This window comes from Macaca mulatta, chromosome 7 (assembly GCF_049350105.2).
Source record: "Macaca mulatta isolate MMU2019108-1 chromosome 7, T2T-MMU8v2.0, whole genome shotgun sequence".
NCBI classification, from domain to species: domain Eukaryota; kingdom Metazoa; phylum Chordata; class Mammalia; order Primates; family Cercopithecidae; genus Macaca; species Macaca mulatta.
Genome location: NC_133412.1, coordinates 158,225,291 through 158,297,379, shown reverse-complemented (window position 1 = coordinate 158,297,379; position 72,089 = coordinate 158,225,291).

Sequence of the window (72,089 nt, the reverse complement as noted above, 5' to 3'; positions counted from 1 at the left end):
GTATATGACCTTGTAGGAGCATTTGACTGGTAAAGGAAGAACGCCTTCAGTGAGCATGAGCACAACTCCAGTAAACAGACTGTGCATGCTCCCCTCCCAAGTGCTAGCAGGCCACTGCACATACAGACAACTCACCCCAAGGGAAGAATCAAGGGAGAAAAGATACAAGACCCCAGAGTATGCCAACTGCAATTAGTCCATTCTTATGCTGCAATTAGTCCATTCTCATGCTGCAGATAAATTTATAAAGATAAAGAGGTTTAATAAACTCACAGTTCCACCTGGCTAAGGAGGTCTCACAATCATGGTGGAAGGCAAAAGGCACGTCTTACATGGTGGCAGACAAGAGAGAATGAGAGCCAAGTGAAAGGATAAGCCCCTTATAAAACCATCAGCTCTTGTGAGACTTACTTGCTACCACCAGAACAGTATGGGGGAACTGCCTTCATGATTCAATCATCTCCCATCGGGTTCCTTCCACAACCCATGGGAATTATGGGAGCTACAATTCAAGATGAGATTTTGGGGGGGACACAGCCAAGCCATATCATCAACATATAAAACCATAAATCAATGGGTAAGCCAGGCACTTCATCTCTCAGGTCACCAGCTTGTCCGTCTCCCAAATGTACTATGCTTCTTTTCATTCCTGTTCTAAAACTTTTTAATAAACTTTTGCTCTTGCTGTAAAACTTGCCTCAGTCTCTCAATCTACCTTATGCCCCTCAGTGAAATTCTTTCTTCTGAGAAGGCAATAATTAGGTTGCTGTAGACCTATACAGATTTACTGCTGGTAATACAGACAGTGAGAAAATACATTTTTAATATTTATAAATTATCTTGTCTCAAATATTCTGTTATAGCAGCACAAATAGTTAAGACAATGTGTTATGGGCTGAATTGTATCTCCCCAGTGTTTACATGTTGAAGTACGAGCCCCTAATACCTCAGAAGGTGGCTATATTCAGGGATACCGTGTTTGAAGAGATAGTTAAGGTAAAATGATTTACTATGAGTGGGCACTAATTCAATATGACTGGTGACCTTATAAGAGGAGATTAGGACACAGGCACACAGAGAAGAAAGACCATGTAAAGACACAGGGAGAAGACAGCCATCTACAAGACAAGAAGAGAGGATTCATGATAAATCAACCCTGCAAGCACCTTATTCATGGACATCTAGCCTCCAGAACTGTGAGAAAATAAATTTCTGTTGTGTAAGCCAGCCAGTCTGTGGGACTTTGTTCTAGAAACCCTAGCAAATTAATACAATGAGATTCATGCATAATTTTCTTCAGTATTTTTGCATTCTACAAAATATGTTTTCTCTCAAATTCAGTTTTGTATAGGGAATTCTACAAAGGTGAATTTGTAGAAAGGTGATTTTTTATTGATTATCACAGTGACTAAGATTATCTCTCTCTTTTGACCAGATCAGCACTGTTCTTATAGTTTTGACAAAAGAAGATAGCTTAGAGCAGTCTGAGATATGTGAGGTACACAGGTCCAGAGACATATGAGTATGGGCCTTGTCATGTACTTCCCCATCCACACTTGAGGCAATTGTTTAAGGTCAGTTTCCTCCCGACTTGCTGCCTCACCCATTATGTTCATGTTCCTGGAATTTGTGATACAAAAAGCAATATATAATCAATAGCTTATGTTATTTTAATGTAATTGTTGGTAAGCAAAACAGAAACTGTCTCTCCTTTGCCTTTAAAAATCCACCTGGAACTGCCTCTAATGGAAACATATATTCAGGGCAACTTGAATCTATGCACCTGGGTTGCAATCCTCAATATTGGACCCAGTAAACTCCTGACTTACATTAATTTTACCCAGGCTTTTTCCTTTCAGGTCAAGATATCTTATTATTTGCTTCTTATGACAACTTTGTAATTCATGTATTATTAATTCATGAATTTATGATGAAAAGAGGCAAAGACAGCTTAAGCAATTTGCCATGTTCACACAGCTTATAAATCACTGAGCCAAAGATCAAAACTAGATATTTCTTACTCTCAAACATTTTTTTAATCACTATGCAATCTTTACTTGTGCCTATCTTTTACAAAAAGACTGGCAATGAGCAGTTCAAATGACAGACTCTCAAAGGCTCTACTAGAAATAACATTATTTCAGTTAATTGAAGTTGTTAGGGCTCAGGCAATGATACCCCAAAGTACAGCATTTCAACTTGCTGAGTACTTGAATTCAAGGAAATTAAGAGGCCTTAGAAATAAAACTCCAAACCAATGTCTCTCTCTGACTTTTCCCAGCCTCTCTGTCTCTCTGATCCTCTTTTTTCTTTTTTTCCTAAAGCACTAGAAGGGACTACCTCTGAAAGTTCCTTATCTGACTGAGAACACTTGTTTCCAAAAGAAATGTGATTGTCTTAAAACCCTGTCCCTAGTAATCTCATCAGATACCCAGGAAAGATCAACAACCTGAGAAGAGAAGAGATTGTGATTCAAGATAACACCCAGAAAGATTTTTCAACTATTCTTCTAAAGGTAGCTCTGAACACTTACCTGGGAAACTTTATCTGCATAATTAAACAACCTTTGTTCATAATGAGGTTCTGCCCCTCATCTTTCTGCCATCTACCCCAGAGCTCAAAGGAAATTTGTTCCAGGCCATTGTCCTATATGCTCATTTATTTCCTCTGAACATTATTTACTCCTTTTTTTTTTTTTTTTTTGAGATGGAGTCTCGCTCTGTCGCCCAGGCTGGAGTGCAGTGGTGCAATCTCAGCTCACTGAACGCTCTGCATCCTGGGTTCATGCCATTCTTCTGTCTCAGCCTCCCAAGTAGCTGGGACTACAGGTGCCTGCCACCATGCCCAGCTAATTTTATTTTTTTGTATTTTTAGTAAAGACAGGGTTTCACATGTTAGCCAGGATGGTCTTGATCTCCTGACTATGTGATCCACCTGCCTCAGCCTCCCAAAGTTCTGGGATTACACAGGCCTGAGCCACCGCACCTAGCCCATTATTTACTCTTAAACCCTCCTTTCCCCTACCCTGTGATAAAGAGCACATAGGCATCTGGACCTTGTTACATTAATGTGTAATCACTCTGCTGGAAATCCCTCAATTTATTTAACTTGTGTAGGTTAAAAATATTTGTGCCTTTTTTCTCCTATTAGTCTGTCTGCTGTCACTTATTTCATCAAAGCTTCAGAGAAGTCAGAAGAGAAGTTTGATTTCCATCCCTAAAAAATATTCAAGATTTTCTCCTGTCATATTTATAATCTAATAGATTGGCAGTAAAAGAGGAAAGAATAATTCAAGTACAGAACTAGAGGGTTCTAAAGGAAAATTGTTCTGGGTACTAATAAAAAACATAATTCACTCAATAAATCTTTATTGAGCACTTCTTCCAGTCACCATTCAAACATGTGAGAAAGTTTGAAGTGTTGCCCTAAGAGTTGAACATAGGCATAGTCCTGAATTCACAGAGTTTAGAGCATGATGGGAGAAAATAGACAAATTAAAGTATCAATTAAAAATTTTTTAATGCTACAAGTGCATAAATGACTTGGGGATTTAAACATAGCTTATGGCTCAGACTTTGAGGTAAGATTTGTAAGCAAAAGGAGAGAATCTCAATAAAATAGAATCAAGGTAAAAGGATTTGGGGATATTAAAAATAAGGGAAAATATGAGTAGAAATTTCTGGTTATATCTCATTTCTTAGCATAATTTGAATTTTCAAAGAAGAAATGATACATATATATTCTTAGCTTAGAGATTAGAGTCCTTCCTGATAATGTCAAGTATAATATATATATCTTTTTTTTTCTTTAGGAAATGTATAAGAATTCCTAGGCTTCAACCAAATATTGTGCCTATATTTGAGAATTGTCTTAGAAAGCCTTGGTTTTTCTGAAGCTGTTGATCATTGAACATGTGTTATATTAGTTTCCTAGGGCTGTCATAACACATGAACACAAACTGTGTGAAGATCACAAAAATTTGTTCTGTTACGGTTCCAGAGGCTCGAAGTCTGGACTAAGAGTTGGTAGGGTTGGTTCCCATTGGAGTCTGAGGGAGAATCTGTCCAATGCTTCTCTCCTAGCTACTGGTGGTTGTGGGTAGTTCTTGCCAATCCTTGGTTTGTAGATGCATCATGACATTCTTTGCCTTAATCTTCACAAGATGTTCTTTCCTGAGTCTCCTCTCCTCTTCCTATCAGGACACCAATCATATTGGATCAAGGCCCACTCTAATGGCTTCATGTTAACTTGATTACATCTACAAAGGTCCTATTTTTAAGTAAGGCCACATTCCAGGTACTGGTATTAGAACTTCAACATATTTTTGGGGGTACACAATTCAACCCATAGTATATACCTCTATAGAAATATCTTCTTCGGCATCCATGATGCTTATATCAGTCATTTATAGCGAGAATAATGCTGTGTAGCAAATAGTCACAACACCTCATAACATGCAATCATAAATTTGGATGTTGGTTCACAGATCTGAAGATTGGCCATTTCTGCTGACCTGAGCTGGGCTCTGTGTTCTCACTCTCACTTAGACTCCTGAAGTCAGCTGCAGGTGAACTAGTTTTCTTTGCTGACTCTGGCTGGACTCTCTCACATGTTTGAATAGTGACTGGAACATCTGAGCTGCTTGTTTCTGCTCCACTTATCTCATCTTTGAGCATGCTAGGCTGAGGAGCAAGAAGGAAGGTGCTAACACAGTGCTTGTTCAAGCTTCTGTTGTATGAAATTTGTTGTTATCCCATTGGCCAGAGCAAGTCATATGGCTAAACTCAGAGTCAGAGTAAAGGACACCACCAAAAACATAGAAAGATTTGTAGAGACCAGGAAACATTGGGACCGTTAGTTCAACTAATTTATAATGTGCTAAACTTATTTTTCTCTCATCTACTCTGCTTCTCATTTTTAAAGTTCATCTTTACTTTTTTTCTTACATATAAGCTCCCCCAGCCCCTTAAGACAACTTTTGAATTATTCTCTACTCTTCTCTCTATACCCACTCAGACATTTAACTTAAATTTTCTTCTTTTCAGAAATATTTAATTTTGTTTGTTTGTACACACCAAATACCTTGGATGTCCTAAAATGAAATTATGCCTCCTCTGCTCTTCTTCTGTCAATAACCGCCCTTTCACTGCCCGTGAGATTACAATTACTTATCCAGAACAAAATTTTTAAAGTTGTTTCTCTTTCGGCATTTCCTTTAAATGTTCTTCCTGTAAAATATGTTTTAGATTTATCTCTTTTCTTCTGTTCTTAACACATCAAATAAGCTCATACTTTAACACTTGAATTATTTGTTTTTCATAATCTATTACATATGCTTTCATTAGAATTACCTTAGCTCAAATATTATTTTCACTTTGGCACATGCTTTCCACAGTTACAACAACAAAATGAATTTCAGTTTTTCATTTTACTGCTTAACCCTTCTGGCTCTTTGCCAGCTTGTTCCCATCCTGCCTTTTCAGCTTTATTTATTAGTGTTTCCTTGTAAGAGTTACAGCTTCCTAAGGGCAAGACTTTGACTCTGTTATTGTTAGTAAGCAGCACAGTATCTTGCCAAGCAAGATATAGGGTACAATATATATTTTGAACAGACTTAGAGTCACATATTCCCACTTTCTAATCAAAATGCTATCTTCCCCTTTACTTCTGTCTTTGACTTTTGCCAATACCAGCCTAGAATGCCACCTCCTCACAACTGTAAAATACCCCTCAAAAGGATACAGAGCAGAAAGGAATGCCTCTTTTCTCAGCATGCTCATAATTTGTGGGGAGGAAGCCAAATAAACAAGTGACTATAATAAATTGTAGTAATTGCCAGGACAGAAATATTCATTAAAAGGTATGGAAATGTAGAAAAGGATACATAATCCAGCATCGATGGGACAAGCAAGTCTTCCCGAAAAGCGAAAGAGAGTAGAATTATTCAGTCAGAGAAGACAGAGAGCAGAGCGGGAGGCATGGATCGAGCTGGCTATGAAGAAAACAACAAACAGTATATTACTAAAAAGCGTTAAGTTGCTGAATGCTGAGATACAAATTGATAGGGAATGCAGTGGGTGTGAACCATATCTTGGAGGGTCTTTATGCCATGTGAAAGAACTTGAACTTAATAAATTTTGGGATGCTTGAAGGCAGTTTTAAGCAGGAGAATAACAGGTACAAGTTCACCATTCCAATCCTGGAACAAAACATTAAGTCCCAGGTCCCAGTATTTACATGGCACTTACAACCTGCAAGCTCTGAGACTCATTCTCTTAATCATTCTTTCAAATGTTGTAAGTAATCTGAGAAATATTTCTCAGTTAATATATTCGTGCCTTAATGGTTGACTTAGTTGACATTGTCTTTTTTCGCCAGTTGTTCTCAAATGATGGTCTTCCACAGACAAACCATTAGTGAAAAGGGGAAACAAAAGTAGGCTTTTCTAGTAATATAGCAAAAATGTGGACGAAATCTTTTTTTGACAAATGCTAATTAGGCAGCCAGGTGAGAGGGGGTCTCTGGCAAAACTTCAACCTGCCTGTGCACTAGCGTGGAGACACAGAAGTCGGGCCGGTTGGCAGCGCAGAGGAGCCTGGCCCCTCCTCTTCCTGTGTCGAACCTGGGATTCAAAGGGCGAGGCAGGAAGCACACTAACCGGAAGTCTGTCTTTGAGGAGAGACCGTGTTCCCACTTTCATTCTTTTCACCCAATAAAACTCAGCTTTACTCATACTTCAAGCCATCAGTGAGTCTCAATTTTTGTGACTATGGGATGGACAAGGACCCTGACTCTAGCTAAACTAAGGAAAAGAACTGCAACACTAACTTTTGATGGAATTCAAATCTATCAAATATGTAATGATGCAGACATTGAAGGCTAAAAGAATAAAAATTGATAAGGTCATTCAGAGTACTTAGAGAATGAAGGTACCGCTTTATAAAATTACATTCAAGACCATTGATTTTTAAAATTAATTGTAAATAAATGAATATGCTTTTGCTTAAGAGTACCCCAATAGATAAAATAAGTTTTTCCACCCTGGGAGAAATATAGTAATTTTTATTTTGATTTGAATCTGTAAAAGTATAGGACAAAAGTTAAAGTCTATATGAAGTGCAGACATGGGAATTAGAAGGTGGAAGAAGAATTTGTAGCACAAGCATAAATTTATTTGAAAGGCTAGATTAATGTTCACATGCTTATGCATGAAATGCTATTGCCTGTCTTAACTATTCCATTATGTGTTAATAATAAAATAACCCATATGTGCAAAATGAATATGTTACACCAAGAGAAAATGTTTAAAATGCCAAGTAAATACCACAACAAATGTATGAAAAATGCTTTACTTATGGTTTCACTTTGTGAATTCTTTTGATTTTTTTTCCCTGTTTTTAGTCTTCTGCAGCACAGAAAGGAAGAGTTCTGTTCTTTATAGAGGAATCTTGTTTTGATACAATTTTACTTTCATTCAGTTTATATTTAACTGGAAATTTAAGACATTGTGCTTTGTAATTTTTAAAAATAAGTATTTAAAATGATGTAGAGCTATGAGGCTGGTTCTCAGAGCAGCAAGGCTTTGAGAAAAGCTTAAGAGTTGGTGCCAAGTCTTCTTTCCTTATTCTACTTTAAACTTTTTCTTGTTTAATTTGCATTGTTCAGGAAAAAAATTTGGAAATTGAATATCAGTTCCCTTCATTGATTTAATGCTTTATTTTTTCACAAATATTCACTTATCAATTTTTCTGTGTGTGTTTGAGAAGGATTTCATTTTTCATGAATTCAATAGTATATCCAATAACAATGCACATTACCTCTGGACCCAATTTTTCAACATAATAATTTTCTTTTGTTTATGTAAAGCCGGCAGGGCATTAGACATGACTCTTGTTGTTGACTGTTCAGTTGATTCACTTACATTATCAACTAGTCTGCTTTTCTTGATATTTTGTTAACTCTTCTCCATATCCATTTCTCCAATGTCTTGAAGATGACAAGGATTTGAGTGTGATTATTATTCATGATGCTTATTATCTTTATACCAGTCTCACTTTTGTCACTGTTGTCCTGAACACCTTTTTAATACTTAACAGAAGGTTGCTGTTTAAGTTGAAATTAAGCCATCTCTGTGGAATTGTTAGCAATAACAGTTTGTTCTCCATCATCCATAGATAAACTACAGATGTAGAATAGTCGCTCTGCAAAGATAATGAATGACATTTTCTCTACTTAAACCATACTGAGGGGTACAGCTTGCTTTTTAGAAAAGTTGTTTTTAATATAGTGCTCTAAGGAAATCTATAGGCCTACAACTTTGTCCGGAGCTCTTGATAATACTTGTACACATTTTTCCAGTGCCTTCACCTTACCCCTTAGGTATTGTAGTGTGATGGTAAAAAACACGGGCTTTGGACTTAGGCAGATCTTAGTTCTAACATTAGTTCTCCCACTTATTAACTGGATGATTAAATTATTTAATTTTTATAAGATAGGGAAATGCTTGCCACCAATAAAGAAAATCAAGGTGGTGGTGACCTTGGAGGCCAAGATTGAAGAGAAGAAGGTTGGACAGTGAGAGGAGAGGAGGATTTGGGGAACTCTTTCTCTGGTGGCATGTGCTTACTCTGGAAAAGTTGCCTTAAAGGTGAAAAAGCTGAGACATTGCATTGGAAGTCTCACAGGGAAAGGTAGGCAAAAGCATTAGTATACAGGGCCCACTAACGGTGGAAGGAACCTGATATATGGCCTCTACTTTGAGCTGAGGCTACATCACAGAAGTAAAGGTAAATGAAAGGAGAGGCAGAACAACATTTGCAAGGACTGAGGCTGACTTAGCCTGCACCCTTGTCAGAATCAAAGTTCAATCATCTTTGAGCTATTATAGCATCCAGAGCCTTGAATTATCTCCATAATTTTTCAGTGTCCAATATTTAATAATAATAATAACAATAATAGTAATTTTCAAAACCCAACAGGGCCAGCCCTTGTGGGGTGAGTGATACTGCTTTTGAGCAGGAAGGTGATGTTCTTATTTAGGACAAAATGAAGACCCCAGAAAGAGAAGGGCAGCTGCTGGATAAGAAGCAGAAGGACAATGAACAGGGGTGTCAGGCTTTGTGAATAACTTGTTTGGAATGGCTTCCATATTTTTGTTGTCTGGATCCAGGCAATTAGATAGTCTCTTAAATAGTCACACAAAATATTGACTGGTTGGTCCCCAGTGCCATACAATCATGTTCAAATGATGACCATAAGCATTACATCTACAAGCCCCCAGCTTTGCACTATCCGACATCATCCTTCTGGTTGAACCAGCTGAAGCTGTTAAGAGTATGGCAGGTATGACCATGCCACCCAAGGAAGAAGGCAAAGGCCTACAAAGACTTTAAAGCTAAACTGAATGCTTCCTTTATAGTTTGTGCAGATCTCCATACATTATCATAAACAAGAGCTCGCTCTAAACCTTGCCACTGGCTGCTCTTTTTACCCTCAGATTTGTCCGCCTTCAGACACAGGAAAAGGCATTTGAATTTACTGAGAATAAGTTGTTTACTTCCTAAGACCATTTCCTTCAGACACAGGAAAAGGCATTTGAATTTACTGAGAATAAGTTGTTTACTTCCTAAGACCATTGGTGGAAGCTTCCAGTAGTGTAGGGTAGTGTAGACCTTCCCAGTTGGGGACACAATGGACATACCTGTATTTGAGGCAGATGACAAGAAGAGTCCAGAGGACATAGAGGTCCATTGAGAAGGTTGTCAAGGTCAGGTAAGCAGCAGGAATCTTTATATGGCTTCTGTTTGTTGCCCCCTCTTCTGGTTACACTGATGGGGAGGAAAATGTACATTCCAACACATGGAAACACATTCTTTCTCTCAGTCACAACATTGCAGTGCTTTGCAAAGGGGCAGCAGCGAGACTGTCATCACAGCAGTCACGGTGGACATGCCAGCGACCAAGTCTACATATTCCAGACAGATAAACCCAGCACTGACAGGAGCAGCCTCCACAGATATAGGAGATAAAGGAACCAGCAGGGAGTGGTGGACACTTTTGCTATGTCCTCAGAAAGTCTTAACATGGCTATAGCGAGTGGAACAAGGCTATCCCTGTCTTCAGAGGGTAGTTCCAGCTTATCAGCAAAAGCTACCAGTCTCTCCCCGGAAGTTAGGATGCATGTGATCATTGCAGGAGCTGAGACTGCCTGCAAGCTTGTTGCAGAAACTGCTAAAGAACCAGTGGTGGGACTCCCTCATATCAATCTTGCAAGGTGAAGGCTATATAAGTGAATGGGATGGAAGCCAGAGAAGAGTCCCTGTATTAGTCTGTTTTCACATTGCTGATAAAGACATACCCAAGACTGGGTAATTTATAAAGAAAAAGAGGTTTAATGGACTCACAGTTCCACGTACCTGGGAAGCCTCACAATCATGGTGGAAGGTGAAAGGGACTTCTTGCATAGTGACGCAAGAGAGTAAGAGAGCCAAGTGAAAGGGGTTTCCCCCTTATAAAACCACCAGATCTTGTGAGACTTATTCACTACCATGAGAACGGGGTAGTGAATAAGTAAGACCCACCCCCGTGATTCAGTTACATCTCACTGAGTCCATTCCACAACAGGTGGGAATTGTGGGAGCTACAATTCAAAATGAGATTTGGGTGGGGACACAGTAAAACCGTATCAGTCCCCCAGTGTAATGCTAAATCACAATGGAAAAGAGCTCCCTCTAAAAGACATTCCCATTATCATGAGATAGGGTGGACAAGTCAACTCTAACAGACTAACTGACATACCTTCTGTTAGTTGGTAGCCCACCATGAAATTACTAACAGTGGAAAAGGGAAGTCCAGAGCAACCTAGTGGGCAGACAACGCAGCTCCTCCCAACAAAAATACCAAGCTCAGTCACTTGCAAAGGAGTCTAGGTTATCTCAAATTTTGGAGAGGAACCAATTATAACTAGCTCAGGGTCTTCAAGTTAAGAACCTGAGCAGAACTAACTCCTTCTATATGAACTTCAATATTCAGTACATAAACATTGGTTTTAAGTTCTGTGATTGTAAGATCTATTAATAGTAGGATTAGCTCATTGTTGAACCCCAAAGCCTGTCCTGTTACAAAAGCAATGGCCCCAGATTCTGAAAATAAGGATTAGACTGAATTGAATCATTGCTAAAAACATCAATGTCTATCCCACTGCATGAAATGTGGCCCCAGCTTTTACAAAGACAAGACCCAGAAGTACCGGATTTTTCTTAATAAGTTGCACAGCCAGATCTACTACACAAACACTAATCCAATGTCCTCCAAGATAGAAATCCAGGAGGATTTGCTCTTTATTAAAGAACCCCAAAGCCCACAGTGCTGTGTGTGGTACAGAAGCGGATATTATGTCTGAGACTGTAGAGGAGAGCAGCATGGAGTCCATTATGCAGCTAACAGAGTATGGAGAATGGCTGGACATTACTGGGGTCGTAATACCTGAGACAGAGGTGATCGCAATCTTTGAAGCCTATCAACAAACAAGGGGCCAGAAGATGAAAGTGAGGCTATTTCTAATTTAGTCCTACTACTTTTAAATAAAACAATCTTCTTTCTGAATTTACATGTTTCACAGGTAGTATAGCCTCCATCATGGTTTCTGTCACATCAACCAGGCTGCAGTTGGAGACTCCAGTACTGAGTCAGCAGAGACCAACCTCACATTCATCTTCAACTGAGCCAGTAGCATTTCCTTAACATGTCAGTCATGGGTTCTGCAAGCTGTGACCAGAAGTCACATTCTGGGTGGGCTGAGAAGCAGTACCATCATCCTTTCTTCTTCTATTTCTTTTTGAAAGAACCCAGACATACACGTGAAGTCTATTCCATAAACAAGCAATAACAGAGCGCATGCTCTCTGAAGATATTCAAGGGAGGGAAGATGGGTAAAGCAGCATTCGTGGGTAATCAGAATAGGAAGAGTTCTCATCTAGACTTAGCAACTCCACTTCTTGGCATATATTCTGGAGAACATGTGTTCTCAGAGGCAATTAAGAGAATATTTGTTTGAAAATAATTTATAAGAATAAAACACTGGAAATAGTCTCAAATGTCCATCAACTTATCAACTGGAGAATTGATAACACATATATACATACATATGTGTGTGTTGTATACACATGTACATATATATGCATGTTGTATACACACACACATATATATACACACATATGTGTATATAATATATTTTAAGTTATCAAAAGCTGCTCTGTTCATGGTTTCAGGCACACACAGCCAACCATGGTTCAAAAGTATTAAATGAATAACTCCGGAAATAAACAACTGATAAGTTTTAAATTGTGCACTTTTCTGAGTAGTGTGATACATGATCATACCATTCTGCTACATACTGGCTAGGAATATGAATCATCTGTTAGTCTAGTGTACCCACACTGTTGACGCTCCCCACTCATTTAAACTTGGTAACCATGTTGGTCATCAGATCAACTGTCATGGTATTGCAACGTTTGTGTTTGAGTAACCCTTATTTTACTTAATAATGGCCTCAAAGTGCAAGAGGAGTGATGCTGGATATTGTTATAATACTATTTTATTATTGGGTATTGCTGTTAATCTCTTACCATGCCTAATTTATAAATTAAATATAATTATAGGCACGTATGTGTGAGAAAAAAAAATCACGTAGTATATATAGGGTTTGGTACTATCTGTGGTTTCATCATTCACTGGAAGGCCTTGGAATGTATCCCCATAGATAAATGAGGACTACAGTATACATCATAAGTTATCATACTTATGGTAGATAGGTAGGAAGGTAGATAGAAAGGTGGATAGACAGATATTATACAACAATGACAGTCATAAACATTGATGTGGAAGAATCTCACGTACAGTTGAGTAAAAATAGTCACAGAAGTTATTCTGTAATTTGATTTATAGAATATTTCAAAAACAAGACAAACAAATTATTTAATGAAAATACTTGGCAAAATTAGAGATAAACAAGGATTTCTATGGTGAAAAAGAGGGTGATATCATCCAGGAAGTAGACACAAGAGCTTCAAAAGTGTTAGGAATTGTTGTGTCTCATAAACATTGTGGTCAATTCATAGGTATTTATTTTTTAATATTTTTCACACATTAACAGTTTTCAAATCAAGACAGTCTGAAGTGATGCAGTTTGCATTGTCATAGAAATATTTATTTCAACCAATTTGTTTTAGTACAATTGTGCTTTTTATGTATTTATGAGAGTGATATGTCAAAAACTAAAGTTGAGAGATCTTTTATTAATAAGAATAAAATAAAATTTTAAAGTTACAAAAAAAATGAATAGGAAGGCATTCAGGCTGGGCATGGTGGCTCACGCCTGTAATCCCAGCACTTTGGGAGGCCGAGGTGGGTGGATCATGAGGTCAAGAGATTGAGACCATCCTGGCCAAAATGGTGAAACTCCGTCTCTACTAAAAATACAAAAATTAGCTGGGCCTGGTGGCACACGTCTGTAGTCCCAGCTACTCGGGAGGCTGAGGCAGGAGAATCGCTTGAAACTGAGAGGCGGAGGTTGCAGTGAACCGAGATTGCGCCACTGCACTCCAGCCTGGCGACAGAGTGAGACTTTGTCTCAAAAATTAAAAAAGAAGGCATTCAAAGAACTGACTTGAGTAAAAACCAAGGGGAAGGACAAACTATGAATAGATATACAGGGAGTCCAAATTAAACAAAAATATGATTAAGGATATAGAAGACAAGCTGAAAATTTTGGCTGAAAGCTAGCAAACATAGAAAAGAAATGAATGTAAATTCTGAAAATTAAAAATAAAATAATAAAAAATTAAGAACAGTTATATGTAGTGTCACTAGACAAAATTTAGAACTCCAAATAAAATCTGATTTTCAGATAAACACCAACTTACTATTTTAGAGTGACCCGTGTATTACTTGGGATATGGTTGAACTAAACAATTTTCTCCATGCAATATTTTGAACATATTTATATCAAAATGTATATATTATTTGAAATTAAAGTTTAATTTGGAATTTTTTACTTTTATCTGCTAACTCTAGGAACCTAAATACAAGATATATTTCAAAGTGGATTTAACATAGATAAAAAGAAAAGAAAATAGATCATAAGAAAAATTTGCAGAATGAAACATGGAGATTTTAAAAAAAGAGAAAGACACGAGAGTGTATAATAAATAGAGGACGTATGAGAAGGCTTGACACGTGTAGCTCATGTTCAGAAATAAAGGGAAGAAAGAAAACAACAACAAAACGTCTGAAATGATGATCACTGGGAACTATGAAACATTCACCTTTAGATACAAGAAGGCCTATGAAACCCAAATGGTATAAATGAAAAGAAAACGACACTTGGCATATCTAGTAAAACTGCTAAAAATAAAAGCCAAAGAGAAAAGTTTTGAAAGCGTTCAGGGAGAAAAATAACATAATGTGTTCAAAGAACAGTTAGACTGTCAACTGATGTCCAGAAAGAATTAGTGCAAACTAGAAAAAATGAGATATCTTGAAAATGATGAAAAGAAGTAACAATGTATTCATCTATACCCAGCATAAATATGAGAATAAAGGTAAAATGGAGATATTTCACACTGTAAAAAACCAGAAGGATTGGAAATCAGCAGATCTGCACTGAAAGAAGTATTAAGGAGGTGCTCTAGGCAGAATGAATATGATCCCAAATAGAAGGTCAGAGATACAGGAGACGATAAACAGCAATAGAAAAAGCTAAACAGGCTTAAAATGTTAAAGAGATATTGCTATATAAGATAATAATATGAAGTTTACAAAATATGAAGTATTAAAATTCAAAGTGAAATAGAACCCAAAGTTATAGGATCTACAAGGCTTTTACTGTTAGGAAAGAAAGTAAAAGGAGCAAGTAGTATTTATTTTTGAGAAGACAAGGATGCACTGTAATCACTAGAGTAACTTTTCAAGTAATGGCACATGGATATGAAACTATCAATTTAATATATGGGAGGAATCAAGTCATCATCATCTTTATCATTATCCATACAATGAATTCTAGAGAAGATAAAAAAGGAAAGAAGCTGGGCGCGGTGGCTCACGCCTGTAATCCCAGCACTTTGGGAGGCTGAGGCAGGCGGATCACAGAGTCAGGAGATCGAGACCATCCTGGCTAACACGGTGAAACCCCGTCCCTACTAAAAACACAAAAGCAAAATTAGCCGAGCGTGGCGGTGGGTGCCTGTAGTCCCAGCTACTTGGGAGGCTGAGGTGGGAGAATGGCATGAACCCGGGAGGTGGAGCTTGCAGTGAACCGAGATCGCGCCACTGTACTCCAGCCTGGGTGAGAGAGGGAGACTCCGTCTCAAAAAAAAAAAAAAAAAAAAAAAGAAAGAAAAAGTAAAAAGAAAAAAGCACACAAAACAGGTAGAAGCAATTGAAAAAAGTATACATATATATATAATTTATACAGACCTGAAAGTATTTCAAAGATTGTCATACATAAAACCAAATTAAGACACAAAAATTTATTAACATATTCTTTAAAAAACATATATTTAAAATATTAATTATAAAACCATTGAGGACAAATAAAAAAATATATACCACGTACACACTAACAAAAAGTGTAGCTATATTAATATTAGTTTATGACATTATTTCTAAAGAAAGCATTATTAGGTTAGTGAATAAAACTTTATGATCATAAAAATTCAATCTACCCAGAACACCTACCAATTTTAAATTTGTATTGTTATAACAACCTCAAAATGGTTAAAGCAAAAATTAACAGATCTAAAATAAATAACGGGATAGAAAACAAATCCACAATCACTGTGGGAGAACTTTCAGTTATTGATAGAATAAGCAAGCAAAAATGATTAAGGATAAAGAAGAGTTCAATGTTATAATTATCTAATTTTACCTGATTGGCATAAATATGTTTGCCATATACAGACCTCAGTGAAAGCAGAATTACATATTCTTTCCAAATACAAATAGAACATTTACAAAATTGACAATATATTTGGACCTGAGCGTGTTGTAATGAATTTCACAGAGTTGAAATTATACAAAGTATGTTCTCTGATCACAGTGTTAAGGTAAAATAAGAAACAGAAAGATGATTGAAAATTTCACGTATGTTTGGAAATTAAGATGTATACTTCTAAATTAGACATAGATCAACAAGAGCTCATAATGGAAATTAGGAAATAGGTAGGGACCAAATGATAATGAGATATGAAATCAAATGAAAGGCAGCCAATGCTATGCTTAGAGATAAATATATAAACTTAATTACATAAAATAGAAAATGAAAGAAAGACTGAAAATCAATGAGCAGATTACCCATCTCAATTCAAGAAGGCACATAAAGAACACCAAATCAAGTCGAGAATGCAGCTACTGCCAGACTACCAGAGTCAATTACTGAATGTGAATATTCAGTTGTGTAGCTTACGCAATATTTTATCAATTGATCTGAAAAACCTGAATCTGGCAAAGCTGTATGGGTACCTGACTGGCAAAATTCTAAAATGACCTCCGACATTCTACCCTTGGTGAATACAGCTTCCAAATGCTAACAGGTCATTAAATGTAGCTTTCTGTCACAAAAAATTATTACCTGCTTCCACTCCACCCTGGGAACAGATGGAAGAAAATTATATACTAACTTCAACACATTCTATTTACGCATTTTCTGAACAATTCAGCAACTCATCCTTTTTTCTTCATCTCTAATTTCTAAATGTTAATAGCTAGTAGAAGATACATTGTAAAAAAATACATAATATATTTTAATATATTTTTAATTTTAATATAATTTAACAAATTTCAAAAGTTAGTGTTTTGTTAAGTTCTGATTGACTTATTTTCTACTCTATCCCAAAGAGAGAGTATTTGGCTCTCTTTTCCACTTGATGAATATAAATATGATTTATTGACACCGACTTTGAAAAAGGCATTGTGACTGGCACCAAGAACGCAGCTGGGCAAAGAGGACCAAAATGCATTTAACCAATGAAGGCCATTTCCTAAAGGACTTTAAAGCATAATGAAATTAGTTATAAATTGATTCCAACAGAATGGAGGAACAACTGTGCTATTAATTGGATCGCAAAGACTCACTTTGGGGTTTGACAGTTATCTTGGCTTGGTTTCCGTCTCCAGCATTGGCATTCCAAACCCTGTGAAATCTTAATAGATGTTCTCAACCCTGGAAAGAAAAGAAAGTAATTGAACAGAATGTAACGGTTTGAAAAAGAATACAAACCCCTTGAGAGATTAGAGGTATTGACTCCAATATTGCATCATTCTGAAAAATTTTTTGCAACTGCTAAACATGAATAGCTAGCTCCTTTATTTCCATATCACGCCGTGGAAAAATTCTCTCTGGGGAAGTGATTCCTTTCTTGCATCCTCATCTATTTGTCTCCCCTTGGGATGCTTGGTCTGTTTTCTTCAGGTTATTCTATAATCCTGGTTAGAAATATTTCTGTTATGGTGATATTCAGTATGTCCCTTGAAAAGGGAGTGAAAGTAATATATCTTGATAGCTAGCTAAGAGCTGGGTATTGCTTTAAACACGTAACTTATATAATAGCTATTATTTTTATTAATACTTTTCTTCTTATTGTCATAGCAAAAAATCATTTGAGCATTTACTATGTGTTGTATGTACATCATCTGAATTCTTACTGGAATCATAAAAGTCAGACAGTTTTTTTTTTTTTAATCACTATAGAGGGAGAGACTGAGACTCAGACAGATTAGGTATCCTGCACAAGGCACACAGTCAATTAGAAGGGTATCTGGGTTCCAGCCAAGTTGGCAACACCAATTTCCAACTTAGCCATTTTATCTCTTATTTTGTGTGTGTGTGTGTGTGTGTGTGTGTGTGTGTGCGTGTGCGTGTGTGTGCACACATGCACCAGAATTTCACGTCCTGAATCCTGGCTTATCAGGATGATCAGCAGTGTGATTTTGGCACATTATGTTAAAATTTCTGATTGACTTTCTTTATCTGTAAAATAGGGATAATTATAACACCTACCTCTTGGAGTTGTAAGATCAATGAATGACAAACACAGAATGGAGTCCGCTATCTGGTAAGTGCCATAAAAGAGTTGCCATCATGATTTTCCAACCGGTCTATCAGAATGGAAGTTCTATCAACCACTCATAGTTTTTCTGTTAGTGTTTTATTGCTTTGCCACTTCCCACCTGTATCCTCTCTACCACCTTGATGAGCATGTAGGTGGAGGCTCATGATCTATACTCCCTGTGCAGAGTGGAAGCCAAGATAGGTGTGAGTATAATCTATGCGATTGTCAGCCCATGAGCTGCAAAGTTATGGACAGGGAAGCCCACCATATCTAGAAACTATCTATGACAACACAGGAGCCTCATTTTTCTTATGTGAGTCATATTAGCATACAGTTAAAATGTAATGTCTTTGGAGAAGCACAGTAGTTTAGGCAGAAGCCATAAACTCAAACACTTGTAGGTACCAAGCATTAGGAAAGTAACTAGAATGAGTCAAGTGAGCTGGTGTTGGAGAACATGTGCGTCCATGCTCCAGGAAAAATTCTGAGAACTTCTGCCAGCTTCAGGAAACATGAGTCTTTCTCCAGAAATTAGTAAAATATAGTTATCCCTCGGTATCCATGGGAGATTGGTTCCAGATCTGCTCATGGTCATAGAAATCCATAGATTCTCAAGTCCCTGATATAAAATGGTATAGCATTTGCATATTACTTATGTACCTCCTCTAGTGCTGTCATTTTTACATTACTTACAGTACCTAATGCAAGGTAAGTGCTATATATAGATTTGTTATGCTGTATCATTTATAAAATAATGATGACAAAATAAGTTTCTAGACATTTGGGCACAACCAAACATTTCTTTTCTCAAATATGTTTGACACATGTTTGGTTGAATTCATGGACATGGAACTATGACTGTACTCATGTTTATTTAAGAAGCAGTTATATGGTTTTTCAGGAACTGTTCTAAGAACTTTGCACATGTTAATTTATTTAATCTTCATAACAATCCTATGTGATAATTACTACCATTGTTTTCATCTTATAGATGAGGAAATAGAGGCACAGGGAGTGCCAGGTATTACTGGGACCCATGTTCGTAGCTATAAGGACTAGAGTAGTCAAGATATGCCTAGTCTCAAGCTGGTCATTTTAAACAAAAAATCATAGCTTGCCTTAGAGAGGACAATTCCTTAAACTCAACACAAGAGAGTGTTTTGTTTTGTTTTGTTTTTTGTTTTTTTCATTTCTAAAGACAGAAAAACTGAGGTTCAAAGAGATTAAGTGTACTGCCCAAAGTCTTAAAACATCTTATATCTAACGGGCCACATCAGCCCTTTTCTAAATTTGAGATCCTCATTGATTCATTAAACCTTATCATGTCTTACTTTAGTATCATAAGAAGATAAAATGAGTGAAGTTGTGGTTAAGTTTCCTATTTTATGTTTAAATAAACAAATGTAATATCAGGACCACTGCCTTTCAATTTCAGTGTGAAATTATTTAATCTTCTTGTTATTCCCTGAAAGAATCAAACGCTATGAATTTCTCCAGATGTTTACTTGGTGGCTGCTTGCTATTAAGAAACTTCTCTGGAGATGATTATATATATATATTTAAATCTATATTCTAGAGAAAAATGTTTTCTGGAGGTCCTTGGGACACCACATGCGCGCGCACACACACACACACACACACACACACACACACCCCCCACAAATAGAAATACAATAAGCATTATAGGTCTTTAAAGAATGTGTCTGCCATATCATATTTATAGGGTGAGGCTGTTGTCTCTTCTTAGGTCTTATATCTTCTGTTTCTGGCAGATGAGGCTGACTCACTGTGACAGACAATTTAGAGCAATGTGAGGCTGAGGCTCTGCAATCTTTCACACGTCTCCTATTGGCTCCCCCAAAGAAGCATTGCCTATTAACATGTCTGGCAGGGTTCTGACTTGAGTGCTCAGCTAGACTGTAAAAGACACTCATACTGGGCGACAAGCATGGGAATGGCAGGTTCCGCTGCTTCGCTAAGATGACTCAGGTTGCCTGTGGAGTAACGTGGCTCTCGGGAGTGATAAAAGTTTTTTCTTTGAACCACAGCTAGACATTCTTAGGGAATGTACAATGTTTTATAGCAATGTCTCCCAAATTTATAAAGACAATGATGTCTTTATGTGTCATACCTTCCAGGATATTTTTACCTGCTGTTATGAAATGATGTAGGCAACCAAGATGATATCCTGGCCCTATTATGTACTAGTTGTGTGGTCTTGGATGTGTTTCTAGAAATAGACAAGTCTTATTTTCTTCCAGTAAAAAGAAGAAAAGCACTAGTATAGAGAGGAATACTAAGAGCCAGGAGGTCACGTTTAGTGACTAATAGCTCTGTGTTTAGATTTAGAGAAGCATAGATTTGAATCCTGACTCAACTGGATGATCTTAGACAATGAACTAGATTTGTTTTTCAGCTTGTTTCCACATTTTTGGAACAGAGGTAGTATCTATCTGGAAGTTATACAAATTTAAAAAACAAGAATGCATATAAAATACTTAGCAATGTGCCAGGCACATAGTAAGTCACTGAATAAATGTTTGTTATTAGATTACTATCACCACCACTCTCCTATTCTTACTTAGTATTAAGACTTACTGTAAATACTTTAGAGGTTAGCTCAGGAGAATTATTTCTAGAGACAAAATTATTTTGTTAAGTAGTCACCTGGTATTTTGGGCTTTATTGCTAAAACTGAGTAATTTAAACTGGTGTGAATAGCATAAAAAAAGGAGAAGTCATATGGAAAGAAGAGAGCTAAAGATGGAAGTAAAACACAATACTTACATATGAAATGTCAGGGAGAGAAGAAAAGCAGAGAGGAAGCAAGCAGTACTCAAAGTGAAAATACAACTAAGAACAAGAATCAGAATCCCCCAGATACGGAAATAAAGTCAACGTTCAATTTCAGTGTTAGCCGGAGGCTCCTGTTGTTGTTTGCTTCTTTTAGGGAAAAACACTTCAAGTCTTTCTCTTGAGTTGTAAGGACTCAAGAAATAATAATTGCAGGCTTGCTATTGGCTTTCATTGCAAAAACCACAATACTTACTTTTGCACCAAATTAATAAATTCCTTGTAGTTGTTGCATTGCTCAATGTTAAGAACAAAAGCAGAACATTACGCAAAGCAGTAACAATGAATCCATGTCAGGGCACTTGGTGAAGGTCATGGGATTGGAGTTCTAGTCTTTAGGGCCTCAGGTGACATAACAGGAAAATGATCTCCGAAATCTAGGAGGAAGGTGTACCAGGGAACCCAGGAAGTTAAGTTCACAAGTAGAATAAGATACGGTCAGAGTCAGCAATCACTAGAAGTCAGAGTGAATTGAAAAATCTCAGGTTGCTTTATTATTGACTCTTCTTTTGACCTCTCATTTCAGAATCATAGCCTGAAAATGTTATGCTAACATAAAGAGGTGAAATTGATGGACTGTAAAGAGAACTGGGGGCTGGCCATGCCACCATAATTTTCCCTTGCTGTCATTTTTTCCTCTGAATTAAGTGATTCTGACCTTGAACAAATTGCTTAGCCCCTTTGAATGTAAGTGTCTTTACCTATAAAACTGAGGATATTATACTTCCCATAGAGGTTTTTGTGAGATTTAAGTGAAATGATGTATTTTACACACTTCACTCAGGCTTTGTGTACAGGTTATAAACTCAATAAATCAATATTTACCCCTAAGTAAAACAAACAAACAAAAAGTTTGATACAGCCAAATTGGGGCATAGACTTAGAGATTTATTTCTTTAGGTATGTTATGCCTGTGCATTGCCACTACTACGTCAACTCTTTCTCCATTCATGTGAGTTTTTGAGTGGTGCTGAATGGCACCGTACACTGTAATAACAGCCAAATTGATAACCAGTTAATCAAATGGCACATGTTTATTGAACATAAACTATGAGCTGGCACAAGTAAGGAGCTGTGCCCACAACGAAAAACCAGGCTAAATCCTTGTTCTCAAGTGCTAAAAATACAATGACAATAAGCAACTAAAATCACACACACAAACATACACAATGTGAGAAGTTTTTCATTATAGTGACTTTTGGCATGCAAAAGACAAAGTCGTTATTTAAGCTGTTTTCTTCACAGATGATTGTGTTCTGTCTGTTGATATCATTAAAACTTAGGGCCTTTCTGCACTGGGAAAGAGTTCCAGTTACTGGAAGAAACTTTCTGTTTGAATTTTATAAGCATTTTATATCCCCAGTCAGTTTTAGTTTCAAAGTGTCATAAAGTAACATTTATCAAAAGCTTAAATGTCCTTTCCTGTCATTTTAAAGGAAGAAAAATTTTGTCTTAAGCACATTATTTAACTATATTGAAAGTCTTAAAATATCAGCAAACGACTGAAAATAATTTTATGATGTAATAGCTACTGCAAGCCAAAGATGGATATATCTACTCATAGTTTCAAGTCTTCAATAGATGTGTTTGTAAATTGTATAGTTATAGTTAATTAGCTACTGTATATTTAAAATGCTACCCCAAAGCTCTTGTTAAATCGTGCTTTTGTAGCATTAATTATGATTCAATGGGACTTTCAACAAAATTAAATTCTGAATGAATCAAGGGAGAACTGTTCTTTAGAACATTACAGTTAGTCCCACCAATGATCAGAAGATGTGATATTATTGTTATTATTTCCTGTAGATTAATTTCCTTTATTGTCCCCAAATATAATTAGTAAGTAACTGATATTCTTCATAGATAACTCAAGAAACAGAGTCCTAGGGAACTCCAGTTTCTTAGAGACATCTGTCTATATTAATATTTTCCAAAAGTCTAGCAATATCAGGCATCATCAGGAAGGAAGAGGCACATCAAACAGAAATACAATTTTTCAGTTGTATGAAATAACAGTGTTCAAATGGAAAGGGCCTTGGCTTTTCTCCTTGATAGCTATATAATTCTGTGAATCAATTTGTTTCTGAGATTATTTCTGTAGCTTTCCATTTCTGCTTTTATAAAAAGGAGATAATTATATGCATCGGCATTTTCGTGTGAATCCATATACATATCTTGAAATGGTAGAGGTGATCTCATGAGTTGATCTTGCATCCATCTCCATGGCTATGTCCATATGTTATCTCCACTCTTGTTGCTGTAATTCCACCACCAAACTTATTAGAGTTTGATATGGTTTGACTCTGTACCCTCACCCAAATCTCATATTGAATTGTAATCCCCACATGTTGGGGGAGGAGCCTGGTGGGAAGTGATTGAATCTTGGGGCAGATCTCTCCCTTCCTGTTCTGGTGATAGTGAGTGAGTTCTCACAAGATCTGGTTGTTCGAAAGTGTGTGGCATATCCCCCATGCCCTCCTGTCACCATGAGAAAATACGCTTTGCTTCCCCTTCGCCTTCCACCATGATTGTAAGTTTCCTGAGACCTCCCCGGCCATGTGGAACTGTGAATTGATTAAACCACTTTTCTTCATAAAGTACTCAGTCTCAGGTAGTTCTTTTTAGCAGTGTGAAAACGAACAAATACAGAGTTGACATGGTTCTCCTTAGGCTTGACTTATTCTGTTTGCTGAATATGCGATCCTTAATGAGAATGCCTAGATGCTAATATGGCCAATTATTTGTAAGTTCACTAAATACCTCCAGAAGTGTGAGATAATCTACCATGTAAATATGGCCAGTAAAGTTTTCCAAACCTCTCAAATCTTCTAATGGGGGTGTGCTGATGAGGCTAACCTTGGGTCATATGTGGATGTCTTATAACTGCACTTCTAAAAGGAAATAACACAACTAGAAAAGCCCAGAGAAGAGATCAATTGAACTAGTGGCTCTAAAATATTTGTGTATTCTAGAATCAGCAGGGAAGCTTACTAAAAGGCAGATTCCTGGAACACTATCAGATAATCTAATTCAGTAGGGAGTAGCAAAGGAATCTGAAATTTTCACAAATATCAGAGACATTAGAGATATAGGAAAGATTAGCCAATGACGGTAAAATGACATGAGACAGGCAACTACATGAAGCAATAACTTTTTCAAAGGTGGAAATATTCCTTTGCATTCTACCAATGTACATTGACTAATGGCAGAGCAGTGGAGATGGGGAGGCAGCCATATCTAAAAACTTCACATCACACTAGGCAGCTAGCTCTTAGTGATACTAAGGTGATAAGGTTTGGCACTGTGTCCCCACCCAAATCTCACTTTGAGTTGTAATAATTCCCAAATGTTATAGAAGGGACCCAGTGAGAGGTAACTGAATCATGGGGATGGGTTTTTCCCCATGTTGTCTTCATGATGGTGAATAAGTCTCACGAGATCTCATGGTTTTATAAAGGGGATTTCCCCTGCACACGCTCTTTTGCCTGCCCCCATGTAAGACAGGCCTTTGCTCTTCTTTCACCTTCCACCACGAATGTGAGGCCTCCCTAGTCATGTGGAACTGTGAGTCCATTAAACCTCTTTCCTTTATATATCACTCAGTCTTGAGTATGTCTTTATTAGGCATCATGAGAATGGACTAATACATAAGGTTTTCATCAAGATTTAGAAAAAAATAAAAATTAATAAAAATTGGTCTTAAGCCTCCTCCATTATACACTTTCTCCTCTGGTCCTGTTTTATCTCATCTACCTTTCTCTTCATATAATATACAAGATAAAAATTTTCCCTATAGGCTGATAAAATTCACCTTCTCAAACCCCAGTGCCAGGATTTTCTCTCCAAGATTGATTTTAGTTCCCCAGCTCCTGTACTATATCACCTGTGCATTGCCTAGTCTTACTTGGAGAACGAAGAAAGAATTTGTAGGGATTGGATTCTGCCCTTCATGTAAACGTCTCTCTGCTTCTTTCAGTGAGCGAACATTCAAAACATCGTAATACAAAAACCACTCCATTTCCAATTAACATATTCTACTCTAGATTTAACAATTTCAAGAATATTTGCATTTGAACAGGTGTTTCTCAATCCTTATAATTCCCTAATTGGTAACAAGCACTGGAACTTTTCACCTGTTTTGCCCACTCCAGCCAGGTCTAAAGAGCAATGCCAACCAATTGAAGGGGACTTCTTAAAATTGAATGTCTACTCATATGACATAGTAAACACAGGCCTATGTACTAGACACATAATAGAAATAAAGGATTACTCTTAAGTCTCAAAAATATTAAGTATAAAGGAAAGGAAGAGATAACTGCAATGTACATGAGCTTTGAGTCAGATGAAATCATGTTTGAATTATACATCAAGACGTACTAGTTTTGTGTCCATAAGCACATTCTTGACCTTACAAAGCCACAACTTTGGAATGGGATAAAACATGCAACTTTATTACAAACTCATATATGAAAAATCAAATAGCTGGGTGGTTGAAATATAGTGTATATTTAGTGAACATTCATTTCTCTTTCCTTTTCTTTCTATTTTATCTAGAAAGGAAGAAGCTTATATAACTTATTATACCAAGAAGAGCAAAGGCTCAAATTAAGAATAAACTTTGATAGCAAGAGATAGCTCTAACAAATTGTCAATCCCTATTTCTTTACCATTTTTCTCCCTAGATTTTCCAGATGTTACTTTTTCTTATAAAGCTTAACAAAGGACTCAAGTGCAGTTTATTTTTCCCCATTTTTCTATGTCTTTCTGGTCAATAATTTCCCTAATATCAAGTGCAGCTTTCTCTCCAGATAGGCTAGCAGAGTCAATGTCTCAATATTACTTTGGTTCTCTCCTGAATTTTTGCAAGGGCATGCATGGGCCACTAGCCAGCAGCCACCCTTGAAAGGCTCAGGTGAGTAATGAGGCTCAGAGTTACAGATCAGAGGCTGTGCTGTCAGGAGGAACAGACCTTTTCTGGCACCGCAGGAGCCCTCTGCAGTCAGTTGTAGAAATGCCATGGGTACCATTTTCTTATGTTAAGGACTACTAACTTTTATTTCAAATTCCAGCAGTAATAAAATGCATTTTAAAGTTAAGAGTAACCCTGAATGAAGTGTTTTTTTCTTTTTTTCTTAAGTTGTACTTTTGATCACATTCAGTCAATCACACTTTAAGCCCAGTAGCCTCAAAGGAATACTTCCATTGCTGAAGTCCTTTCTCCACGGCTATGGACATAAGATACAGTAGGAAAGAGTGTGAGTAAAGATACAGGTGGATGCCTCCTTTGTGCACTGTGATAGGCACTGGAATAAATCCAGCTCTCCTCCATGAGCTGCCTGAAAAATGAGAGAGGGATAGAGTCTAACAAACAATTATCATGCAAGATGTTGAGTGCAATATTTGAGATGTGGGATGTCAGTAAAAGCTCTACTCACTATTCAACTTTTGGGAACTGCCTTGAAGAGTGATTAGGGGCTTTCCATCTTAAGAAAAGAGGTGGCATATAACAAAAGGAAAATCATGTCTATGGAAGAACAAAACAAAAAAAAATGAAGATTTAAAGAACTGGAATAAATCAGCTGTCACTACAATAGAGGACGAAACTATGTAGAATGGGGTGGAAAGATAAGGGACAAAATATAACAATATAAAACATTCCCACTAAAGAACAGTTTATAGCCTTATATGAAACTTGTGGATTTCCTATAGAAAACAAAGTATGGGAGTAATAAGAATATACTTAGCAATATAATGGATAACTTTAACTGCAATGTGGAAGATTTGATATTAAAAGCAGAATCAGTCATGAGTGTTTGACGTAGTCTAAGAGCAATATGGTGAAGATTTACACCAAACCAGTGGTTCTCAACTGAGGGAGATCCCTCTCACCTATACACTTGCCAGGGGAAGTCTGGCAATGTCTGGAGACATTTTTGCTTGTCACACCTGGAAAGCTGATACCAGCATCTAGATAGAGGCCAGAAGTGCTACTAAACATTCTGCTTTCCCAACAAAAAAGTAACTCATCCAAAATATTGATAGTGCCTAGTAGAGAAACCTTGGTCTGGACAAAGTCTATGACAGAAGAGTCAGAGAAGAAGACTGAATTTGATGAACAATTTTGAAGAAATTTGAAGATTAATATAGAATGTAAGGAAAAGGAAAAAGTTAAGGATCTCTAAAAGTTTGTTAACATAGAGGCCCTTAACAAATAAGATCATTTTGAATATAATAAAATAGGATGACATTATATTATCTGATCAGGGTCTCCAGTAGTTTGTCACCTAGAAGAGATTGAAGGCTAGAAATAGATTTTTGAGTCAATGTCTTTTAAGTTAGAGTTGAGACCAGGGAATGAATGAGATATTTAAAGAAGAGCATATAGGGTTTGTAATCAGAGACATGCATCAGAAACATCTGGTCCCACTCTGGGATATTTTAAATTGGTAGATTAAAAGTAAGTTCCAAGAATATGTCTCTTTAAATATACTTTCTGAAAGGATAAGCAATATATGTTTAATGGCTCTCTCATTGGGGGAAGAAGTAGTATAGAGGGATGCTTAGCCTGTGATGATAACTAGTTTTACATCATTCCGTTGAGATTCATAAAAATATTCTTATATAATTAGAAAAACAAAAAATAGTATTTTCTAAAAATCTAAGGCCAAGTTCAACAATACACCTACCTATTTTTTGAGTTGGTGGCATAAAAGAGAATCAATTCCAAGTGACTACACCATGTGCGAATATAACTATATGTACCCAGTGGAACTGTGGTTTGAGAATCATATTGGTGATCATAGTGCTACTCTGAGACTGATGTATATGCATTAGAAGCTAATGTAAATACATAATTATTCTTATGTCTGGGACTTGGGAAATGTAAAAATATGGTACATAGATAAATTATTTGTCAGTTAGGTAAATATTCTATCTCAGTTTTGATGTATTTAGCTTTAAAAAATTACATATTTTCTCTTTGTTGAAAATTAAAAAAAAAAAAAAGCAGCAATTAGCATTACCAGTATCAAGTTATTGATGCCTCAATATCATTTACCAAGAAAATGAAATAAGACCCCCCTGGAAAAAATGACTGAATCCAAATCTGTTTCTTAATCCCACTTTTTAAAAGATAAACACAAAACAATATAAACGTTAACACCTTAGATGTTATCTGAGAATGATAGGGCACCAATGTATTATTTTAGAAATTTATAATAAAGGGAAAGAGATCTTAAATCAGAAATTTAACCTTACCTGTCCCATATGTGTTGTACCTCAGAATGACAAATTAGCTGGATGAAGGAATTTCCTTTAAAAGAAGTAGTCCAGCCAATAAAGGAAGAAGGGAGGTTAGAATTAGACTATCATCATTGTGTAACTCTTACTGACATAATGAATCTCGGCAATTATCTTTAGTTACTGCTAACATCACCAAAAGGAAAACCGCCAAACATGACATACCTTCTGCCCTCCAAAATCTCAAACTTGAAACTGTTGGAGCATCTAGATTTATTTTCAAAAACACAGGAAACAAAATAATGTATAAAATAACATCTTGGGAAGATAATCAGCAAAATCCAATCTGTGGGAAACAAGATAAACAACCCAGTTTCATCAACAACTTAATAATAAAGGGGCAGGGAAAGAGAGAGAGAGAGACCCAGAGAGTGAGTAGGGGGAGAGAGACAGAAAATATCTTTTTTTTTTTTTTTTTTTTTTTTTTTGAGATAAAGTTTAGCTCTTGTTGCCCAGGCTGGAGTGCAGTGGCGTGATCTCGGTCCACTGCAACCTCTGCCTCTTGGATTCAAATGATTCTCCTGCCTCAGCCTCCCAAATAGCTGGGATTATAGGTGCCTGCCACCAGACCCATGGTTCAAGCCTGTAATCCCAGCACTTTGGGAGGCCGAGGCGGGTGGATCACCTGAGGTCAGAAGTTCGAGACCAACCTGGCCAACATGGTGTAACCCCATCTCTACTAAAAAAATATATTTTAAAAAATTATTAAAAACACATAAGGGATATCAACCACCAACTAGAATATACAGTTTTTATTCTAATTGTTGTCCAATCAAGTGAGCTGTAAAATAATAGTTTATAATACAGTCAAGCTAATTTTAAAACTAGTTGATAATATCAAAGAGTTAATGCTAAATTTAGGTGTGATGATACATGATTACATTTTAAATTTTCCTTTTCTAAAGTATTACTAGATATATATTTTTTGGATGGCCCAATCATGAAATATATGAGATATTTGGGGAGTGAAAAGTGAGTTGAAGTTTAGAAGAAACAAGATTTGCCATAAATTGAATTATGGGAACAGCGTGATGGTGGAGCAGGGCTCATTTTAGTATTTTTTAATACTTTTGTATATGCTTGAAACTTCTCAATACTTTTCTAAAGCTTCTCAAGTGATTGTATTTTTGCAAGCGACTACTGGTGCATAGTGAGAACACAAAGACGTAAGAACATGGATTTGAAGAATTTGCTGTGGCAGGATTAACATCAGTAGCTGACTTTAAGCATGACCTTGAGTGCAATTCCAGGAGGTGCTGGGGGAGGCTCTGAAAAGATAGAGCTCCAGTATCTGCTCACACCAGAGTTAAAAGCAGACTTATCCAGACAATTTGGTTACTTATTTATTTCATTATTAAAGAAATTACTATATGTGTGTACCTATGTTGGTGTGTGTGTGCATGTGTATGGGATTAACTCCCCTTAAGTACCAAAATCCACAGATGCTCAAGTCCCTTATATAAAATGGTGTAGTATAAGTATATAACCTATGCACATCCTTCTGCATACCTAATACAATGTAAATGCCTTGGAAATAGTTGTTATACTGTATTGTTTAGGGAATAATGGCAAGATAAAATCTATACATGTTAGGAAGATGAAACCATCTATTTTTTTCCCCTGAATACTTCTGATCTTTGATTGATTGAATCCACAGATGTGGAACCCACAGATAAGGAGGGCCAGGATATGTGGTATGTTGTCTTTATTTGATTCTCTTAAGGTTCTTAAAGGTCTTTGAAGGGCTTTGTAATATATTTATTTTATAAACCCTTTCATAATTCCCCTCATTTCCCTCTTCTCATTCCATCAATTGATACAATATTACATAATTAAATAACTGATTAAATGAGACTTGGTGGGCTTAACTAAACTAGGCTGGATTGGAGATACATGGGCACACATACAAAATCAAAGAACGTGGGTCCTGGACATAGGACCATAGGAAGGATGGAAAGATTCTTCTGGAATTCAAGGACATGTAGAGGGTTGCAAAACCTTGATTCAATTACATTTTAAGACTCTCATCTCCATAACTCTATTCAGGGCCCTAAAAGAATTTTTTTTTTATAAAGATGGTTAAATATTGTCATGAAGCTCCATCTTAATGAGAAAATAATTCTCAATAGAAGAGTCTGCCAGGCTTGTGCAGAAAGGAAGGGGTATGTGTAGAAAATGCTACCAGGGTTTCAAGTCCTAAGGACATGTGTCTAAGCTTCAATGTCTCTTTAGGATCAAGCAATGATACTCCTTGTTTCCAATCCTCCCAACTCACTCCCCTCACTCCTACCAGTGGCATATCTGATGCCTCTTTATCATTTAAAGTCAAAAACCATCATAGGACCTACAAAAACCCTGGCCATTACAATATTTTTTCATATAATGGGTGCAACTCTTTCCAGACACCATAAGGAGCAACTGGAAAACTGCTATTGGTATACGTGGGTGTTTATAAATAGGTGGTTTAGAAAAGAAACTCAGATTACATCTGGCCATTAAAAATGTCCACTCTATGGCAAGATCTCTCTCCTGAATTGGGCCTCTCTAACTGTCCCTATGAAGCATGTCCAATGTGTCTGGTACTTCCAGTTTCTATGGACAGTATGTAGAATAACCTATTTGGTAAAACAGCTTAAGAGTGGAAACATCAAGATGATTTGTGGCCTGGTGAGGTAACTTCTCTTCTGTACCCTATCTTACTTTTTCTTTAAACCTCCAGGAAGTGTCATTAATTTAGGGCTAAATCCACAGCAAGCTAGTTTTATTTCTGAGTCCCAGTTTCCAAGTTGATCAAATACAAATGCAATTGCTGAACAACCTGATAAGACTGTGAGACATTTTAAGAATCATTTGAAATAACTATCCATTTAACAATATGGCAGAGATAAGTAGAAAACAAAAATATGAAATGTTAATGATGTTGCCAGTTGACCCAGCTTGTCTAATTTTTAGTTCCTTAGTGCAGGCTTCTCTGAATCCCACTGTGTAATAAATATTTACAGTGTTGGGCTTCATTGTGTACATTGTCCTAAGTGTGTGCCCTCAACTTAACAGTTCTGAATCAGTAAGTCTGCCCCATTCTCTCCTAAACAGATGATAACCTGTACATTACTTAACGTTATGCTTTTCAGGACCCAAGAGTCTATTTAAACACACACTGAATACTGGATGTCTCAACAAAGATGTCTTGAATTACCTGGAATAATTGAACCATCCAGAAGATGCTAGATTTTTCCACATGGCATTGAAGTCTATGGTATAACAGTCACCTCATGTGACGGAGGAATCGTGTGACCAGGGACAAATGGTGTATAAAACAGAAAGGTTAAGGGTTGTCGGATCCTGACTGTGCCCATTGTATTTCAGTAATTGCCACTGGGTATTTGATTTAATGGAAGCTGAGGAATAAAAAAATGTTTCTCTAGACATGGCTGTGACGCTAATTTTTACTATACCATTCTCTGTCTTCCTAAATTACATTTGGAAACCTCTGTTTTCTATTATAGAACGACTTTCCCTCTCCCGGCTTTCTGCACACATTCTCCAATCTCTCAGTGGCCTCATTAAATACAACTACTGTACATTGTAAATTATAGCGTCTCTGGTTAACTAGTTTGTCCTGCTCTGAACTAAAGAGACAAATTCCACTGTATATACGGGGCAAAATATATGCCTGTCATCCTCACTTGTTAGGTTGTCCAGTCTTCTTTTAGATCATTTATTGATGAAATTTGTTAACTCCAATTATGTGTGTCTTGGAGGGATCCTATGTATGTGCATTTAAAAACACTTTGTTCTATTTCTTCAAATTTGAGCTAGGAAAAGGTGCTCTTTGCTTCTATAAAATACCCATTGATAATAATAAAGTCAGAGAGTCTGGAAGGAGCTATTTTCATCACATTCAGCTCTTCAAGTTGTACAAGCCTCCACAGGTAACACTAGTGGAAAATAATCATTAGAGACATCCTATGGGAACTGAAATTCCAAAGCAGGGGCTAATTAGTCATCCTTAGAGTATTACCTATTGTTCTGTTGCTAACTTGGTCTTGGAGAGATTCCAAAACTTGAAGATCCAGGATACAAATTTATTCTCTTAGTAATATTTACAGTAATTATAGTCCATGCCACAGTTAGATGTTAACTATGTTCTTCCCTGACTGTAAAGTCTATGTATGTGTGTGTGTGTGTGTGTGTGTGTGTGTGTGTGTGTAATTGAATAAAGGCAAAGAAGAAAAAAATAAAAAAACGAAAAACAAAAAACCCTGACTGTATCTGTAATCTCATACCAAATGCCCTTTTGAGATTCTTAACACCAAATTAAATCTTCTGTTCTTTGTTTTCTTGATCTAACTGGGACCAGCAGCCAAAGGCGATGAAAATCTACAAGATAAATTATTCTGGTTTCCAATGAGGTTGTGGATACTACAAAACTTACAAGAGATACAGGCCTTGCATACCACAAGTTCTGAAGGACATCAAAGCATTAGGGCTTTCTCAGAAAATTTGGAATTCCCTAGATTACCATTTGAATGCCTATTCAATCACTTCAAATCCTTGAAAAGGCAACTTTGAAGGAGGGTAAAGGAGGTTAATAATTAATAATGTAGTACAGAGTTTCAACTGGAGCGATTTAAGCATTTAATACACCAACACACAGCTAAAGCTAGCTCATTAGAAATAGGGACAACTGAAAATTGAAGAAAAAAGTTAGAGCAACATGGTTTATTTTTGGCTACAACAGTCAGAAGTGTCTTCAATGGCAGCGAGAATAGATAGCTGTCTTTGAGTATAATTTGAGAGGAAGTTGGAAAGCTACAGGGCTCCAAAATAGCTCTACTATGAACTTACCACTTATGCCAAATTCTGAGATTTAACACATTTTGAAAGAAGCAGCCTGTAACATTTATTCCAAGTGAATTTATCAGGTCCTATTGAAACCAAAATTAATTTGGGAAAGAGTGGAAATATTTTGAACACCTAAACAGGAGTTGAAAAAAGAGAGAAAGAGAGCAATCAAGAAGATGTGATTGGCAATTCACATAAAGTAAAAGAATAGGCTGGATTAGGAGACTTAGAAGCCATCAAAACTACAAAGATCCTGGCACCAGTATTATATGTAATTCCTTCCTGAAAAATAACAACTATTAAATAGATCAAGGAAGTTCCAAATGCCGACAATGTTCCATTTCATATTTTGAACTAATTCATTGAGTTGACTATGTTGTGTTCTCTGCCCATGCTTTGCCTTCCAATTAGGTATTCCCAAACAGGCTGGATTTTGATGGATGAACTGCACTGAAAGAGATCATGGACAAATCCTGAATATTTCCTGCTTTACAATTTTGCCAGCAGACTCCAGTTTCAGGTAAAAAGAGACTCCTAGTAATATACAGATCACAAACATGTAAAGGTACTGCAAAAGCAAACAAACAAACAAACACCAGAAAGTTTTGTCTTTACCTGATGTAAGAGAAATCAGATGAAGTCCTAAGCCTCGGTCTCCCCATCCTTCTATATTATGTATCGGACATTCTATGAGCCCCTTCTGATGGAGATATTAGGCAAACATGGGTAATATTAATGAGGACAGGAAGAGTTTGACTATTGAGAAGCCTTGGTGTATTAGTCCGTTTACATGCTGCTGATAAAGATACACCCGAGACTGTGTAATTTATAAAGAAAAAGAGGTTTAATGGACTCATAGTTCCACGTGGCTGGGTAGGTCTTACAATCATGGCAGAAGGTGAAAGTCTCATCTTACATGGCAGCAGGTAAGAGAGAGAATGAAAACCAAGTGAGAGGGGTTTCCCCTTATAAAACCATCAGATCTCGTAGACTTATTCAATACCACGAGAACAGTACGGGGGAAACTACTGCTCCCATGATTCAATTATCTGCTACCAGGTCCCTCCCACAACACATGGGAATTATGGGAGCAACAATGCAAGATGAGATTTGGGTGGGGACACAACGAAACCATATCACTTGCTGAACTCCAATTACAAACCTTACACCTCTTCAGAACCAATAATCCCCAAACTTGCCTAGACCTCATAATCACTCAAGAGAGCTCTGCTCTGGATCTGTCAAGTCAGAATTTCCTCCACAGAAGATCTGGTCAGGCTCTTTTTAATACATTCTTCAGAGGATTCTTCTGCTCTCAGCCTGGCACTTTCCTGTGGCCTGACAGTTGGGAGCCACTGTTCTTTATTCTGTAGTTTGTTCTGGACCTTTTATGTTTCAAGTCATAAATCGTATTCCCAAGAGCACTTTCAGCAACTTTTAGACTGTATTCTTTCATTTCTTTTAAATTCTCATTTCCTCAGTGCCCTTTGCCTGTCGTAGGGATCTTATTCCCAACCCACATACATTTTCTGTGACTTTCAAGTGCATTTCATAAAAAGGACTCCATACGTGCTAGTTAACAGAAGCTGAATCCCCCAGCAGCGCCACAAATGCCTCTCTGGTGAAGTAACTCAGCCCATGGGGTTACTGGTACCGAGTTTTAAACAGAAGGTCAAATATCACGTCAGAAAATCAGAAGCTAGTGGTATCTGTTTGTGAGATTCATGGCAGAACAGTAAAAATAAAATATTGGGTGAGGAGATCTAGGCTCCAATTCAAGCTTTTGTACTGATTTGTTGAACAACTTGAGCAAGTTATTTAATCTCTCAGATTCTGAATTTCTTCATTTGCCATTTGAGAGCTTTCTCATTTGCTTTATCTGCATCTAAGGGGTCCTTGAGGGTCAAATTAGTAGAAAGTGCTTCGCAATTGTAACGTACTGTTAGTAATCCAGGAAACAGCTCCTAAGATCTGCTTTTTTAACCTCTAGATCAAATGTTTTTCTGTTGCTTTACCATCTTCTAACTCTCAGTGCTCCTTCTCATGACTGGAGATGGAGAAAGATCTGGCATGCCAGAGAATTTTGTTATCCTTAAGAATCTGAGTAATGGAAAGGAAATAACACAGTTTCTAAGTTTTTTCTCCTTGTATTAGTTTCCTAGGACAATTGTTATAAATGAGCACAAACTGGTGGCTAAAAACAACAGAAATGTATTCTCTTACAGTGCTGGAAGACAGTTTAAAATATGGGTGGGTGTTGTCCCAGTTGCACTCCCTCCAAAGCTGCTCAGGTAAAATCCTTCCTTTTCTCTTCGAGTTTGTGGCGGTTGCCAGCAATGCTTTGGGTTCTTTGGTTTGAGGCAGCTTAACTCAAATTTCTGCCCTCATCTTTACATGACTGTCTTCTCTCTATGTGTATGTGTATCCACATTCCTCTCCTCTTATAAAGATACCGGTAATTGGATTAGGATCGGTCTTAATCCCTTGTAACGTCATTTTAACTTGATTACATCAGCAAAACTCCTACTCTGAAATGAAGTTATGAAGCAGGAGAATAGGGTCTGGAAGCAAGGAACTTCCAGAACTAAATCAAAGAGAAAAACCCCAAGTTCATAAGACCAAGTAAGTGACTTTGCAACTCCAGCTATGATGGGAAACATCCTCTTCATTTGCATAGGATGTAAAACAAGTAAATAACTTTGTAACCTCGATTCATCCACTTCATTTGCATAGGCTATACGCCGAGTAAATAACTTCATAACTTTACTTCAGCCTCTTCGTTTACACTCGGGTGTACACCAAGTAACCAATGTGAAACCTGGAGAGGGCATTTAAAACCCAGAAAATTCTGTATCTGATTCTTGAGCCACTTGCCCGGACCCACTCCCACCCTGTGGAGTGTGTTTTCCTTTTTTAATAAATCTCTGCCTTCGTTGCTTCATTCTTTACTTGCTTTGTCTGTGCGTTTCGTCAGATTCTTTGTTCAAAATGTCAAGAATCTGGACACCATCCGCTGGTAACAGTTATCCAAGCAGATTTCGGGTGGACATGCTTTTGAGAGACCATTAAACCCAGTACACTTCTGTGGATTTTTTTTTTCTCTCTCTTCTTGAGCCTCCTTTATAACTGATTTTTCAAATCAAAACTTTGAATTTCTTACCAGAAATGATACAAATTAGGAAGAATCCTACCTCTTTTATTTTAGTATGAAAATGAATCATGGCAGAAAACTAGAACTAGAGGGTTACAATCTATATTAAAAGAAGAAATCAGTTTCTATTGGAGGGGATGGAAAGGCCTTAGTACTACTGAAAGGGGTGTGGAAACACAGCTGTTGAAACTTCAATCCATGGAAGCTAGGGGATATTTTATACCTGCATTAAAATATTTGAATAAAGATTACAAGACAAAGTGGAATTACAAAGTTATTTGGTGAATGTCACCCATGGGGACAGGAAAGCTAAATCAACTCATCTGAAAATAAAACTATTTATCAATAAAACCATTTTTATAGTGCTAACAAATATATATTATAATTTTAGATAATATATCAATAATATAATTAGCATATATTAAGACACATAATTATAATATATTAATAGAAATACAATATTAATAATATATAAATCAGCTGTAATTATTTATATATAATTACTGTGATGGTATATGTGTATATATTTTATATTTAAATAGGTATTTAAAATGTATATAATATATGTATATAAGTATATATTTCATATATATATGTATATATATCAAATTACCTTAAGTTCATTTTTTTTTTTTTTTCTTACATGCAGAACAGTAACCTGATTTCTGGGGGAAATTTAGTGGAAAGGTTATGGCCGTATAAACTTCACATTCAAACATTAAAACATTTCATCAAAGGTTGTTAATTGCGTAAAATGTAAGCATTTAAACTTGGTTACAAAAAATGAGTCTGGATCTATGCTGCTCTTCTCTCTTGTCCTACTCAGTGAAGTTCAGAGCCAAGTTTAATTGTGCTAAAACCATATTCTTTTTTTGTTTTGTTTTGTTTTTTGAGACAGAGCTTCGCTCTTATTGCCCAGGCTGGAATGCAATGGTGTGACCTGGGCTCACTGCAACCTCCACCTTCCAGGTTCAAACAGTTCTTCTGCCTCAGTCTCTGGAGTAGCTGGGATTACAGGCACCTGCCTCCACTCCTGGCTAATTTTGTGTATTTTTAGTAGAGATGACGTTTCATCATGTTGGCCAGACTGGTCTCAAACTCCTGACCTCAGGTGATCTGCCCGCCTCAGCCTCCCAAAGTGCTGGAATGCTAAAACCATTTTCTTAATGACAATATAATGGCAGAGTTTAATGTACATTGGAGTTCCCCTCCTTACCTATAGCTTTTTAGTTTCAATTCCTGGAGTTTTAACGAGTGTGTGGTATATATTTCTCTATTTCATTGCAAAATATGCTATAACAGGTAGAAGAAGTTGGTGGTATGAAGTATTAGGTTGAGCTACATGAAATTGATTACATTCAACATTTTTTTACCTACCAGAAAGTTAAATTCATATTGTTCAAATCAATATAAATAAATAAATAAACTAAAACAAGAAAATAATAACTGTCAGGGGAAATTCACCACAAACAAGTTTGCCACATGTCCTTTCCTGATAGAATACTAGAGTGTTTTATTAATATGTGGAAAAGGTATTCAGCATTAGTTCATTTATTGAATATTTATTGAGTATTTTTAATGTGCAGAACACCAGGAGATATGCCAATAGAACATGTAAAACAGGTGTTTGTGCCCTCAAATAACTTGGAATCCAATTGGAGTGAAAGCCAAGATAGCCAAAAAATTGTTTTAACATTCAAATGACATTTACAGAACCTTTAGGATGCTGCAAGTGCTGTGCTAGGCTCTGAGAAGCAATAGTGAGCAAAACATAAAACATGATCTCTGTTCTCATATTCTGAAGGCTCAGACTGACCTTAGTCACGTAAACTCAAATTTTATCTACCAAGACCAATACTTCAAAAAAAAAAAATGCAGTGTTAAAGGAACTTATAATAAAAAAAAATCTGATATAATTTTTTGGACTTCAGCAAACTAAAGGTTGGGTAAAAATTAACTAGATTAAGCTGTGTAAGTGTGTTATGGATATGGACAGGAGGCAGAGAAATACTGGATGGAAGAGGGTAGGGTACCTGGTGAGGGCTCCACCCTCAAGCCCGGACCTGCAGCCCGAAATGAGAACTAGCCCTGTTTTCTCACCCAAATGCTGCCTTTTTGCTGACCCCACCCCCTATCCTGTGCCCATAAGAGTCCCAAACCCCCGATGCAGTAGACACACATATACATACGCAGAAGAGAGAAGCATCTGAACATGAAGAGGAGAAGCAGCAGCTAGACGTCAGAGACTACGGTCACAGAAGGGTTCAGCTGGGGATGGCCGGACTCCAGGGGAAGATTATCTTCCCTCTCTACCCACTTTACAGCTCCACTTCCCTCTGAGAGCCGTTTCCACTACTCAGTAAAGACCTCTACATTCACTACCCTTCAATTCATTCATGTGACCTGATTCTTCCTGGATGCCAGAAAATAACTTGGGCACCAAGAGGGCAGGGTGGAAAAGGCTGTCATCCTGTCCCTCCACTGAGCTGGTTAACACTTAGTCATCTGTGGATGGCAAATGCTAAAAGAACACTGATTGTGACACATGCCCTCTGGGGCTCCGGGGGTCGCAGATACCCGCTTCCAGATGGTAGAGCTAAAAGAACATTGTAACATGCTTGGATGCTGCCATGGGGCCCTCACCAAGCCTGCTTCCATCAGAGTGGAGCTGGTGCATTTATTTGCTGGAACCATCCACTCATGTGCTCCCTGCCATAAGGGATTGAGCGCAGCAGCTGAGTAAACGAGCCACCACCTTCACAAGTCCTGCAAAAGGATCAAGGAAGCTATCCTGTTTCATTATTATTGTTGGTGGGGATTTCTGTCAAGGGGAAGCGCTTGCTCCAGGAACTGTAAGGAGCAGAGTGAAGAATGCAAGATGGCAATAGAAGGATCAGCAAACCCAGGCAAAGGAGGGCCTGGAAAATTTCCTTAAGGATGTTGTCTTTCTCATGAACTCTCTGGGAAACCATTAAATACTCATGCAGAAAGGTTTGGAAATCCAATTTGCATTTGAAAGATGTCTTTCCCAGCAGCATGGAAACAAGAATGGATGAGTGGAAAGCTAGATTGAAGATGGGGTACAGGCTAGAGGTTTTTTGCAGGAAACTCAGATAAAGGTGGTGGCAGTAGGAATGAGGGTGACCTTTGCCATAGCAGGGACGTGCATAGAGCATTGCTGAACCACAGAGCAGAGGTATATTTCTCAGAGTTGCTGCGTGTAGAGATTAGGCTCAAAGATCATGTCCCAAAAGCATTGCAAACGTTAAATGAGACTCTCACTGCATCTGCAAATTCCTGTTATGCTATCACTTTGTGTGGTCCAATGTGATTTGAAGGAGAAGTTGAGACTAGACAATCATTCAGGTTGTTCCCCCAACTGTGTGTATTTACAGGTTATTTTATCATTCTGGGCCTCAGTTCCCTAATTTGAAGTATGAAAACATAATGCAATCTCTACTTCATAGGAATAATGTTTTAATCACATAATATAATGAAAAAGAAATTTGACCAAGGAAGGAATATTATAAAAATGTAAGTTATTAATTTTTTTTGCATAATTGTTGAAAGCCTATCTTTCTAAAATATGATAGGAAGGGAGAAAATAGGACTGAATATTGTTTCTATGCTCAGAGAAAAAGATATTATTGTCTCCCTTTTCATTTTGTAAGTTTAGAGGTTTTAATTCTGAGCATTTTGTAAAAAGCTCCATACCCTGTGGGTGCTAAATAATTACTTGTCAACTGACTTGTTATTAAATGTTACTTTTAATCACCTTGCAGAGAGAATTTAAAGTAGGCTACAGAAGGACAGTCTTGATAACCTAATGGATCTTAAAATTTCCCTAAGTCTGCTGTGTTGCATTTGAATTCATAAGCTATTGCACCTTAATTTCTTTAGAGAGAAGATAGTGCTCTGTGAGCTTTTTCTACAATAAAGAATTTTGGAAAAAAATATCTTTCAATGGAACAATTATTTCTTTCTAAGGGAACAATTATTTCTTTCACAGGATGACCTTTCCTTCAAACACCTCTGGTTGGTAAAACTTCGTAAGTAAATTTTAGGGGGGAAATAAATTCTGTAGAACAGTGTCTGTATCACCTTTTCCAAACAAAAGAAAGGAAAGAGATAATTTGAAAAAATGATACAACAAAAACCCAAATTTCAAGGCCAGATCTTATAAAGTGTCTGCACATAGAACATTTAGTCTCACCAATTCATGAGAAAGGTGCATGCTTTTTTACAGTGGCTGTCTGAGTACCCAAGTCTCCAGGTAACTGATATTGCAGTTCTCAGAACTGTTGTGATGAGCTGGGATGAGTCAGGTGGTATATCCTTCCTTCTGGATGCACTGAAACTTCCTCCTTAAAAGCAGAACGATGATCTGTAGCCTTTGGTTTAATGGCATCTCATGTGCTTGGCTTTCGAAAAGCCAATGACCAAGTAAAATCTGGAGCAACTCACCAACTCTTCAGATGCTTACTTTTCCTAGTACCAAGCTCTGGATGACTTGTAATCATCTAAATGAATGCATTTTCTACATTCTGGCAGCTTCCACATATCAGACACAGATATCTACAGTTTTCAAATATCTTGTCATTAAGATCAGGCCTTTGCAATTAGACAGAGATGGAGGCAGTACATGGATAACCACCTACCAGCAATAAAACTTTACTTAAATTCTCTAAAACTCAGTTTCCTCATTTGAGAAGTGGGTATATTAATGATGTCAAGCCCATATGGTTATGGGCGACAGGATTAAAAAAGCAAAGCTTTCAGCTCATTACCGGGCATATGGAAGTACCCAACACATATGAGCTGTTGTTCTGAGTCCTCTCTCGTTGTCTTGTGGGTGGCTGTCTTCCAATGTCTTCACATAGCCTTTCCTCTGTCTGCAACTGTGTCCTAACCTCCTCTTGTAAGGACAGTAATCATATTGGACTAGTGTCCGCCCATATTACCACATTCTTTCTTAATTACCCCATTAAATCCCTATCTCCAAATAATAGTCACATTCTAGCTTGCTGGAGTTTAGGATTTTCATATAGGAATTTTGAGGGAACACAATTCAGCCCATTACAAGGTCTCATAAGACCAAAATTAAGGTGACAGTTGATACTACAGTCTCTTGGGGTCCCTTTTGAACCTCATTGGTTGTAGATAGAATTCATTTTGGATGAGGCTAAGTTGTTAGAAAGGAAAAGATAATATAATGTTAGATATAGATAGATAGGTAGAGAGATAATGTATATAAAATGTAACATATATATATAATGTATAAACATAATGTTATATGTATATAAAATATACCCAGCTGTGAAATATACCTTTTTAGGTATATGTAGGTTGACTTCTTCATTCTTGGTATTCACATTCCTTAGTCTGCTCATTCTCTAGTCCACTCACTTACATTTCTTTTTCATTTCCTCCTAATTTTTTAAAATTCTTGAAATATTTTATTTTTATATTCTTTTTTTTTTTTTTTTTGAGACGGAGTCTCGCTCTGTCGCCCAGGCTGGAGTGCAGTGGCCGGGTCTCAGCTCACTGCAAGCTCCGCCTCCCGGGTTCACGCCATTCTCCTGCCTCAGCCTCCGGAGTAGCTGGGACTACAGGCGCCCGCCACCTCGCCCGGCTAGTTTTTTGTATTTTTAGTAGAGACGGGGTTTCACCATGTTAGCCAGGATGGTCTCGATCTCCTGACCTCGTGATCTGCCCGTCTCGGCCTCCCAAAGTGCTGGGATTACAGGCTTGAGCCACCGCGCCCGGCCCTTTATTTTTATATTCTTAATGAATGGGGTTTCATTTCATTGCCCAGGCTGGCCTAGAACTCCTGGGCTCAGGCAATCCTCCTCAGGCTCCCAAGTAGCTGAGACTAAAGGTATATGCCACCACACCCAGCTTAGAAACTTAAAAAAAAAAGTTCTTTTTAATTAAGAAGCTACTAGGATGATTTGTAGAATAAGACAGAAGTCAAACTCTAGAATGAATCATATATACATTTTAGATCACACACTTATCTATAAACATAAAATAAACCTTCAGTGGACCTCGATACTAATCTCTCTGGGTTCTCCTCCTTACTGAATTTTTATCTCTCTTAACCAATCTGGAGAAAAAAATAATAATAATGATCTTTATCTTGTTGCAGCACCCACTATTCTTCTGTTTGGAGTGGCGACTTTTTAAATGACATTATGTTAGCAAGACTTTCTCTAAAATTGTGTACTTGTTCAATAATTATCAAATATTCATCACTTCCTAGTTATGGAAGTTTTGCATTGCATTCTGTTATGTGATAGAAAAACGCTTTGAAACTCAGTGAGTTTTCAATAAAAGAAATGTGAATGTTACAGTGCAGGGCTCTCTCTCTCTGTTTCTGTTAATCTTTGTTCTTCCTGTCGCATGCACACTCCGTGTTCCCAATTTTGTTATGTCTGGCTTGATCAGAAATCCTCACGTACTGAGCTGAAAAGAAACATCACTTCCTGTTTGCGATTGGGCAAATGCAAAGAAAAATGGTCATTTATTGTGATTAATGGTAAATCTTTTCCTGTTCACTGCCCCACAGGCCCATAGCTTCTCAGATCAAGAGCAACCATTTAGCAACTGTATTCTCTTTAAATTGTGGGTCAGATCGTATTTCTTATGATCTTTGGATATCCTAATATTACTGAATTAAACTGCGATTGAGTTAAAATAATGTTAAGAAAAACTCCACTAATAGACTTCTTAGTTTTTGGTATTCGCCTTCCTTAGTCTGCTCATTCTCTAGACCACTCACTTAAATTTCTTTTTCATTTCCTCCTGATTTCTAAAAATTCTGTTATAGTATTCTTTTGGTTATACATTCAAACATGTTCTTCTTACATGTTTTGAGAAAATCTGAATGTCAGTTCATATAATTGCAAACAATTTCACACAATATGGATCTGAAATCTAGACTGCAAATTTATTACATGCATTTAAGTTTTAATACAAAATGTTCTTACTATATAATCACTAAGTGGAATTAGCTTTTAATCTTGCTAGACAAAGTTTATAAGACGTCATTGTTTTCGATGAGGCTCCTGCTCTAGGCCTTAGCACCTAAGGTTGACTCCAGATCAAACCAAAATGGAGTCACTTTTGCAAAGTGTCACGTAATCAAACTGAGTTTTCCAATGAGCTTGTTTTTTCTTTTTTTCTTTTTTTTTTCTTTTTCTTGAGACAGAGTCTCGCTGTGTCACCCAGGTTGGGGTGCAGTGGCCGGATCTCAGCTCACTGCAAGCTCCGCCTCCCGGGTTTACGCCATTCTCCTGCCCCAACCTCCCGAGTAGCTGAGACTACAGGCGCCCGGCACCTCGCCCGGCTAGTTTTTTGTGTTTTTTTAGTAGAGACGGGGTTTCACCGTGTTAGCCAGGATAGTCTCGATCTCATGACCTCGTGATCCGCCCGTCTCGGCCTCCCAAAGTGCTGGGATTACAGGCTTGATCCACCGCGCCCGGCCGAGCTTGTTTTTTCTAAAAACCAGGAGATTCTACTGAATCTGAGTCAGCACAATCGGGCACTTTCCTCTGTTTTAAGCCTGTAAGGAAAGTGGCTTTGAAATGAACAATTTTCTTGTTCCTTGTTTCTGATTTCTTTAGTCACTTTCCGGCTATAAAGCTAAACTTTTCTGCCCGACTTATTGTAATGTCATTCTACTTTGTAGAAAGAGCTGTTGCCCAATTCTACAATCACAAATAGAAGCCAACTAAGTCTTTAAATTAGATTTGCTGTGATTTTGTCATTTGATAGTCAATGTAACTAGTTAGTCCAAAGAAATTTTTGCATGTCTACATTGACTTTCAATAATTTTGAGAAGTAACTACATAGATTTTACTTATTCTACTAGAAACTTGGAATATACTTTCTCCAGAAAATGTCAAATCAAGAGCTATAATTTTGTTAGTACAGAACAATAAAATCTTTATATCAGATTCTGGTTTAAAAATACAAGACAAGACAATTCAAGCTTAAGGGTATGGAAAACCAAGTGTATTTGATATACATTCATTTTTCAAAAAGTTTATTACCTTAATGTCATGTTGTACACGGACCACTCGCATCTGAATCACTTGAGCTGATTATTTTTGTTCAGTTTTATTTTTTAACTCAGATATATGTGGTCTCTGGCATAGTGAATCTGAATTCTGTGGGAGACACCCTTACTGAAGAATTTTCAATAAGTTCATTAAGTCGTTCAGCAAACATCTCAGTGTCTACCATGTACCATCCATTGTTATAGGACTAACGATACAACCACAACTGCTACCTGTCACAGAAAACTGCATTCTATTTGATGGGAGACAAGTAAAGAACAAATTAATTTAAAAATAATTATAATGTCCAATTTGGTAAGTGCTGTTCATAAAAATAAAGCACTTCAAAGGGTTAGGGACTCCAATTAGGAGGAGGAGAAGATTTCAATTTCAAATAAAATAATAAAGGAATAGATCATAGAGACAATGCATGAAGGAAGAGAGGGGAAAATCCAGTAAGATATGTAAAGAGAAGGACTTTCCAGGCATAACAAATTAGAGTTGAGATGAGAGGAGCCTCATATGTCTGAATAAAAGCGAGAATACTAGGGTAGCTGAAGTCAGCTAATGCAGCAAAGATAGTATTTCTGGGTCCATAAGAGAGTGAATTCTGCAGACACACTGCTTGGTGACAACCACTCACTTGCTGTGTGACCTTTGGCAAGCTTCATAATTGCTCTGTGTCTCAATTACTTCATCTCTAAAGTAGATGAGCAATAATTGTACCTACCTTATTGAGTTGTTATGAACATTTAATATTTGTAACTGCTTGGTACTCATAAAAATAAAGAATAACAGAAGACGGGTTCTGAAAGGCAAGGGGTACTGAATCTGTAGAATATTTACCTTCTCTCTGAGTTGAGAAACCAATATAGGTTTGAGTTGAGAAATGGTGAGATTCAACATACATATTAAGTAGGACAGAGTTTTGTATTTTTTTTTTTTATTCCTGATTAAGGAATTCCTTGGAAAGAACCGCTTGAATTTTTGATCCAGCATGTCATTTATTTTATTTTATTGTTGCAGCCTTCAACATCTGAATATCAAAAATCTCCTCTGTTTAAAATACGCTCAAGTATTTCCAAGGGTTAATATATGCTCCAATACCTGTTATTCTGGTCATGAATAGTAGAGCACCACTCATACTTTCCTTGTTGCTACATCCTAACACAAATCTATCATTTCCAAAGTTCTTGACCCGCACTTTCCTTGTTCATATTACAGGATATATATGTTTGTCCAGCTTATCTCACTGTGTTACTTGAATGTCAACTGAGATAAAATATACATTAGCTCATTGAAAATGGTAAAACTCTGTAAAAGCAAATATTTGATAACCCATGGTGTTGTTCTGATGTTTTTAAGTTTTATAGCGTTGGGCCAATTACAGAAGGTCCCTAAATTATGATAGTTCAACATACAATTTTTTTTTAAAGACAAGTTTTCACTCCGTTGCCCAGGCTGTAGTTACAAATTTTTGACATTAACATGGTGTGAAAGAAATACACATTCAGTAGAAACTGTATTTCCAATAGCCATACAACCTTCTTTTTCTTTTTACTTTCTGTATTCAATATATTACATAAAATAACACTTTTTTTATAGAATAGGATTTGTGTTAGATGATTCTGCCCAACTATGGGTTAATATAAGTGCTCTGACCATGTTTAAAGTTGGCAAAGCTAAACTATGATGATTGGTAGGTGAGGTCTATTAAATGCATTTTCAACTTACAATATTTTCACCTTACAATGGGTTTAGCAAGATGTCATTCTGTTGTAAGTCATGGAGCACCTCTACTTTTTCCTATTTGCCCACTTATAAATTCATCTATTTCCTACTTGTACTTTTGAAATTCTTTAATTGTGTCACGCACTGTGCCAAATTCTATTTTGGTCTTCATTTTAAGAGTTACTAGTTAATCTGAGGGTTGCCATTTTGGATTTTGAGTACCTAAACCAGTACGGCAAACACTGAGCACCCAAATACCTAGACAACTATAGAACTGAAGTTGCCTGAAGCAAAGGCAAGCACAGCATTGTGGATGGACATAGTAAGCCCTAATATTGCAGATGGCCCCAAATAAAACTACGACCAAGAATTTCATGCTCACTGATGCAAGTTTATTTGCTAGTTTGAGGATGAGAATGAGATTGAGACTCGAGACAAGTTAAGTGCTTGGGTGATGCTTAGATAATGTAGAAGCATGTCAGGGCCTCTGAGTCTGAGGATTAAGGTTGGAGAATGAGAATACACTAAAATCATGTCAATGTTTAGTATAGGAGAATAAGTATGTGATTGTACACATTTAACTTAGTATTCTCAGGCCTTTCTACCTCGACTATTCATTGAGAACTGGGCTATATTCTCTCACCGATAATGGATGTCCCTTCTGTTTAGTTACTCGTTTCCCACATGCCATTCTTTTTCCGTATTTATTATTTTATTTATTTTTTTGTCTCTCATCAAAGAGCAATACAACTTTGGTTATAAACAGCAAGTGCTATGAATTGCCAGCTGGATGCTCTACTTGTAGGCAATGACAATAAGAAGAGACTGATGAACAAAAGCTCATGTTGCTGATGAGAAGCAATTAAGAGAGCAACTAAGGACAAGCGTTCCATTTGAGACAGACAGGCACACAGAGAGCAAGTGAGAGAAAGAGAGAGAGAGAGAGAGAAAGAGAGAGAGAGAGAGAAAGAGAGAGAGAGAGATCACCAGGCCATTCAGACTTTACAAAGCTGGTCTGTTTTCTTCCCTTCAAGTGGCTAAAGATGCCAGGATTCCTGACATCCTCAACTGAATTTTCCCCAGATTAATCCCATCCTTCTAAAAATATCCAAGCTTAAAATAATGATGATGTCAAACACAGAAGTGGTTCTTAGCCCTGGGAATAAGAGGACAGCATGGCCGTGGAGCTGCACAGCAGCTTGTTAGAATGATGTCTGTAGTGGCATGATGGGGCCTGGAGACAGTGTCCATGGGAATTCCAGCAGCAGGCTTCAATCCTATCACATGGCACTTGCATAGAAACTCATGAAACAACTCAAAAAATATGTTTGTGCTCACAAATATCACTGCAATGGTTATTGAAACTGTACTTTCAAAATCTAATGTCTCCAAATTACTCAGTAACTCCACTCTTAATGAATTTACGATTATATTTTAGAATCAGTCCTCTGTGGTTTCTTCAAGTTCTCCTAAGCAAACAGTGATGCTTTTTTGTTTGTTTGTTTGTTTGTTTGTTTTTGCTAATCTTTGGTGGAAAATAATGCTGCTTTTTTTGCAGGTTGACCGAACCTGCAAAAGTCTTGTTATTTACCTTGTCAGTATCAGCAATTGGAAGGCAGTAAATACAAGGCTTAGGACAGCAAGTTCTAGGAGTCAGGAAGGCCTGGGTTCAAATCCATGGTTTACTGAATGTAACTTAGACAAGTTACTTGACCTTGATAAGCTTCAGTTTTCTCAATGATAAAAAAGGTAAACATAGTATCTAAATAAGAGAGTTCTTAGAAATTCAAGAGGGGGAAAAGAAGCATATACAGTGACTGGTAAATAGTAAACACGCAGGAAAGTTACATGTTATTGTAAATTCTCAAGCTAAAGCATTCATAAGCAACATAATTAAATGGTGTGTGACTTTCAATGGGGTGTTTCTTTAATTCATTATTTAAAAATTAAAAACATAAAGAAGTAAAAACTAAGCAAAACTCTTCCTTTTCTTTTGGATGCTTTACTTTACTTTATAACTAAAACATTGCTCAAGACTAATTATATCCTTGATTTTAACTTCAGTTATGTTGATGATGAAAGATAAAGAAAAGGATTTCAGCACCTGGGGTGGGGAGGATAAAATGGTTTATTATTTGGTGGAAGAAAAAAATAGTATGGAAGTTATTTATAGTCATCAATCAATAAGTGCACAATTTTGAATCAGAAATAATTGATTGGAAAGCAAGTTTTGAGATTTAACGAAGTAAAAGAATGCTAATTGCTATAAGCACCCTGAGTTTGCCCTCTCTGCTACCATCAGGTCATTTTTCACGTATCTATGTGTGCCTTACCTTTCTGGTTTAGAAAATGATGCTGCTTCCCATTTTTTACAAGACATGGTTAAAATCTGAAACCTACTTTAAAAGTACTGTCACTCTGAGAGTTTTGCACAGTAAGAGAGTTTGCAACGATAAGGAAGTGAAGTAATCTCAAAGACAGTTTCTACTACAATGTAGATGTCAACATTATGCCAAATACACCCATTAACTGAGAATCCTGCTTTTGAATCAGCCTACTCAGGCTTGTGGCTTCGTCTGCATATGTGAATGTGTTTGTGTTCACTGCCAAGTACGCTTTGAGTTGGTGAACACAGATGCCACAATGAAGGCTGAAAATACTAGGTTTTTTAAAAAGTTACATCCTGAATTTCTGCCTGCGCCCCCTGTGTGTTTTATTCTTAATTGAAATGTTCATATAAAAGGAAAGATGATTATGTGATTCCTTTACTGGCTGCAACTAAAGAATATTCTAGTACTCAGAGCTGGTGCACACCTCTGCTGGGCTTTGAATTCCTTTTAATGGACTTACACATTTCAAATAGGAAATACTAATAAGGTTCTTTGTTTCATTAACTGCTGCCAAAAGAATGTACAGGAAAACAAGACTGCTCGTTTCTGAATTTGCTTGTCCCATTCATGTTACTGCCGACGGGTGCTAAGAGGACCTTAGAAGATGAACTACTCTTTGGAAATGAGCGAGCTGAACCCAAACTTGCTCCCACCCACATACACTCTCTCCCCAAAACAAACTATTTCACATAACACAAGAATATCTCTGCTCAAAGACTGAGTCAATAAAAGCAAATATCCTTCATAACTCAAAAAAATTCCTTGGACCAGCTCTGTCAGATTCTTAACTTTAAGACTGAGCCTGTAGGGATTGCCCATTTTTTAAGGAGATCACCAGAAGGAAACATAAAACTTAATTGTCATCCGTATTTATGGAAATAAGAATATGCCACTTGTCACCAGTTTCCCACCAGTCTAAATAATTGCGTTTTGGGAAGTGTTTCCATTATCTATTGCTGTGTAACAAACTCCAGGACTTAGTTACCTTAAACAACGGTTATTTTATTTGTCCATGATTCTTTGGGCCAGGAGTGGTGGCAGGGCTCAACTGGGTGGTTCACCTGCTTTATATGGTGTCACTGGGATGGACGAAAGTTGCAACATGGCTTCATTCACATACCTAGCAGATGGTGTTGGTGACGGGTTGGCATTTCAGACTGAGCCTGTATTCTCCTTCACATGGCTACTTTGTCATCTTCACAGCATGCAGCTGGGTTTCAAGAAGGAGCATTCCATGAATGATGAGAGTAGATTCTTCCTAGACACTAAGGAGCCAAAGAGCCCATGGAATCAAGATGTAGAGATACTCAAATTCAAGGACTCAAAGTAATATATATTAATTGTCTTATTCTTTTAAGGGCTTGTTTTAATGGGGTACATACATTGTTCAAAAATATCTTTTAAATTTCAGTATGTGTACATTCTCTCCCTGAGACAGGCTTTGAGGATGAGCTCACACACGTTAGGTTTAGAATGTTGCCATCTCTCTGTAATATTAAGATGAGAAACAGCAGAGCTTAAAACAAAGTGAGGTGTGGTGAGAAATTGTCTGACCAAGTATATGGCACGTGCCTAAAACAGAAAAAACTTCTCTTTGATCTTGTCTAGCAACTTGGTACCTGTGCACCTGAGTCTAAGTACAATCAGATAAATGTGGGTATTTTGCTTAGTACAGGTTTGACAAGCCAAGATCCTGCTAAAGATTCTTAGTGTTGATTCTACTATTAAATCCAAATAGCATGACTAAACCTAGCAGAACCTAGGATATACTTTAAAAGATCCTCAACTCCCCTCCCTTCCTCCCTCTAAAAAATATGTGCATTCCATCTGTCTTAGTTTTAAAGACCAAAGGCATCCCTGGAAGGTTGTGAAGAAGTCTCTTTCATTATTCCTATTTAAATGGTGGGGAAAGAAGTTGGTGTTAAGTGATTTGCTCAGATTTGACACTTACAGACAGAATTTAGTCGAAACGCTCATCTCCCGTCTCTTTATAAAGTCGTTTTTGTCTTCCCCCTACCACTGGCATATACACACCACAATTATTATATGCAATTAACTAAATTCCCAAGAGAACAAAAACTTACTTTTAATTAATTGATGATGCCAAGTTCAAGACATGTTAATGATGTTAATTACTAACCCTGTAGTAATACTTCTTAAGTCAGAGGAAAGTGGCTCTTTGTCTTGATAATATTTATAGCAGAGATCACTGAGGCTAGAAATACCGAGTTTAAAAGCAAACTCTAGTCATTCATTTTGTACCTTCCCTTTCACTGAACATTCAACCTTAGTGTCAGGAGGGAAATGCAAGGAGATATATGTAGATACAGGTAAGCTGGAGAGCTCCTGCCTCATATAAGGGACCCTCATCTTCTGTGAATTGTCATGTGATCATATGAGCCTAGTGTTGCAAGTGCTTTGATACGTCAAGAAAAACCAGGAATTCTGATTTTTTTCCATGCATGCTCCATATTTTTTAAATGTTAGCAATAATTCAGAGTTAAAACAGTGTGAGGGTCAGTTTCCTGGGGCAAAATAATGAAAGCACAAAAGCAAACTGCATAGAAACATTTATAAGGGCATATCAAGTACCATGCATGAGGTTCGAGCTTCTTAAATAGTTTTGTTTTTTTATTTAGGTTAAGACAAGATAGAAGAAATATTTTCCTTGTTTCTTTTCATTGCTTCCTAAGCACCGAAGTAACATTCACGTAGACACATAATATGTAAATTCAAATGTACAACATCCATATATAAATACAAATAATATGTGTGGTTTCTGTGGTGTTGTAGATTTCATGGTGTGGTAGATTTCAGACATAAGTACAAATCCTTCCATCTCTAGATGTGCGTCTACATCCATTTGACACTACTCTCATCATGAAGTAAAGTCTCTTTTCCTGTCCTTGAATCTGGGCTTGACCATATGACTTGTTTGGTTATTGAGACATTTGCAAAAGTAACAGAAGCAGAGTCCTTCCTAAGTGTTTGTGTACTGGGGCTCGCTTGTCTTGCTGTTCTGTGGCACTCTTCTGCCATCATGTGAATAAGCTAAGACTGCCCTGAGGGAGGAAGAGGGGCCACATGAAAGGAGCATCCAGATATTGCAGCTGGCCCAGTGTGCCTAGGTGAGCCAGGTGAACTGCAGCTTTATGCCAGTTGAGCCAACTCCGTCCAGAGAGCCACCAGGCTGACCCATGGAATCATGAGAAATAATGAGCATATATAGTTTAAAGCTATTTTCAGATTCACTTACTATTGAGGAAAGAGTAGGCTTTAATGAGGAATGGTTTTTCATTTCTTAGCTGTATGATATGGATGAGGGACTTGAGCTCTCCTAAGTTCTAGTTTCCCCAGTGACATAACATATGTGAGTTAAATAACACGCAACTATATCAATATTTATCTGTCCCTCTATTTATTTATCCATTATTCATTTATTCATCTGTTCATCCATCCATCTTTGTATCTATGGATTCATCCATTCATCCATCCATCCATCCATCCATCCGTCCATCTATCCATCCATCCATCCACCCACCTATCCATTCATCCATCTATCCATCTATGCATACATTGATGTATCAATGCAGCTATTTATCCATCCATTCATCCATCCATCCATCCATCCATCCATCCATCCATCCATCCATCTATCCACCTATCCATTCATCCATCTATCCATCTATGCATACATTGACGTATCAATGCATCTATTTATCCATCCATCCATCCATCCATCCATCCATCCATCCATCCATCCATCCACCCATCCATCCATCCATCTTATCCCATGAGCTGCTTAATACATATGTGACCATTCTCCTTTGCTATTTTTAAAGGGTTTTATAAGTCATGTTATTAATATAACAATGGTTTCTGCTTCCAAGGCACTTACACAGGTTTTTTAAAAAACCTTACTCTTTGCAACAAACTAGATTGGTATATACAGTGTCCTTTAAGCAAATTAAGAAATGCAAAAACTGAAGCTCACAGAGTTATAGGAGTTAGTTTGACAAACAAAGCTAATGATGCTGGAAACACTTAAAATCAAGTGTATTGACTTGTTCTTACTGAAGAGTGCTATTTTTTCTCTAGCTCCTAAGTGAAACAGTGACATAATTTTATTTATTCCAGATTCAGGTCTCCAATGAAAGTATTATAATTTAAAAAAAATAGTTTTATATGGTAATTTTTTAATTCACCAAAAGGCATATTTTCACAGATATTTCATATGCACACAAGGAAAGACAAAGTGAAGACATAAGGGTGTCATGTTAATTAAAATTGTAATATATTCCAGGAGTATTTTTTACTATATGTTTTCTTCATTTTTCAGTTATACTGTTGATTGGATTAGGTAAGGATACATTGAATATTTTTAAGAGAGGAAACAGCAGTTACTGTTAAGGTTTCAGAAAATAGTTATTTCTTTGTTTCCATTTTAAAACTACCATGCTATACATCAAAAGTATTAGTATTCTCACTCTTGATCCTTGGTGGGGTTTGATACTCTCACTTTTCAAATACTGCTTCTATTTTATCTTCCATTTGTCATATTTCCCCTTGGCAACTCCATTACTGTAAGAATGTCATTTTATTCTCTTTTTCTCTCTCACTTCTCAGTTTCTCTCATGCCACTCCCTAAATAGGAAAAATAATTCTGCTAATCTTAACAAATCTTTTTCCTTCTTTGGTAGTAAAAAACCCAAAATAAACAAGCAAATAAAATGTTAAATGTGTCTTTTTGTATGCGCAAGTTTCACACCAAGTTCACTGACCACTCTGCTCACCAGCTTAAATTATGACAAATATCCTCTTATCTTTCATATCTGTCTCTGACTATAGACTTTTTGGAAAGCAGAGTTAATTTTTAAATGATTGTTTGTTGTGTAATATTCTAGTATTGTGGTTTATGATTTATTTTTAATAAATGTACTTTCAGTTGGTAAAGTACCCTTTTTGTCTTTCTTGATTCTTCCTCTCAAGGACATGTGGGAGTTTCTTATTATCACCAACATCTGGTCTTCAAGATCTAAAATTCAAACTATAAACTTGCCTAAAAAAACACACATGCATGCAAACACAGCTGTCTGTAGGTTTCTTTTGATCCCGCTGTAAAAGAAGCTACGTGTCATTTTCTTGATTTGAGGCTTTTCCAAGTGAGGGAACTAACAGATCCTGGACTTCTCACCCTCATCCTTTTCATCTTTCCTCCTTAGGGCACAGCATGTGTGAAAATTGTGGGCGAAAAGACATTCTTTCATACATTCAAGATTATGTTGCATTTTGGTAGAAAATAATTCGGACAAACTGAGGTATCCATTTGCTTTTGGGGGCATCTTGTTAAAGACGTCAAACTTCAGCCTGTTTCACATTTGCTTTTCCTGCTGAGTGGTATTTAGGGGAAGGGAGGGAAACATTATGTAAATTTATTATGTGATCAAACTAATTTAAGCCTCATTTTAGTGGCAGATGAAGGGCCTACATTTATGAACATATTAACTGGTACCATAGATAAACCTAAACAATTCAAGTTTTTCAGGGAGTCAGTATTAAATAGCATGCATGCCTCCTTGCTTTTGATCAAGGAATAAAGTTAGAACCACCAAACTCTATGTGGAGGAGATTAACACAAGTTAAATTAGGCTTGTCAAATCTCACCATCCCAGTATAGAGACAGGAAGAGAAAAATGCCAATACTGTTCACATTTTGCTTAAAAGATAATTTCAATTTCTTCGCATGCATTTTTCCCAGAGATGCAAAAAAGCAGCAAAGAAAGAGTCCATATTCAAAATTTGCCCTCAATGACTTTTGAAGCCATGTATGTTGATTAATTTATTAAAAATTTATTTGCTTTAAAAGAAAACTAAATCATGATAGACCACACACATTTCTGTAGCTGGAAGAATTACAAAACAGATTTTCTGAATTAATAGGGCCTCTCAATTTTGCTTTGTAATTCTTGTCTTATTAAGTGGAATGACTCTGTTGTAAATAAATACACTTGTTATATTTTAGAAGATGGTTTGGGATATTTTGGTTGTCTAAGGCTGAGAAAGGCTTCCGGATCTTGACTTACAGGTTAACAAAAAGTGCCCATTCTAGACCTTATGCATAAAAAGTTTTCTTTTTTGAAAAATTAGTGCAAAAATGAAAATCATCTAAGTATGAGATTTACTAAAGACTTTTTCCCTTGTTTTGTTCCAAATCCCACATTTTTTTTTTTTTATGGTATAACCAAGAGATCTTGAATGACAAATTCAATAGTAAATTCAACAAAATGACTAATGTAAGAATAACAAATTAAAAGATTTCCTAAATGGCAACAACTCTTGAATTTATGATTTCAAATGGTAATAATGGATTCCTCAAAAGTTTCCAATATGCAGCAAATGTGATTATCTCGGCTTCATTTTTCTCTCTCTACCAAAAGTTTTGTGCTACATTACATACGATTGAGTTGGCTTAGCCTAGGAAGGCCTCACAAGAAAATCACATTTGGATGAATTGCAAAAGTAAGAAACATGAGTTACTGGAGAGGTGAGCCTCACATGTAGGACACGGTCATGAAAAGGTAAGAGTGAGGAACATGTCAGTTCTGCTGCAAGTGACCAGTGAAAATGTTGGGACAATAGAAATGGAGGTTTGTATTGAGGAACAACAACAACAAATAAAAACATCAGGACAAGTAGAAACATAGGTTTGTATTGAGGGTAACAACAGCAACAAACAATAACAATGGACAAACAATGAAACCTCACCAAATAAAAGAATATAATGAAGACAGGTAACCGGAATTAGCTGTAAACACATTATTACTTACATTCTTAAAATGTAGCAATACTGCTTTTAAGTATACATAGCAAAATGGAGTCATTATCACCCATTTAGATGTCTTTGAGAAACTTACTAAAGTGTGTAGATAAGGGTTAAGTAGAATATTGAAAGCGCATACTTTGATATTATTAAGCAGATGTAAAAACAAAAAGACATTTTCAGTAGTGAGAATAAAACATTCACGTACTCAAGAGAGGAAAAAGCTGGTTGCCTTTGGACCATAGCAATAGATAATCACCAGAATGGAGAATGTACTGATTTTAAATCCTAATCAGTTGTGACTTCACAAAGTTTACCACACTTGCAAAGCCCATGGCTTGAAAGTCAACCTATCAGCAACAACTGACTCCAGGAACCACATTCTTGCTTCTGAAAAATCATAAATTCTTCAATTCCAATTGTGCTATATAAGTTACTTGCTCTATTAACAGAAATTATTATACACAAGCCTGGATCTCCCTTAGGTATCAAGTACTATATTTCAGATTTTCCTTTCAGATGTTGAATTGTGGCCTTTTCTTTTCACTTTAGGTAGAGTTTTCTCTAACAATTTTATTTATTAATTAAAGACTAATAGAAAATATACCTTATAAAATACAGAATGGGGAAATCCATTCTTTCAAGAAACTCTCACTTGTAATTATGAAAACAAGCAAAACCAATCCAATGCTTTCAAAATGCTCAGACATCCAAGCTGAAAATTCAGTGATAGGGATGCACTTGACATTATAAGAACACATAGGAAGGCAATTTAACTAAAATTTAATGTGAAGGAAATCAGAGAGGGTTTACTTTCAGCTCACTCTTAAAAAGAAGTAATAAAAATAATAAAAGCAAATGGAGAGGTGACCATTTAAGAATGAGTAACTAAACCAGACATGGAATTACACTCAGTTCAATGATGTTCTAGTAGAAAAGGTGAAATTCAGAGAACTGTGAAAAATAGAGTTACAAAGGTAGGCAAGGGCTAGATTATTAAAAGTCTGTTGCCATCTGAAGAAACTTAGCATTTTGGAAGTGGGAAGGCATTGATATGCTTTAGACACCTTTTCAGGTGTTCTCCTTATTACTCTGGTAACACTGTGAGGAAGACAAGGCAGGGAGCAAGGAGAGTGAATGTCTGTGCTGCACTAAGAACAGTGGGGCCTAAGGAGGGAAAGAAATAGGATGGTGAAAACAATAGGGATGATGGAGAACTTCTCTGTAAGTAATATCAGGAGACAGAGCATGACTTGATATAGAGGGAAAGAATAGGGAAGAAGTCATTGCCCAACTGAGAGGATAATCATGCTTCCAAATGTAATGGAGATGAGAGATCATGAGCCAATAACAGATATTACTATATAAATCTTAAAACTAGAAATCAACATGCAGTTCTCTTTACTTGGTATTTCTAAATTTGCCTCACTAGCTTCTTAATTTTTGTAGTGTCCTTTTTAAAGTCTTTCAACAATTGCATTATTAAGTGTTTGGAAAAGACATATTTTACTTTACTATAGAATGTGACACCAATACAGAAAACATTTGAGTAATTGGCAAATGTATTGTATTAGTCCGTTCTCACACTGCTATAAAGAATTGTCCGATAGCAGGTATTTTATAAAGAAAACCGGTTTAATTTATTCCGCATTGCTGGGGAGGCCTCAGGAAGTTTAGGATCATGGTGGAAGGTAAAGGAGAAGCATTCACCTTCCTCACAGGGCAGCAGGAGGGAATGAGTGCAAGCAGGGGAAATGCCAGACACTTATAAAACCATCGGATCTCATGAGAACTCACTCACTATCTTGAGAACAGCATAGAGAAACTGCCCCCATGGTTCAGTCCCTTCCCACCAGGTCTCTCACATGACATGGGAGGAATTATGGGAACTACAATTCAAGATGAGATTTGGGACAGAGCCAAACCATATCATATATAAATTGTAAAAATTCTTGTGCATGAGGAATAAACCATCTTTAGTGGGCTCAGACCAGGAATCCATGGGTCTTGAGGACCTCTGTGTATTTGCCAATTTTCTTCTCCAAGTTCCTTTTGACCTGTTTCTGTAGCCTCATGAGCTGTTTCTTATGGTAGTGGAAGTTGGCCTTTTGATTTCTCTCCTCCTCCAGAGTAGCTGTCATTGCCTGGTACTTCCAGCCAACCTCGTGAGCCAGACACTCCTGGCATTTTACATATATATATATATGAAACATATATTTCTATACTATGTATATACACATACATATATGTTTATAATGAATTTCTCTGCCTGTTGGAATTAAATGATTATGCTTTTTTCCTTTCTACTCTTCTGTATTTTCTAGATTTTCTACTATAATTATGCATTACTTAATAATAAAATAAATATTTTAAGAAAACAATTTTTGTTGCAAATGTTTGACCGTCAGACTCGGTTTGGAACAAGCTATTACCAATGTTTCTGTGCCTACTTGGTCTTTGATATATAGGATCCATCTTCGGTATTCTTTTGCACCATGTATCCTGACTATGAGGTGGCTATTTTTTTCTCCCAACGGAGGTCTTTTAGTAAGTGATTTTATGGTTGGCATTTTTACAGATTAGAAAGCAGACCAGCTGGAGGTCATACTGAATTAAAGTTTGCTTAGTATCAAGGACAACAGCTCAGACTTCATCAATACAGGAAAACACAGGTGTCTAAACAGAAAAAGATCAGCTTATTTCTCATTCTGCCAATGGGGAAAGTGTTATTTTGTCATATGTTCTTGAGGGAAAAACAAAATCACGTTTTGTAGGGTCTATGATAGTGTTAATAGGTTTTCATCTTTTTGCCTGTTTTTTTATTTGCATATGCAAATAAAGGAAATTGTGAAAACATGAATGTTGTGAGGATTGTATACACAACTTTATTGCATAAAACAGCATGCACTTTCTATTAATGAAGCCATACACAACCAAGTAAGTGCATGAGTGAGCCCATTATTCTTAATTATATAACTCAACATGGAGAGGCCAAAGAAAAGCATTTATTAGTTAAGAATGGTTTTAAAAACAATCATATTTTCCTTAAGTTTAGCACTTTGAAATCATGCTTTAAGATATTCAGGGAACATTAATTATTTATTACATTCAAGTATGCACATAAATATTTGGTGAGTACATTTAAATATATATACACACACCTAGATACATGAGTATATGAACATGTGTATATGTATATATACTTTAAGTTTATGATTTATCACTGGAGGTATAAACACGTCAACATTGTTTTTGACATAGACTATGGTCTCTAGTGTTGAGAGGAATATGGCAGCCCTTTTCTCATCTCTTGGGAGATGAATTCCATGTTTGGATAGTAAAATAAAAAGCAGACCTTTCTCAAACAGCCAGAAACCCCAAACTTTGCAAGTTGTTATAGCTTCATCAGCCTACCCTATGTAAAGCATAATAGAAGTACTGTAATTGAATTATTGAGATAAAAACATAGAACACTTTATTTTGTCTGTAATTGGACATTTGCTAACACTAGTGCAGATGTGAACTGTTGAGGTAATCTGCTTGTGCCACATTTCTTTTCTAATTGCATTGTTCAGCCTTCTATAGAAGCAGTTTTACCTTAAATAAGTCTTCTAATTAATTGTGTTTTACTTATTTTTTTCCATCTCCAACCACTAATTCTGACGGTGTTTGGAACAGAATATGCTCTCAATACATATTGGTTGGTTGGGTACATGGATGGATGGGTAGATAGATGGATGGATAAATGGAAGCATGGATGGATGGATGAATGGATGCATGGAATGTGTGCACATGTTCTACCAGGAGCACCACATCATCTCCCATTTCATCAGCTTTGGTGGGAAGTGGTTAGGCACAGGACTCAAAGAAAGAGAGCAATGGCCAGGTACGGTGACTCACGCCTCTAATCCCTGTACTTTGGGAGGCTGAGGCAGGCAGATCACCTGAAGTCAGGAGTTTGAGACCAGCCTGGACAACATGGTGAAACCCCATCTTTAGTAAAACTACAAAAATGATCCTGGGGTGGTGACACACACCTGTAATCCTAGCTACTGGGGAGGCTGAGGCAGGAGAATTGCTTGAACAGAGGGCAAAATCAATCACAACAACATTTGGGTTTCTGTAAAATCGATTTGGTATACATCATTTGGCAACCAGTCTGCATTTCCTTTGAATTACTAAGTACCACCTACTCTACTGATTTAGAACAGTTTCCTATACATGAGATCGGCATATACAAATTAAAATATCAATGACTAAAGTGACATATGGCTTAATCTTTGCTTTAAGTGAAATCTTATCAGGCGTGAAAATCTTTAACTGCAGATAGAATGTGTCCTGACAGCATGAACTTTAAGGTTTTTTTTCTTTTTTCTTTTCCTAACAGCAGTTATTGGTTTATCATTAGTTTAATCAGAGACAGAGTAAAATGTGTTTGTTTTGCACTCTCATTGCAGCTGACTTGCTAAAACTAGAAGAGCAGATTGGAAACATAATACGCAGTGACATTCTGAGACTAATGCCTAATTCTGTCCACCTGTTACCAGGTAAGTGCATCCAGGCAGTTTCTTGAGCTGTTTGAAAAGCCCTCTAAGGTACAGAAAAGATAAAAGGAGCTTTTCAAATATGCATATGCTTGAAAAGCATTCTCCTCTCCAGAAAAGTCCTTTTTGGACTTTTTCAATCACCCTTTTTACAATGGAGACCCCTCTTTCCCAACTCCCTTTTATCCATGTTCTCAAAATCTTATGTTAAGAGGTGAAAAAGTAAAAGTTATTTTCTGTTTTTCTGGCACTCTCCTCCATGCCTACTTCATTTTCAAGGGTGGTCATTAATATCATCACTACTGCCATTTCAGCAGTTAATGTTCTTGATGGCTAAATATGGAAAATACACGTGACTTCCTTTACAGGTTTATTATTCTCCAGTGATTGAATCAGAGGTGAAAGGAGTAAATGGAATTTTAAAAATCATTATGGAGTCCTTTACCCTGATGTACTGTTGGCTTCTGACCTTCTAATCTGTCATTCTGAGTCCTGCATAGTTCATGTCTGCAAACTCGATATAAAATGTATCACTGGGAGCATCATAATTAGTGCCACGCCACTCTTAGTTGTGGCTAATAGCACTTATTTAACCATAATATCAATATACCCTCTGCTGTATGAGAAGAAAACTGTCCTGTGCCTCACCAAAATATATGGTTGAATTAGTCATGGAGTCCGATTTATACTTTTTTAAAATTAGCAATCTTTGTCTTTGAAGTAGTAGAAGCTCACCCTAAGTTTGTTATGCAACTCTTGAGTTAAGGAGGGACGGGAGGGCAAAGAATTTCCCCACGTATGTGAAAGAGCAAAACTGAATATACATAATGAACCAAAAAATTTACATTTTTTGGATTTAGCTTATGATTTATAAACTTAACTTAGTTTATAATAAATTTAGAATAAAGAAAATGTAATCTTATTTATAAAACAATACTCCCTCTTTTTGGCATGATAACCCTTATTTTGAATTGACTAAAATACAAAAAATAGCTGGGTGTGGTGGCGGATGCCTGTAGTCCCAGCTACTCAGGAGGCTGAGGCAAGAGAATTGCTTGAACCTGGGAGGCGGAGGTTGCAGTGAGCCGAGATTGTGCCACTGCATTCCAGCCTAGCGACAGAGTGAGACTCCATCTCAAAAAAAGAAAAAAAAAAGTTATAATTTTAAAGATTTTTAGCTGCTGGCACTATAAAACAATACAATAAAATGATATATTATATTTACTAGAAACTTATCTTTAAATTCTGTTGAGTAATTATGTTTCTAAATTCATTTAAAATGTGATTTAAAGTGCATGATAAGCTTTGAATTCATGTTCCTCAATTTCTGAATACTTTCTACTGTCAGTACATTATGAATGATCTTAAATTGACCTAAGGTGTTTAGAATCATCTAACTATAACCCATTTCTAAGCAAAGTGGGAGTTAATGCAATTTCGGGTCAAAGACCAGTAGGCACCTGAAAAATTAATAGAATTTCTTTCTCTTAACCTTGGTCAGATATACCCCCAAGCCCTGAAGGTGAAAGGCTAATGTTAACATTAATTCAATTCCTATGCTACAAGATCTCCTTATTTACAGTCTACTAAGATTTAAACATTTCCAGTTAAACCGACATACTCGACTTTAGCTTATGAGAGCTCTTCACTTTCCTTCCTCTGCTAAATGTAGCTGTTTATATTCCGCTGAGGTCAAGACCTCAAAATAAGGAGCTACATTTCTTTTATGATTTGAGTCTCTTCTCTCTTTACCAGGATAAAATGAACTGAAGAAGAGTTCTTTATCCGGAAGAGGTAGAATTAATTTGTTCAGTTTGTAAAATAATGGGTATATAATGAACAAACTCTTGAATAAGTAAACCTTAATATAAATATTTTAGACACATTCATCACAAGATTTCTTTTAAGAAGAGTTTCATTAAATTATATTTGGCAATCTCACCCTTTAACTCACTATAGCAGAAACCCTACAACTTAATGAATAGTAGCTCTATCTCCAATCAATAGAAAGATTAATTCCACTGTTATTTAAGTTCATTTGGTTTTTTACCATCCTCCCAACCATCATAACAAAAAGGTAGGTTTGAAATTCAGTTTGTATAAATTAAATAAGCCATTGGCTTGTTTATGGGACCGTAAATAAGTGACTAGTACATAGTAAGTGTATATAATAAATAGTTATTAATTATAATTTTGTTGGTAATGTTTACACTTAAGCAAATAGATGCCCTGAAATTGTATATAAATCAAACATGTCTTATGACTAATGTGTCATAGATCTTATTGTTTCATTGCATGTCCACAAATAGAATTGTGAGAATACAGAAAGGAATTACACACTTAAGAACCCTAGAACTGGCAGGGCACAGCGACTCATGTCTGTAACCTCAGCACTTTGCGAGGCCGAGGCAGGCGGATAACTTGAGGTTAAGAGTTCGACACTAGGCTGGCCAAGATGGTGAAACCCTGTCTCTACAAAAAATACAAAAATTAGCCATGCATAGTGGCACACACCTGTAATCCTAGCTACTTGGGAGGCTGAGGCAGGAGAATTGCTTGAACCTGGGAGGCAGAGGTTGCAGCAAGGCAAGATCATGCCACTGGACTCCAGACTGGGTGACAGAGTGAGGTTGCTTCTTAAAAAAATAAAAAATAAAAAATCCTAGAACCTTTCTTTCTTGCCTTTTTAACTGTATCTCACTTTGAAGGGTTCAGCAGATAGAACAGTATTTCAAACAGCAAAATATTGAATGTATGATTTACAATAAATGTGTCTGTTTGATTTAGCCACCAAGAGGTACGATTCTCAACTGTTTCTTTACAGTTTGTAAAAGCACAGAGAATGATCAAGAGCCCAGTAACCAAAAGCCCTGTCCATTTAGTGCCCTATCCACCCTTTGTTTAATCTACATGACACCAAATACACTAGATTTCCTACTGTTAACTTGGCACTATCAACACTCCTTAGAGGGATGGAAACTGTTTCCCAGATTTATCTTCCTTGTATGCTTCTGGCTTGAAAAAATGCCCATAAGAGAGCTCATGTTAAATTTGAAAGGTAGAAGTGAAAGAAAGTCATTATTTCCTTGAGGTGACCACAGCCAGGCTTACAGGCAAAGAATCACAGAGGCTTCCAGCAAGCTCTTGAGAACCACACACTTTGGTGTTTCAGGCTGAAATTATTAGTGTCAGCTCCCGTGACCACTGATGGCAATTCTCCTACAACCTTCAGTAATAGTTTTTCTGGACTTTACTCCCTCAGCCCTTAAAAGGATCATGTAAGCACTAATTAACATGAAAACCTTTATATCTGGAATATCAAAACAGCTTCTTTTCCTTATCAAATTCTGAGCCAATAAAATGAACAAATGCTAAGCACGACTTTAACATGTTTTTGACTTAGGTCCCATTTGCATTTACAAACCAGTTTGAATAATTTTACATTTTTGACAGTATAATAAATTCTAAACTAAAGCCATGCCGACTCTGTTGCATCATTTTAAAATTAATTACTTTATTGGCTAATACAATAAACATGGATGGTCTAGGGTAAATATATTGACCCCAAGTAATTTCATTTTTTTTCAATAATATTATTTTCATCAGTATACAGACAATATGCCAGATCAGTAAGATTTTATCAGCTACACAACGGGTTGAAGAGTATTTTCCCAATATCCGTGTCCACGTAGAACCTCAGAATGTAAGTTTATTTGGAAACAGTGCCTTTTCGTATGTGCTTAGATAAGATGAGAAGATACTGTATTAAGAGAGGCCCTAAGTTCAATGACTAGTGCCCTTATAAAAGAGGGCACACAGAGAAGAAGTCCATGTGAAGGTCTGGGCAGATATTAGAGTGTTTTGAGTATTACCGAAGGAATGTCAAGGACTGCTGTGAGCCAACAATAAGGTAGGAAGAAAAAAGGAAGGAGTCTTCCTTGGAGCCTTCAGAGGGATCATAACCTTACCAGCACTTTGATTTCAGACTTAAAGCTTCAAAACTATGAGTGAAAAAAAGTACTGTTGTTTTAAGCCACTTAGTTTGTAATAATTTGTTACAGCAGCCTTAGGAAACTGATATGGATTATTTTAAATAAACTCAAGAGATATCTCCCATGATATGTTAAAGGTTTTGGGAAAAAAAGAAAAGCTTTTTAACCAACTAACCTTATAAATAAATCTAATGATATCCAATAATACTGCAAACAAAAAACCTCACATAAATATAAATGCAAATATATTATATATATTAACAATCTAAGCAATCTAATATGACTAATATTGAATTAACACTAATTTAGTAAATGCAGTAACTTAGTGAATACCTATATTAACACTTTAAGTGTTAATAAATTTTAGTAAATAGGATTTATTCTATGGATTGTTGGGTGGTTTAGTATCTGTAATGTACGTTAATATTATCTATTATAATACAAAGATCATAGGAAAAATGTATCATCTTAATACTAAAAAATAATTAAACATAAAAATTATTTCTGATGTAATTTAGAATTTTAATTTAAAATGTATGAATAACAGTAAATTCCTTTTATTCTATTTTATTTACTTATTTAAATTGTTCATTCTGTAGCCAGGGAAATGTTTTTTAAATGATAAAGTTTATTCATCTTAATCAAATAGCCACCATTGGCTCAGTGGCAGAACATTACACTTTACCACTAGGGACATGGATAAAATATGGATGTCTGCTATCCCCAGCTTCTTCAGCATTACCTTAGAGCTTCTATCTCATATAATTAGAGAATAAGAATTGCAAAGAAGAAAATAAATTTATTTTGTCATAATTTGTTAATTTTATGGCCTAACTTAAAAAAAACTGAAATAACCAACTGTTAATATTGTAATTACAGATTTGAATGATAGCTGATTGTAAAATTTATTTTAAAAAGTAAATTCTCTTGCTACAGAGCAGCCAGAAGAAAGTAAAAATTAATACAGAAAATAAGTTGGTCATAGTAACAACCCAAAGTATAAACAGCTAGGAATAATCTAAATGAAAAACATAAAATTACAATATATAACTGTGTTCCATAATAAAAGAGTTGGATAAGTAGAATGATCAACAGTGTTTTTGGAATTTAAAAATCGTAGTAAAAATATATCCCTTTTTTCAAATTAATTGACAAATTTAGCTTATTTTCACTTTTTTTTTATATTTAAGAAATAAGGCTGGGCACAGTGACTCACACTTGTGATCCTAGCACTTTGGAAGGTCAAGGCAGGAGGATTTCTTGAGGCCAGGAGTTCAAGACCAACCTGGGCAATACAGGGAGGCCCTCTCTCTACCAAAAAAAATTAAAAAAGAAAATTACCCATGTGTGGTGGCACCCACCTGTAGCCCCAGCTACTTGAGAGGCTTAAGCAGGAGGGTCACTTGAGCCCAGGATACAGTGTGCTATGATCATAACACTGCATTCCAGCCTGAGGCACAGAGGGAGACCTTGCCTCTAAAAATAAAATAAAATAAAATAAAATACATAATTTTCAGAAATAAGAATCATTGGCAAATTTACTCTACTACATATTGAATTATAAAAATTGATGGGCAAGAAAATAAAGTTAAAACAACAAACAATTGTTAGTAAGATTTTGAATATAATACAGCTGATCACCTCAGATCAGTGTGGAAGGGATAAATTATTTGAAAAACCAGAATTCTCCCCACATCATATACCACAGTACATTTCTAATGGAATAAAAATTTAAATGCAAAAAAAAAAAAAAAATAAATCTTAAAAGCACTAGAAGCAAATGTAACTAACATTTATATATTTCAGAACTTTCAAAATCTTGTGCCTGACAGCGAAATCAGGATTGTTGAAAACTGTATCCATGTAATATATTATTAAATTTTCATGATTAATTTAAAAAAAAAAGAGAGAAAAACAGAAATAGGTACCATCAACAAGGCAATGAAGTAAATTACAAATGCAAAGATGGGTCTATAAAAAACAGAACCACTCTGAATATCTAAAAATAAAAGTTTGAATAAAAATAGTACTTTCATATAATGGAAGATTTTCTTGACAATAATATTTTAGAAATTAAAAGACACACTTGAGAACCATAGGTACTGTAAGTTTCTCTTTTTATAATTAAAAGTTAAGTTAGGTAGATGTGCACGGAAAAAAATCTGGAAATATGTGAATATGTAGATTACATATTCTTATATATTTGGATAGTGATATTATAATTAGTGTGCTCTTTATATTTATCTTTTTTTCTGTTTTCCTACCATAAACATGCATGTATTGGGAAATTAAGATGTTAGTTGCTATGGTAATGAAGTTTATGTAGATTAATGTTTATTGACATTAAATTGTACATGGCATATTAAATTTTAAGTGATAGTTACACAACAGTCTACATACCATAATTCTAAGACATACGAAAAAAAATCTGGAGTACATAAAGCAAAAGCTGCCTCTAAAAGGTGAATTTATAAATAGTTTATTCTGGTTTTTTAATCTATGCTTTTACTGTTTCAATAATAAACCCAAAATAAATGATAAAGTCATGTTATTTAAAAAATATGATCAAATGGTTATTAGGTTAAACAGGTATTAAATAATTAAAATAGTCTATTTCTGTTCAAATGGACTTCAAGTTATATTCCATTTTTCAATACATCTAGTAAGAATTTCAGCTACTGTGTTAGCATTATTTCCATTTGTCCATAATCTATTTTTCTTTCATGTGTAAGTCAGATCCCAGTTCCACAGGCAGAGGTATGGGAATAACCTGGCAGCCTGTTGGAAATGCAGACTCTCGGCCGGGAGCGGTGGCTCAAGCCTGTAATCCCAGCACTTTGGGAGGCCAAGACGGGCGGATCACGAGGTCAGTAGATCGAGACCATCCTGGCAACACGGTGAAACCCCGTCTCTACTAAAAAATACAAAAAACTAGCTGGGCGAGGTGGCGGCGCCTGTAGTCCCAGCTACTCGGGAGGCTGAGGCAGGAGAATGGCGTAAACCCGGGAGGCGGAGCTTGCAGTGAGCTGAGATCCGGCCACTGTACTCCAGCCCGGGCGACAGAGCGAGACTCCGTCTCTTCTCAGGCCCCACCTCAGACCTCATGAATCAGAAACTTCATTTCATCCAGAGCCTCAGCTAACTTGTGTGAACATTAATTTGTGACAGACTGAGTTGTATCTGTTGAGACTACCAAAATATCACCTCTTTATTCATGTTTGCTCTGACGACCTCAGGAAAAATAGCAGAACTCACTCCTCCATATCTGTTTCTCCTGAATCATTTTCACCATTGTACTTACCATTGTCTGATCTTTTAGCTTATATTTATTAGTTATTGTATACTTACTTGATTTTTTATTTTTTTAAAAATTCTCTGCTATCTCTAAGTTTAGGGCAATTTAGCAAGTGCGCTTATCAGGCAGTGAAAAGTGTTAAGGTTTCAGAATTGTATAGCAAGATTGAGTCAACGTCACAAGTAGAAATAGAATCAGTGTTTATGCAGCAAGTACTCCTTAAATTATGACTGCATCATGCATACACACAGTGCACAAATCAGTCCAAAATTCCTGCCCCCATGAAGCTTTCATTCTAGTCAGAGGATATAGGTGATATGCAAAACAAATGTTTGGTACCTTGTATGGTGAGAATTGCCAAGGAAAAAATACTGGCTGAGTGAAACTGGGATTGTTGGAGTGTGCCAACAGTGTTATTAGGAAAAGTCTCACTGAGAAGGTGGCATCAGCTACCACTTATTTATACCCTACTATGTACAAGGTGCTATACCAGATGCACCAGAGGCATGGAAAACAAAGAACAAATATGAGAAATTATGAAATAGAAAGAAGAAATGTGGCTGTGGTTTGTATCAACATGTAGGAAGCATTCGTAACCAGCAGAGGAAGGATCTAAGCAAGTGGAAAGTATTTGGAATAGCCTCTGTGCAGTCACTTGGATGTAGGGATTCTACCCTTGCTACTCTACAACACTCTGCCATGTATGAATTGTGTGCCCTCCTGTGTGGAGTCTACGGCAGATCCGCCACTAAATCCCCCGAGTGTCACAATTCAGGGCCTGACATGTAAAAGACAGTGAATAAATGTCTGTCTCAGGAAAGATCAGAGAATGAACAGGTGAAGAGTTGAGAAAAGAACCCAGAAAATAACAGTGTTTCCTTGAGTTTGGAGAGTGGAAAAGTAGTCGCTGCAGTATCCCCAGGAGAATGAGAATGTAGGATGCTGGAGACAACATTGTTGAAATGACTGGGCTTAGGGTTCCGATGGTCTGAAGTTGTGCATGGTCCCCAAAAGGGGCTGATGAACTTGGAAAATCAGAAAGTACCATGAGAATTAAAATCTTTTTTTTTTTTTTTCTTTGAGATGGAATTTTGCTCTTGTTGCCCAGGCTGGAAGGCCATGGCCCGGTCTCGGCTCACTGGAACCTCCACCTCCCGGGTTCAAGCGATCTTCCTGCCTCAGCCTCCTCCTGAGTAGCTGGGATTACAGGTGCCTGCCGCCATGCCTGGCTAATTTTTGTATTTTTAGTAGAGATGAGGTTTCACCATGTCAGTTAGGCTGGTCTCGAACTCCTGACTTTAGGCAAATCTGCCTGCCTTGGCTTCCCAAAGTGCTGGGATTACAGATGGGAGTCATCGTGACCGGCAAGAATTGAAATCTTTATAGAGGTAGAAGAGGTAACTCATTCAGGTTAAAGCAGAAGGATAAGTAGAAATACAGGATGCTGTGGTCAAGAAGAAGAATGGCAGTGTTTGATTATATTTCTCTATTATGTGTGTATGATAATGGCCTAAATGCACATCAGATGTTGACCATTTGCAGCCAAAATAAGCATGGAGTCTCGGGCAGGGAATGCCATATAAAATATTGCTAAAAATCAGAATCTTATTAAAGACACTTCTGAAAAAATCTAACTTTTAAAGAGGGGCTTGATTAGTTTATATATTCTGGAACAGCATGAGAAGGGAAATGATGTGGGTTTTCTGCCCTTCATGTCAGAAACTGACTGCAGTTTTTTGATTACAGACTTACTAAGTACCATGTCAGTATGACGTTTACCATCCCCACAAACACTACGGGATCTAATTTAGCACAGTTTTTGACGAGGCCATGTAACTGGGAACAGAGTCTTACTGTTTGCAGAAAAAAGAAAGAGCTTCCTAACTGGATAGATATACCCAGCAATATTCCCAAATGGCTTTATGTCTTCTTCACAAGCTGGCAAATCATTAAAAAAAAAAAAAAAGTTTTCTCTTCTTGGAATTAAGAGACATGTATGTAAATTTATCAGGAAAATAAAAAGCCATCAAACTCACGGACTACTACAATTTGTAACTCATCCAGACGGCACTCTAAGGCACAAGCCATCCTCCGTCAAGTCAAATATCTTCCTTGGTCATATTTTACTAGTTAACATTTAGCAGGGTTTTCTTTTCCTCCTCCTCCTCCTCCTCCTCCTCCTCCTCCTCCTCCTCCTCCTCCTCCTTCTTTTAATGGCAACAGTAACCTCAACAAGATGCACTTAGACATTTTCAAGTTATTTTTCTCTCAGTGATAACCTTTAATGAGAATGATGACTGAATATAGTTACACCTTTGTCTGAATGGCCATGCGGGGGTTTCTTACCAATGGGAATGTTTGTGGTGTAAGCAGAAACAATATGTTCTCCTGATTAGTACTTGTTGACTGCTGGCTGACTGGCTGTGACCCAGGCTCCTGCTGCTGACTTTGTCTCCGGTCTGTTCACAAGCAGACTTTGTAACCTTGACCAAGTTATGTTCGCTCTTGGCGTTTTGTTGGTAAAATGGATGTAATCAGCTTTCCTGACAGGAATGTTGTAAGGGTTAATTAATGACTGTTTGTTAAGTGGGCTGAGATTGTCAGATTAAAGGATTAGGGAAGTGTCAAGTTTGTGTTATTATGGTATTATTTTTCTTTGTTTGATAGGAAATGCCATTTCTGTGTAATTTGCTTTAACGGTAAAATAAGCCACTTTAATCAATGCACAATCAAACCCTTATTCACTGAGGACAAGGGTATATGTATACAGTTAGCAAGAGTAGGTGGGTTAGCTGACACAAGGGCAGAAATCTGAAAATTAGACATTGTATACAAAGAAAGCCCAGAAAATGAGAGTGGGGGTAATCAGGTTCTAAGTATCCAGGAGACTTGTGTTACATACCCAGTGTAGTCTGTTATTAGCAGAGGGGAAAAGAAAAGAAAAAGCACATTACCTTAGCAACCAATACTCAAACCAAAAAAAAATTATGTCACCAAAAATTGTTTAAAGTGATTGTACATATGGTCCAGGAAGTAAATGTAAAAAAATTATTTCATTAGACTCCAAAGGGGATTTTAAACATATGAAGTTACTAAAGACTTACTTAGTATCTTAAAAGTATACATGTCTAGATGTTATTTTACTTATATAAATACATATTAGCCATATTTTAGGGTTTGATCATTATGATAATAGCTGGTTAATATTAATTTTTCCAAAAAAAAATTGACTTATATCTGAAAATGTTATCTAGAAACATATAGAAGTTGCAGTAGTTTTTAAGACACAATTATTCTAATAAGCATGTTACTAAATCAATATGTATGTTGCTAATGATTAATCATTGGTACAAATATTTAAAGTAAGGAAGTTAATTTAAAGTGTGTGACATTTAACGGACTACAGGCAGGAATTTTTTAAACAATTCCTCTCATAACGATTGTAATAATTTGTATCTAAAGATGTTCAAGATCTTTGTGATAATCAAGAGTCATATTGAGTTGATCAAAATTCCAGAAGTTTTACAACTTTTCTTGGACACAGAGATTAAACTTGATGATCATTTCACCCCAGAACAGAAAGGTCTGCAATCTCCATTTTGAAAAACTGCAGGGAGTTTTAATCATAAAGAGATGCTGGATTTTGTCTAAATTTTTCTGCATCTATTGAGATGATCATGTGATTTTTGTTTTTAATTCTGTTTATGTGGTGTATCACATTTATTGACTTGCATATGTTAAACCATCCATACATCCCTAATATGAAACTCACTTGATCATGGTAGATTATCTTTTTGATATGTTGTTGGATTAGCTAGTGTTTTGATGAGGATATTAGCATCTATGTTCATCAGGGATATCGGTCTGTAGTTTTCTTTTTTGGTTATGTGCTTTCCTGGTTTGGGCATTAGAGTGATGCTGGCTTCAGATAATAAATTAGGGAAGATTCCCTCTTTCTCTATCTTGTGGAATAGTGTCAGTAGGATTGGTACCAACTCTTCTTTGAATGTCTGGTAGAATTCTGCTGTAAATCTGTCTGATTCTGAACTTTTTTGTTGATAATTTTTTTGATTACCATTTCAATCTTGCTGCTTGTTTTTGGTCTGTTCAGGGCATCTAAGTCTTCCTGATTTAAGCTAGGAGGGTTGTATTTTTCCAGGAATTTATTCATCTCTTCTAGATTTTCTAGTTTATGTTCATAAAGATGTTCATAATAGCCCTGAATGATCTTTTGTATTTCTGTGGTGCCAGTTGTAATATCTCCCATTTTGTTTCTTATTGAGGTTATTTGGATTTTCTCTTTGTTTTTCTTGGTTAATCAGCATACAAGGGAAATAACTCAATGTAATAAAAGCCATCTATGACAAACCCACAGTCAACATAATACTGAATGGGGAAAAGTTGAAAGCATTCCCTCTGAGAACTGGAATAAGACAAGGATGTCCACTGTTACCACTCCTCTTCAACGTAATACTGGAAGTCCAAACCAGAGCAATCCGACAACAGAAAGAAAGAAAGGACATCCAAATCAGTAAAAAGGAAATCAAACTCTCACTGCTTGCTGATGATATGATTGTTTACCTCAAAAACTCTAAAGACTTCCCCAGAAAGATCCTAGAATTGATAAATTGTAGAATTTTTACAATTGAAAATTGTAAAGCAATACATGGAAGTTACACGTTGGCTTTGGTTTAAAGGGTTGGATATCTTGAAGCGAGGGGCTTACATGTTGTGGATAGATTCAAAGACTTTCTGATTAGTGATTAACTGGGAAGAGAAGCTTTGTTTAAAAACTGGGGGTCAACAGAAAAGAATATTATCTCTGGTTCATGAGTGCGACTCTCTCAAGGCCCCATAGGAAGAAATTTAGAAAAAACAAAAAGAATGGCGGCAGCCTAAGTTCAGTCTTCAGTTCCTTCTTAACTGAAGTCTATGGGCCAGTGGAGCTATTCAGTGAGGATCTGGGTTTCTGAAAAACAACTCAGGACATATTTTAAGTTGT